Source organism: Larimichthys crocea, chromosome IV, assembly GCF_000972845.2.
Source record: "Larimichthys crocea isolate SSNF chromosome IV, L_crocea_2.0, whole genome shotgun sequence".
Taxonomy (NCBI): Eukaryota; Metazoa; Chordata; class Actinopteri; family Sciaenidae; genus Larimichthys; species Larimichthys crocea.
In genome coordinates, this window is record NC_040014.1 from 137,206 (window position 1) to 205,509 (window position 68,304).

At 40.2% G+C, this 68,304-nt stretch overlaps 4 protein-coding genes across 4 annotated transcripts; 2 read left to right on the plus strand and 2 right to left on the minus strand.

Moving 5' to 3' along the window:
* Nucleotides 1-19,952: 19,952 nt before the first annotated feature.
* LOC104920107 (syntaxin-2) lies at nucleotides 19,953-25,176 on the plus strand. Its single transcript, XM_019260155.2, has 9 exons — nucleotides 19,953-20,276; nucleotides 20,511-20,576; nucleotides 21,099-21,198; nucleotides 21,846-21,920; nucleotides 23,090-23,163; nucleotides 23,411-23,519; nucleotides 23,846-23,919; nucleotides 24,088-24,225; nucleotides 24,308-25,176. The coding sequence occupies exons 1-9, from the start codon at nucleotides 20,268-20,270 to the stop codon at nucleotides 24,503-24,505; spliced, it is 843 nt and encodes a 280-aa protein (XP_019115700.1). The 5' UTR covers nucleotides 19,953-20,267; the 3' UTR covers nucleotides 24,506-25,176.
* A 663-nt stretch (nucleotides 25,177-25,839) lies between these two features.
* pgam2 (phosphoglycerate mutase 2 (muscle)) lies at nucleotides 25,840-27,801 on the minus strand. Its single transcript, XM_010732246.3, has 3 exons — nucleotides 27,285-27,801; nucleotides 26,995-27,175; nucleotides 25,840-26,340 (listed from the first exon to the last, which is right to left on the minus strand). The coding sequence occupies exons 1-3, from the start codon at nucleotides 27,699-27,701 to the stop codon at nucleotides 26,171-26,173; spliced, it is 768 nt and encodes a 255-aa protein (XP_010730548.1). The 5' UTR covers nucleotides 27,702-27,801; the 3' UTR covers nucleotides 25,840-26,170.
* Nucleotides 27,802-31,533: 3,732 nt separating this feature from the next.
* Nucleotides 31,534-34,289, plus strand: LOC104920106 (neurofilament light polypeptide). The gene is made up of 4 exons (XM_019260129.2): nucleotides 31,534-32,690; nucleotides 32,836-32,960; nucleotides 33,167-33,594; nucleotides 33,696-34,289. Exons 1-4 carry the CDS (start codon nucleotides 31,650-31,652, stop codon nucleotides 34,046-34,048), a joined length of 1,947 nt encoding a protein of 648 aa, XP_019115674.1. The 5' UTR covers nucleotides 31,534-31,649; the 3' UTR covers nucleotides 34,049-34,289.
* Nucleotides 34,290-37,806: 3,517 nt separating this feature from the next.
* nefma (neurofilament medium chain a) lies at nucleotides 37,807-42,597 on the minus strand. Its single transcript, XM_010732245.3, has 3 exons — nucleotides 41,379-42,597; nucleotides 40,380-40,504; nucleotides 37,807-40,259 (listed from the first exon to the last, which is right to left on the minus strand). Exons 1-3 carry the CDS (start codon nucleotides 42,432-42,434, stop codon nucleotides 38,681-38,683), a joined length of 2,760 nt encoding a protein of 919 aa, XP_010730547.3. The 5' UTR covers nucleotides 42,435-42,597; the 3' UTR covers nucleotides 37,807-38,680.
* Between the last annotated feature and the right edge of the window lie 25,707 nt (nucleotides 42,598-68,304).

Sequence of the window (68,304 nt, forward strand, 5' to 3'; positions counted from 1 at the left end):
ACAGGTTTCTAAAGAGCCGTTTTGAAGCTCAAATTAATTAATTATTGAAGTTATACTATTATTAATATATACATATTATTATGGTATTGATTTCAACCATATTACACAAACATAACAACAAGCTTCATTATCAGGATCTGGATCAGTCAACTCATTAGACTGAGGCTCAGCTGCTCTTTAATCAGCTGATTATCCGCGCTGCAGGGACGAGTGGACACAGTCCAAACAACATACAAACATTTATTTTGCATCTGCAGGCATCATTTCTTGTTTTTTGACACAACTTCTTCATGTGTCTCCTATCATGGGCATTCTCTCTGACCCAACCCAACTATCTTTTTTCTTTTCTGTTATAGTTTGACTAACACATTAGTCATGCTAAACAGTTTTTGTGAGCATTTGATGTCTGCAGGGCTGTCCTCTGATCTATCAGTTTCCAGCATCCAGTTGGATTATTCATCCTCTTTTCCACACAAGATGATTGATTTCACTTTTTCCTGCCATGGTTGTATTTTTGGAGGGGAGGCTACTGCCGCAGGCGATGTTGGAGCTGATTCTCATGTAAAGAGAGTTCCAAAGTTCGAGATGTGACAAGGCTTAAGTTTGCAAATGTCTCCAATATTTGGAAGTGGAATAAAATACAAATCACAACAGGGTGTCAGATTTTAAGTTCAAACTGAACTCATTATACATTTTGGTCACTCGGAGGGAGATGAGGGCTGTCTTATGGAATTCCCCTCAGCCCCTGTGTCTCTATTAACCTCTGGCCTCAGGACTCTATTGGCCAGTAAAGCAAAGAACTTTCTTGGTGTACTGGCTCCAATGATTTCCTCCTCTACTGATCTTAAAACTCAGATAGACAACAAGAGCACAAGTTCAGATATAACTAGACACACAAACAGAGCTACATATGTATGCATGGTGTTCTGTGTTTTCTCAGACTCTTGTTTTGACTGGGGGAATGTCTAGGAGGAATATATAATTGGTGGGTTGGTGAGAAATAATTAAAAAGGAAGGAGAATGATGATAATAGATGAGAAAGGCTATAAGAAACTTTTTGGAGAAGTGGTAGAGATAAAATGCTTCTTTGGAAAAGCGATGTTGTCATTTGCTAATCATTATTTTCATCTGGCGATTATTGTTCTATATTAAGCAATTATAGTAATCGTTTAGTCTATGAAATTGCCCGTGAAAAACATGCATTCCAATTTTCCAGAGCCCAAGGTGATACCTTGAACTTATTTGTTTTGGCAAAATAACAGTACAAACTTACTAATTGTACACATTCATTTTTACAATGAAACACAGCAGAGAAAAGCTGCAAATTGTCACATGTGAGAAACTGGAACCAGTGAATGTTGGCATGGCATTTTTGACTTCCACTCTCACCTCTAAGCAGGGTTCTGTATCCTGACAATGCCTCGAGAGTCTGAACAGAGCTTGTTGGCAAACAACTGTTGTAGCTGCAAAAACGGAATGCTAGACGGTGGTTATGTTTGTCATGTCGGCACCATGACAAGCAACCACCACCTTCTAGTTGCATCCCAAGGGGCTGGTGAGCTGAAGAAGGAGGCCCTCTGAGCCTAGATTGGACAGGACACACTTGACTTGACAGAGAGGTATTAGCAAGCCAGACAGAGAGGCTGCTACTTCTGCTGCAGTGTTTGCAACTATCTGGTTATGTAATGTAGAAAAAAAATGCTAAGCTTAAGGAAATTTCCAATTCTCCCTTCAGAAATCTCAAGCGTGTCATACAATTTGAACAAGTTTGGGTTAGTTATTTTCTAATCAAGTCTTCATTTCCACTTATTAGCAGATTTCTCGAGAGTTAAGAAGCTAAAGATATGCCTGTCAGGATCTATCCTCTTGAGTGATACGGTGTGTGTGTGTGTGTGTAGGCGGTTGTGACTGTACATGTGCATGTGTGTCCTCAGGCATACTGTAGAATCCTTCGATAAATGTTTGTATAATTGACTGACGTCTCTCTTCAGTGCTCCAATAATAGCCTCTGCTTGTTTCTCCCCTGTGACCTCTCATCTGTCTCTCTTTGTTCAGACACTGTTGGTTCTGTTTTTTGCCTATTGTGATTTACTCTGGGAAAATAGACTCACATGGACACAACATCAACCATATACAGATTACAAAGTAGTACAGTAAAAGAAAAACATGTACTCTCCAAGGGCAAACATATCATCTGGCATCATGATTGGCTTCCATTTATCTGTCTTTTTTATGCTGCTCTTGCTGTAATTATGACATGCAAAAATACATTTTCTTTCAGGAGACTGTAGAAGTATGACTGTCGGGAGCAAGCAGCAACCTTGTAGCTGTGAACTGAAGCCAACGTAGATGTGTCAAAAACTGCAGTTCCTCAAATGGCGACTTAACAAATCAATCTCAATAAGCACCCACAGCAGGCCAGAGTAACCACATGTTGAGCTTCACATACGGCTGTTCAGAAACCTATGGGTGATGTCACGGATACGACATCCATGTTTTATACTGCACTTGATGTTATGAATGTTTTTAAAATGTTAAAATTTTGAGACATTCTCATAATCTGACCTTAACCATGTGGTTATTAGTGTAACCATGATGAAAATGGTTGAAAAAATGTGTAACCCAGCCTAATCAAATCTGAACTATAGCTGTGTCAGATCAGAAAAGTTGTATTTTTGCAGCAATTCTTGTAACAGGAAGGCACTTGCAAATCATCTAGCGTCTGATGAGAAAAAGCTTCTGTTTGTCATTATGAATGGCAATTAGGTATTACATAATCAAATCTGAATGCAGTATTGAATCTGCTTATTAAATCTAAATCCTCCATAAACCTTTATCAAAATTAGGTTTAGTTCTCAGTCATTTCAGCAATTAACATTACAAATGACTTTAAGAACTAAAACAGAGCTGTCATTCAAATACTTATTATCCTGTTATCTTATTAATCTTATTATTGTTGTTCCTGCAGTATCTATATTGTTTAATTCCTTTCTATGCATGAACATATACACTTGACAGTTCAGTCATTAGTAACACATTAATGTCATAGCACCTAGGGGGGCAAATAATGACGCATGGCTAATTTTTCACTGTGTATTCACACAATCTATAGTGGCTCCTTCAACTGAAGACAGACTCTGAAGACAGGCTCTTTCTCCTTATACCGTCTTTATTTGAATTCTGATGAGACCTCCTCTGACTCAGAGACAGAGAATACAGGCAAATTGGATTGTAAAGATGTTCAAGGTCCTGTCATTCAACAATCACTGACTTAATTCTAGCCCACTCCACCCTGCACCCTGAATATTACAGGTTTGATGTTTATCCTCTCCACCAAAAACATGGCTTTCCCTTCCATCTTAAATCTAGTGTTTCTGCTGCCTAATGCCCCTATGCAAGAAGAACAGGGTCAGAAGCAACAATGTACATGGGCACTAGAAAAAAACATCACATTGTTTATGTTGAATGTTGAACCACAATTACAAAAGTGTGAAATTAAAAGTTTCAGCTACATTTATGGTTGAATATAAATGGATTGAACACACACTTTGCTCTTGGTAAAAACATCTAAAGGTTTCAGTTGTGTGTCAATCACGATCCAGTCAGCAGGCCGATTATGGATTAGACATGTGAATTTAATCCGGAATAAAGAATCTATTATAAGATAATTAGGCCTTAAACATGTGTTTTAACAGGTATGTGAAATCTGAGGACAAAGATAATTCCTGATGAAAAGAAAATGTTCAAGTTTTTAAATTTCAAATCTGAGCTTCCATTTCCTTTCACTTGTGATGTTGCCTCACCAGTGAATTGCTTTTCAGATGCTTTGTGCATCAATTTGTGGCTCACGCAGAGTTGTTTTTATTCTCTGCCTCGAAAATCTGCATAGGCAGGTTTATTTTATGTCTTTCAGTTTCACAGTGTCCTGTGGTTGAAACAAGGTACCTTTACTGAGATAAACCCTATATATTCCTACATCAGTTCAATTAAGGTGTGTCAGATTTGAGAGGCTTAATTTATAGAATATGGCAAAAATGGAATGTATGCTTTATTAGTCTATAATCACCTGAGAATCATTATGTTTTTGTTGTTGTTAGTTAGTTTGTTAGTTGTTAGTTTAGTTTGAGTCTTTTATATCTACTGACACGACAGGTCATTTATGGCAGCCATGTTGAACAAATTAAATACTGATTCTTTCACACACCGTAGTTCACACTATGAAGTAGATTGTGAGGTGACAAGATTGAAATCAGAAACTACCACTAGATGCCATAAAATCCTACACACTGGTCACATTCACATCAAGCTGGATTTCTATTTGTTTTTAATGGGTTTAACCTACACAGTATAAGATTTAACTACCCACAAAATAACAAACTGTAAACAAGAGGTGGAGGCAACAGGAGGATCGCTTGATGTTGCTGTGGGAGATTCAGATATCTCAACAGCACATATGAAGAGAGAAGAGGAGTGTCTGAAACCGTTGGGTGTTACAGTCTAATCATAAAAAAACATATTCCCAAGAATAAAATGAAACGAAATAATAAAAAATAAAAAACCTGATTAGCAGAATGCAAAGAAGCATTAAAAAATAAAAAACCTGATTAGCAGAATGCAAAGAAGCATTAAACTGCAGTATAATTTAACATATGGGAATGCTAAGTTATGAAGTATTAACATTAATGATGCACACTATAAACACACTTTAGACAATATGAACTGTAACACAACAAACAACCAGCCTTACAGCAGATATATGAAGTAGTAGAAGAAGCTATGAAGCTAGATGAAGAAGAGCAAATGTTAGATAACTACATGTCAATAAAAAGGTAGACAGATGTAAACACCTGCTGAATAGATCTAATCTAATGTAAGGTGAGAGAAGTTACCTACATTATTATTTTCCGTAACAGCTGTTAGGCCCCTCCATCACATTAAGTGACGTCAAAACAAGCTAACGCTATTTATTGATTATCAAACCGTGTTAGGCTAAAAGTTACTATCGTTCTGCAACAGACAAATAATTAAAAAGTTAAATTAACATGGGCTTATTTTTTCATATCAATAAATGATAGTACCAACTAGTTTTACTATAAGTGAAAGTTACTCTTTTTTTTTTCTTCCCCCATTTGTGGCGCCCCCTGGATGGACGGCGCCCTTAGCATTTGCCTATACTGCCTATGCCACAGGCCGGCACTCAATACAAAGATAAGTTAAAGCTTCTGTCTAATAAGGTTAATGGGATGATAGCATTGTTATGGATTGGAATGTGGTCGGCAGCCAAGATTTTGCTGTTCGCATTATTTACTTAACGTTTGAATTTAGAGTAAAGTACATTACTTAATTAGCATCTTGTACACATTTCCTTCAGCCCATAGCTTGGTAAACAGCTCTAGGCCATTTGGCATAGACAGTAATATGGCTCTCTCTGTTAAGTGAGATAGACTGTCCAAGTTACTCTTCAGTTATTGATTCTTCCAGTAGTTTAAAACTTAAGTTTGAGCTCTCATAAATAAAACACATCAGTGGTGTATAATATTTGTATTCCCATGTTTGCCTTTTAGACTTTTGTCCTGTTGCAAAGGTCTCAAATGCTAATATTTTTTAAATGGTATTATTCCTCAACCTTGCCAAACTTTTCTCTAGAGTGTCAAAGCAATGGCTCCAGTATGGTCCTTACATCCCATGGTTGTTTTTTTTATAAATTATTATTCTGTTTTCTCTGTAAGAACATCTGCATTTCTAGATTAATAGAATACAAATGACTATTATTCTGCTTTATCTTCACTTCCCCTCCTTCCTTCCTCCTTCCTGCATTTATCAAGAGGATTGATGTGTGAAGAACGATCCACATCTGCACAGGACCTGGGAGGTGTGAATGCTGCGACAAGTGGTTAGGGAAGACTTTGAGATATTTCAGTGAGATCCTCACATCTTCAGCTGTATTTGGAGGGGATTCAGTGTAAGGCTGCTTCTCTATCCCTTCCCCCCTCAATGAATTCCCTTTGTCCAACGTCTGTTTCCGTCCATCTTTGCTTCTGTCATTTTGCCTGTAGCAAAATGAATAAAAGATGGGGTGCAGGTGAAAGTACTCACAGAAATGATTAACAAGTGATACTGGTGCAGATTATTTAGGGATCTACAGCAAGAGCTTCTGTTTCTTTTCTTTTCAGAAGTATTGTATCACACATAAAAACTACATGTACGGTATTAGCTGGAGCTAAAGCAATGTTTTCTTTTCTTTTTTTTTTCCAGACAAACATATCAGTCATCATTACTTTATTGCAGATTGATCTGTAGCTGAGTGTCCGTCAGTAACTGACAAGAAACTGTAGAACAGAAATGCCAAAAGATATATATAATTCTTATCTAGCACATCCTTGAGGTTTTGAAACATAGATTGCCATGAAATTTGGTACAGAAGTTAGTTTAGTTCACTTTGTGTTATTGTTGGCGTAATAATGTGCTAAACTAAAATGGTGAACATAGAAAATAATAAACCTGCCTAACATCAGCAGATTAACATTGTTAGCATGAGCATGTTAGCATGCTGATATATGCAGCCTTATAGAGCTGCTGGTACTGGTCTTAAGCTAGTCGTCAATTATTGTTAATGTTTGTTTATGTTATGTGATTATGTAGCAAAGCGTCTCAGTTCAGATCAGATTCTCAAATATCAATAGATGTGGTGCCACGTATATATTGTAGGTGCTAATGCAGTGACTTTAGCCTTGCATAAGATTTCCTTAATGGGTTTAAAGACTGGGTGCAAGATGATTGACAGAATATGGGAAAGAAGCAAATATATACTTCTGCCAAACAAACTTTCTCTAATCCCACCTTTTTTCCTCAGAAATTGATTAACCTAGACACAGTAAAACCTGTGATCAACGCTCATATGGGTTGGTGGACATTATTTCCTTTCATTATTTGCCAAGCCAAAAAAGGTGTTGGAGCTAGATTTGGATTAGAATCATGAAGCAATATTAGAGCGTAATCCTCGGCAAAAGGTGAAGGCAGTAAAGGAGGATAGAAGCCAAATGAGTTCCTCATCCCTTTCCAGGTCATCAGAGTATCACGTTGGATGTGCTCTTGTGCCAAGGTTACCTGTGACAGTGATCCAAGCAAGGCTGCCTCATCAGACAGCTCTGAGACTGAACTGTTTCAACATATTTAACATTCCACAATGAGCGCTGGGAGGGATTTAGAGCCTGAAGAAAATGAAAGCCTGATGGGGTTTCAGAGGGAGGTAAACTCAGTTTCAATCAGCGTCACATAATGAAAGTAAACAATTCCAATTACAGTAATTAGTGTTGGTTAAACTACAGCTTTGCTAGACTTTCTGGCTGAAAATAGAATCGTTTGATTTGGGTTTTTTTTTTGTTTGTTTGTTTGAATTTTGCTCTTTTTTTATGTCAGAGGAGTAAAGACTTTTCAAACAAGACTGCCATCTGGAGTTCAAATCCTCCACTGACACCTTGAAAAGGCGTCTTCCTTGTGCCTGGATATCTTTTTTTCTGTGAACCACTCGTAAATATCAAACATTTATTTAAATCTGCATCTATGTTTATTTACTTTCCAATCTTGCTTCACCACCATTTTTCATTTCCAGTCTTCTTGTACTACCTTTTTCGGTGCTTTCATGGCTGTGATCAGCTTCCAGGAGTCGTTGAGGTTCATCTCCTGCGAATCTATACCTTGTCAATGTCAGACAGTCTTGGATACCAGAGGAGCCTAGAGCCACAGTTCAGGGCTCACTATAATCATTTGCCTCAGCTAAAAATGAGAAATGGTGCTCACAGCCTGCGGTTTGTCCTACGGCAACTTCAAGAAAAGGGATCTGTCATGCTTTAAGAGTAAGCATACACAGATAGGAGGCTGTCCATGTGTAGACATGCAGCAGTGCTTGTTTGGGGTTGTCAGTTATGGCAGCTGCGATAATGAGAAAAAAGGCCAGGGTGTCCTCTGACATTTCATACTGTAAGTGTAAGTCATCAGAGTGTAGAGTCACACTAGAGTGTCACACTGTGATTGTGTGAGCCCACATCTGTCCATGAACAACTTATTTGTGAATTATATTGTTATGCAAAAGGAGATTAAGAAGTGCTGTTCTTTGCTTGCTTTTTTGTAATTTTGTGGAAGTGCCAAAAACTGCAGTTCCTCGAACGGCCACTTGAGGATGGCTACAGGATCTAGCTCGATATGAAATATTTAAATGTCCAACTTCACAGCAGAAATAAACATGTTAACAGCCTGGTACAAAGCTGTACTGAAAGTGAATTTTTGTAACTCACTTGTTCAGATTATACTGAGGCTTAAAGTTGAAAACAGCATGTCCACTTTGGTTGACAGGTGGGTACCATTACAGGTGGTTTGCACCAGATTAGCCAGGAGTTGGCAGAGGCAGGACTGCCAAGATGGCACCACACTCTGAGCCGTCACAAAGGCTCTTCAGAAACCTATGGGTTACATCATACAACATCCAAATTGGCTCACTGACAACTTTGGACCGTTAGCTGTCTGTACTGCATATTAGAGTACATTTCTGTCTGTGAAGTGTGCTTGGTAACAAGTAAAGAAAAAACAAAAAACAAAAACAAAGAAAGTGTGGTCATTTCTGCATTTTTGGGGTATACAATAGATCAGATACTTCAATTTAAATAAACAAACAATAAGCAGCCGAGACAAATGTATGAGGTAAAGGACATACTCCAAAGGAACAATAAAAGACAAACAAGAAAATCTGTAACACAATAAAGCGCCCCAAAACATTTTTTTTTCTATCTCCATCAGGTACTCGTCTCGTCCTCTTAATGGCTTTTCTTTTCTCTTTTTTTTACACTTTGTTTTCGCCTTTATGTTCCAAGATCTAAGCATCCTGAAATTATTCTGTATTGTGTACACTAACACAGTACTAACATTTGTAGCCTTGTGATGTAAAATAATTCAGGGTGGCTCATTCCTCCTCATTTCCTTCATAATCATCCTCCTCCAGGTTCTGTTCTGCTGCTATTTGTCATTTGAAGCCTTCAACTACAATCCATTCTGATGAATTACAGGATCTATTCATGTTGAGCTCAGATGGAAGAAAAGCTATTCTGGAGTGTCCCTTCATTGTCCCCCTGAAACTGAAATGAAAGCACAGAATTTTCTGCAGTTTTGTGTTAAAGATGAAATCATGATCCATTTACATAAATGGGGCTGACACCTTGTTATAACAGGTAATGAAACTGAAGGAGCCTGAGAAAAAACGTTGAATAGAACAAAGTGAGCAAATGCCTTTCTGTAATGATATGTGCAACTTCTACAATGGCAACCAAAAACATTTCAGACTTATTATTAGATTAGTGGTAATAGGAGGAAAAAGTGTCTCAATGTAGGGCATGAAACAGGTCACTATTAATAAAGTCAGTGTAAAGGTAATTTTGCCATTTCTTTCAAAATACATTGTTGGTAAATAGTTGCTGAAAACATGTGAAAAGACTTTGAACGATATATTACTGAAATGCAGAGTTAGACGTTTAAACAGTTTTTCACCAGTTTTCAGTCCAGGATTTTGTGGGCGGTCCTAAAGGGTGGCTTAATGACACGCTGAGGCCACCCTGAGCATACCCTGTACCAAGCAGAGAGACAGAGATTAAATCTCTCGCTCAGAGTGTTTCAAGTCATGTCATTTTCTGAACTCATCTGACACATTTCAGTCGCTGTTGATATTTTTCTGATTATGTACTAAAGTGTTAAGGATTTAGATGCATCTAGGAGTATAGGTGCGAATTGCAACCCCCTCCAATCACAATCCTGTGACCCCTAACATATGAAAAACACTAGAAAGTTTGTTTTGTCCATTAGAAACATGGTAGGCACAATGGATGAGGACCCACAGTGTCTGGAGATAAAAGGCTCATTGTAGGATAACACTTATTTTCACGTGATTATACACCAATGAAAACATAGTTACAGAGTCCCGTAATTGTGACACACTGCTCCTTTAACTGATTATGCAAATACACCCTTCAACATTGTCTAATAGGTAACATCAAAGCTTTTGATATCTGCCTTTGCCCTACAGCATTACTTGGAAACTCAGGCCAGTATAACATTTTACTGATTTATTTTTCTGTACACAGCACCGCAGGGTAGATCTGACCATATAACTTCTAGCCAGGCTCATTTGACATTCACATCACATCTTGATAGAGCAGTAACAGAGACCCTGTGAGGTAGCCTTGCTTTTGTAATCTAGACTGTATAGCTCTTTTAAAAGGAAATGAGTAAGGACAAGACTTTAGACTTCATTGTGTGTGTGTGTGTGTGTGTGTGTGTGTGTGTGTGTGTGTATGTGTTGCTGGTTACTGCAAGAACAACATAAAGTACTTCACTTGGAATGAGTAGATTTAATAAGTAGGATCATGGAGTAATTTCCCTTTTTAAGCTGAGTGAGCTTTGAATAAAACTGAATAAAACTAAACCTAAATTCTTTCGCGGCTGAATGAGCAGCAGTGCTTCATTTTCAGCCTGGAGAGTTCTTCAGTTAAGGTGAGAGGAATCTTTGGAAAAAAAATATTTGGTGTCTGAGGGTTAGAAAAGGTGGAGGGGAGCCTCACAGCTGTTGCTAGCAATGTCAGTATCAGTATGAGGTGATGGAGCTGACCTGCCGAAAGACAGAACTGTTTGAGGTTAAACTGGAGTCACTGTTATTTTAACTTTTTTTTTTTTTTTTAGATATCCACTTGCATGAGTGTGTCTGCTTGTGTGTCTATGCAACCCCAATTTCCTGCGTGTCAGTGATTTTGTGCCCCGCAGTGCACACAATTTAATCCACAAAACACACAATTACAAGAGTGACAGAGAAGTTAATGAACAGCGTTGTGCTCCACTGAAGGACTCCCAAGGGTAGATCTGATAAGCATTTATGGCAATCAAAGAGTTTTGTTTAATATATGCCATCAAGCGATAATGGATGTGTGATGAAATGTAGCATGCCTATGATTGTCCAACATAGTATAAAGTGGAGCGTGGAGAACAAATCAATGCTTCTATCAGCCTTCTACTTTCATGTAGCATTGAGTTTGATGACTGAAATACAGAACATTGGGCAGTTATGAAAAATGTATGAAATATGACTGATAATGAACGACAATGGGGAGTTTCCAAAGAGATTTGAACTTCATCCAGTTACACCAGTAGCTGAAAAGTAGTTCCTTTTTGCTTAAATAGCATTGAGCAGTAGCATTACTTAGTTAAATGTTACACTGACTTATTTACTTTTTCGGTAGCGAGTGAAGTAAGGGATTCATTTGAAATTCAGTAGTTATGAATTCCTGTGTTGCTCTGTTTGCTTGACGCATGGCTGGTGGTGGATAGATGGCAGTGCAACTCCCAGTAACTCTGAGGTGTCTTCTTAATCAGGGCCGGTTTTTGCTATGGGCAATGTGGGCGACCGCCCAGGGCGCAATCTATGTGAGGGCGCACGAGCACCCTGAAAAAAAAAGTTTTCTATACCACTCATTTTCACGTCAAGTTAGTGGAGTGGGCGCCCTCATTGTCACGTCAACTTCTTGCTGAGTCATACAGGTTGTGTGTGTGTCAGAAGAGGCAAGGTGGAGGGGGGCGAGGGATAGACTGATCCCAGGCGGCAGGCCACACAACACAAACTGCTTCCAAATAAATTGTCTTTCATTCATAGAATTAACATAGACCCATATACCTACATGTAATTAATTGGGTTAGGTGAAAAATGAAGAAAAAAAAAAATCTGTTCAGTCATCTACGTGACCTCACGTGACTCCGGTTGATTGACAGGCGAACCCACGGTGTTGGCAAAGGTATCGTGGTTAATGATGTGGAGTCTTCATCATGGACAAACGTAAAAACCAAAGAAGCATCAGGTGCCCAGTTTAGAAAACCAAGAAAAGAAGAAGAGGAGAAACGGGCCAAAGATAAAGGTATGCAGATTTCTGTGAGTGACGTGAGGGACAGCAGAAGAAGAAGAAGATGGCTGTATTTGGTCGTATTTAGTTTTGCTGAACTAGCAACTATTAGAATTGACATCATGTCATGCAACTAATTTCACCCATAGGCAACCTAGTCTGGTTTGTGTTTGCAACACAACAAGTGCAGATTCACACAGATGTCCTGACTGTGGAATTTTTTATTACTGTACACTTATGTTAACTTAAACAACTTCTAATATACATTGACATGGCATTTTGTAAGCTACATGTGATATAGCTTTTGAAATAATGTCACAGGACTGTCTCTCTGGACTTGCCATCATCAGCATCAATTATACAGTTGCACAACAGATTTCGTATGATGATGTAATTGATGATTTTGCATCAAAAAAGGCTGGAAAAGTCAAGTTTTAGATTGCACTTCACACCAGTAGTTAATGTTAATGTCAGTTAAACAGGGTGAAAAATCTGCTACAATCTGAACAGTCTGGTTTTGTAATTACTTATTTATTCATTTATTTATTTTTAGCTTTCTTTAGGGGGGGCTAGTTCGCCCAGGGCGTAAATGTAGCCAGAACCGCCTCTGTTCTTAATGTTAGCCACTAGGTAGACCTAAGAAATAAGAAGTCTAGTTTTCTTTAGAGTTGGAGTGATTCTCATCACCTCTTTACAAGGACACAACTTCAATCTACTTCACAACTTCAAGCTAGTCTTAAAAAGCCAGTCCTTTCTAGTTCTGTGTCAGTGCTTTACAATGGTCTTGATCATTCTGGTAGCTATAGGGGAAAAATGGTTTGGCTTGTTCGTATATCCTCACACCAGTCACAGTCATCTTGGGTGGTGCTACTGTAAGTCCAGGGTGCAGCGATGATGTTTGCAAAAAAGTACCATTCTGTCAGTGGAACATTTGTATCTGTGGAGGCTAAATTCCTACAAAAGTAGGTCTGCTTAGCCATTTTTAGCATCTAGGTGCCCAGCTTGGAGGCTCTTGTTTTACAGCTACAGGGACTTTAAAAACAGTATTCAACTAGTATGAATTATAGTCTACTTCTATAGTAGTAGTAGACAGAGTTGCACCATGAAAAAAGTAATGCAACAAATGACTTTGACTGTTGAGCTAAAAGTGATCTCATTACCTTTTCATTGTAAGCAGCTGTTTACATTTTTCAAGTAACTTGCCCAGCATTGGTGACTGAGCATGTAGCGCCAACAAATTGTCTTCTATTGGGTCTGTTAAGTGAATACTGCCTCAAAACACTTAACATGATTGGACTATTAGTGAATCTACTGTGCCAAATTTGTAAGCGTAGACAGGTTAAAGTAATTATCTCTCGAGATTTGTTCAGGAGACACATCTTCCTCCTCCCTCCTTCCCAGACTCACCCCAAGAAGCATTTCTCAAATCCACTAGGCGAAGACGAAACAGTAAGTCAGACAATTATTAATTGTTGTTATTTAAGTTATTAATTAACAATTACTGAGTAAAAATGTATTAATGTATACATTATTAGTAAAAGTGTGTTAATAAACCGTGCCACTGCAGAATTTTGATATTCTGTTATTGTTTGGTTAAAGAATATGGATTCATTCATTAATTTTTGGGCATAATCAGAATTTTTTTTTTCCTTTGTCAAAGGCCTGTGTCTTTTCCAAGCTCAAACAGTAAGTTGCTTGTTGTCACTGTTTCTTTGCAGACATTTGAGGATCACACTGACGAAATCCATTGTAAAAGAAACAGATATACACATTTTCCCCATCATAATGCATTACAGCTGTAAAAATTTTGTTTAGAGGCATGACGTGTTTTATCTCAATTTGAAACTGTCACTTGCCTGTCTGGGCAAGTTCTGTGTGAAATGCTGGAGGTCATTTTAGAAAATACAGGAAGTCAATAACAGAGGCAGAAGTAGACAAGAGATAAAGTGGATAAAGCATAAACATATATTACACCAGCTTATCACAAACAGCACTGGAATACTCTGGACAAACCTGATTTATTATATTTACCACTGGATGACAAGCATGGACTTTTATTCTGTGCTTCCATTTAGAGTAAGGCCACAGCGGAGGTTGTGCTATTGGATTGGCCCACTGTGAATCACCCCAGCAGTGTTAGTGCTGTACTCCACCCACTGAGCATTACATGATTATATCAGATCCAGCTTTTAATCATGAAAGTGAAAACGCAATTAAGCTCGATTGCACTGAGCGTAAACCTTTACCCCTGCCTGCCTGGTTAATTAGGTGGTTCATGCAAAGGGGCTTACGTTCACTCTACAGTTAACTCCTGCCATGGTCAAAGTCACCACATATGTCTTGGGATAGCATTTTAATAGCTAATGAAATTTCTCATTTAAAAATAGTAAAAAGGAGACAGGAGGTGGCAGGTGCCAGGAGTAGGAGCAGCAAAAGTGTGGATATATATTAAATTATGGATGCCTTCTTGTGTGTGTGTGTGTGTGTGTGTGTGTGTGTGTGTGTGTGTGGGAGGGTGTGAGAGTGAGAAAGAGAAAACTTAACAGGACAACCATTTTTTTAAAAGGGTATAACTATACAAATATTCAAATTCATATGGGGGCACCGGTGAAAACATTTATTTACTTACTTATTTCCAATGATATAACCTTGACTTCCACATTTATTATTCCATAAATAATCCAGTGTTGAGCTGACAATATTTTAATGCCAGGTGGTAGTTATATGCATTTTAAGTCTAGTCATTTCTGCATTGACAAGACTTCACAGAGAGGAAGCCTGACTCATATTGCAGCTGGACTTTGCCCCACTGGTGTCCTACTCCTGCTTCACCGGGGACTCATCATCAGTGATATATCAAAATTGCTCCCCAGCTGCCCGCCTGCCCACTCCTGGGTGTGCCAGTCTGCAAAATCACTGCTAGGCACTGCTGAGCCTGCCAGCAAGCATGCATTATTGATTTACATTGAGAACTGTTAACAAGAAGGAGTGTGGGCCTGTGCTGCTCCACCGGTAGATCTTCACATCAAAACTGTCAGGTGTAGGGACTAGATTCCCTCTGGGGCCACTGCTGGCCATTGTTAATAAAGTATCTGGTCTTTTTAGTTTTATTTTATGGTTCTGTTACGTGAACAAGTATCTATTAACTGTTGTAGATGCTAGGGAAGGGTAGGGAGTTGTAAGGGAGGAGTTATAGTTACTACAATGTTTTTGACCCTGCCTCTCAAACAGCCTCAATTCATCAGCACTAAAACTGTATTTAAATCTACATATACCTAATTTATAGTGTATTATGTTGTGTTAGATTGGTTATAAATGCTAAAAAGATGTAGGCTAAATCAAGTGACAGCATTGTATTAATTGTTCCTTGTGTCCTTTTGTTGATCAAATAAAGTTTCATTTTATCAATAAAGACCATTATTCCCTCAGAGTAAATAAGCTTTTGTTTTCAGCTTCATTCCTCACTGAGAACTTTACCTGCCTTTTTTAAGCGACTCCCAGTCGCTTGTCTCACCACTCTGCTGACTGAGCTAATTCAGAGTGACACGACTAGAGATTGTCTCTCACAAAGGAGTCCCACCAACCTCTGCATTAGAATGGCAACATCTTAAGCTCCATTACTGTTATCCCACAGAGGCACATTGTCATGAATATAAAGGCTGGGACAAGAATGAGAGCCAGCTGGTACATCTGTTTTAGCTTTAGTGTGGACTGGACAGACTGCTAATTAGTAATTAGCAGTTCATTATTGCCTGGTTAGGACACTTGCCAAAAACAACTGAATTACCTATGCGAGGCACTGCAGGTGTTGCCAGTGAAGGGACGGTAGGAGGATGTAGTGGCCAGCCATGTAAAACCCACTTGACTGGTTTGTTTATGTACTTTGTTCATCCTACACCCTTTTTCATGGAGGGTAAAATAACTTATAATGTGTTGTGTTACACAGCACACAAAAACCCACATGGTCTCCTTTGCTGACTCAGAAACCACATAGAAAACTACCCTCTGATTTGCTGACATTGGATATATATTATATATATATCTGTTGTCAAGTAAACGTGGTTTATTCATTATTGAATGTGGATTTTTCAGAAAACCTGAGTCTAACTAAACTGAATTATGCTGAAGTGCTGATTCAGGTATCGATTATCATACTTTAAGGCTAAAAAGAAAAGAGAAAAATGCACTTTCCGTCTTCGGATTCTAATGTTGAAGCTACCTCTGCTGGTGGGTAGAAAGAAATGCATATAATAAAATGGAATCAAGATTTCATCCATATCTAAAATATATTAAATCCAAGAGATACCAGAGTAGTTAAACTGTCTCTGAAGGAAAATCTACCAGGTATCTCTTTAATAAATAATACAAATCATAATACAAACTGTAGTCTGAAGGGCAGCAGAGGTGCCGTGTTGTTTTTTATGTTGAATTCCTATGTTCACGGCCCTGTGAAAATACTAGTACTAGTACCTAGGCAAGTGTTCACCATGTTTAAGTGTTCAAGAGACATAAATCTGCTGTGCTCTGACCTCCCCTCAGAGAGGTATACAACTTCTCACACACAGATTGAAGGGTATATTAAATTGAAGGTCAGCATTTCAAAATATTTGTGTTGTGTTGTTTATACCTTTTTAAAAATGGACAAATGACATGATATAACTTGGGATACTGCAAAAACTTTGGTGTATGACTGCAATATTATTTTATGTCAGTTAGTGAGCAAACATCCTGCCGCACCTTGATAACTGTAAGGATCCATCTGCCTCCGGGAGATATGAGCTGCAACATTTGCAGCATCCACTGAGTTGAAAATTAGCCATTGTGGCATTTTTTATTTTTTTAAAATTAACTTCACATGAATTATGGAATTATTCAGAATAAGATACAGAACAAATTCCTCTTGAAAAACGAAAGTCTTAGCTCATGTCCCCTGCTGAAATGATAGACGATAGTACTGTATGGTGTACCAAGAAACCAACAAGCACTCACTGCATTATTTATGAAAACCACTACTTGTGATTGGAGACAGTAGCTTTTCGCTGTGTGCGTCACTCATGTGAAAAGGCCATGCTGTAGGTCACTGAAAGATCCGTTATTTATTTCTCTGTAGATTCTCTGTCTGATAAATGATGCAGATGCAGTGATCCTTCCGTGTCTCTGAGCACAAACTCATTTTCACCTTTGTGAAAGGAAAGACTCAGGCGGTGCACAGAAGCCAGAAGACAATGTGGCAAGTTAATCATAGAAACAGGTACATTCACAGCTGTGCATTTCAGAACTGAATTCATATGATAATAAGATAAAGATATCTTGTGCTTTGGCTTATTTGTTACTGTAATATTACAATATTGGCCAAGCATAAACAATAGTCAGTATTATCATCAATGCTTGTTATTTTGCAGACCTGAATCTAACTTTAATTCATTCATTTTATTGGCTGCAGCTGTGTCCACCCTGCTGTGTCTTTGCAGAGTCTGTCAGCTCTGCAAAGACGAAGAAGTGTGTATGTTAGTTTGAGTAAGTCAGCATATAGAGAACAAAGCTGCTTTCATTTTTATACAGAATAAAGCAATTTTTAATGCAGGTGAGCTTTATGTGCAAAGTACACACTTTGGGCCTGTCTACCTCCTTAAGCAATTTATTTCTTAAGTGCAGTTGGGATCCCTTGGAGACTGAAAAAAGTTATACCTGAGGAACTTTTTACCAGAGCTCACCATTTATAAAAGTGCATATAGTTTAAACTAACTCTATAGTGTACAGCTCTGTATATCATGTTTATTTTAAGTGTGTCAGTCTGTCCATGTGCTTCATAAAAATATGATTCTTCCACAACAAGCATAAATTACAAGTACATCATTTGTAACCAGATGCAGACACCTGTTGTGCTGTTAAGCTGCACCTGAGCAAACTGCGCTATCCAGCAGTACTGAGGACAGCTGACTTGGATGTTTACCATTATATAAACAGTACAAATATGACTGGCGGAGATCCTACGGCCTGGTTTAGCAGTGGTGCATGTTGTCACAGAGGAAGTAAGGGAGAGGTGATTTTGAGACACTTAAGAGATTAACTTAATAGAATGTGTTGAATATGGTTATCAGAAAATATCCTGAAGACATGAAACTTTGCGGTTGAGTTATAGTTATTACTATGTCTATTTATTTGTCAGAGACAATGCCCTCTGAGCAGCAGAAAAACTGAAAATGAGCCCAGAGTTAGATGGCAAAAAGACAAATTTGTATCTGTTAGGTAGATGTTGAAAGGCGCCGTGTAATGCTCACCCAAAGGTTGCTACCACAATATTGATGAATAAACTGCCAGACATGGACTATTTTCATTGCATTTTGATTTGTCATAGTAAGAAAAGTTAAGTGCCCTAGTCCTGACAGTGAGCCAGCATGCGTAAAAACCCCCCTGAAAACCACCATCTGAAAACTGAGAGATGGGAGTTGTATCAACAATATTTCTTTGAGCTTTGATCCATGGAAAATGTCTGTTTTAATAGCTTCCTCATGTAAATGTTGAAAGTAGACATCTAAAACATGATAAAAGGTCTCAACCAGACTCAAAAAGTTTGGAAATCACTGGTTTAATATGTGAAACTTCTGCAAAGTAACTGAAGTGACTGAAGTAACTAATGTTGTCAAATAAATGTAATGGAGTAAAAAGGACAAGATTTGCCTTTAAAAAGTTGTGGAGTAGAAATATAAAGTACGACCAGATGGAAACTTAAGAACCATATCTGTTTGGGCACTGACAGCATGTAGTGTGTGCTGTCAGTCACTCACCTCTGTCTGGCCACTAGTTCTTGGGTCGAGCTCCAACACGCTGAGGTGACCGAGGGTGGCCTGTAGCTGCTCTCTGCTGCTCTCCACTTGCTCCTGTAACTGGATGTTGAGGCACTGCTGTGTAAAGTAGGTAAAATGAGCTCAACATTGAACATCTACAGCAGTAAATTTCAAGAAACACACGCAGCAGTAATATAAATCCAAAAACATATAATAGTAAAACACTGACAGGCAGAATTTTACTGCATAATGAGTGCTTTTACTTTTCGATGGTTTGGAGCCAAAGGGGCGTTATATCAATGTGCTAAATCAGATTTTACAGGAGAGCCAAAACAGGTTTTGTTCAAATTCGAATCACCTGATGTTGCCATATACTAAACACAATATTTGATCTTTTTTTTGTTATCAGATTGAACAATAAGAGCCAATATTGCTAAGTTAAAAAATATTGATGAACAATGAGATGTGCCTATTTTTTGTTTTCCTTTCTGGCATTTTCCCAGGAGATTAATGCAAAAAATTGGGCGTATGTCAGTAAACAATAGACAATAGATCATTCACAGCAGCCATTTGGCATGAAATAGGATAAACACAGACGTTATCAATACTAATAATTAAGGTTTGGTTCCATTCAGGTCAAACAGAGTCAGGGTGCTGCTGTGCTACATGTTGGCTCAGTGGAAAGTCTCTGCTGCAACATGTGGACTTTAATTAGTATCATTGGGAACACCTGTGTTGTTGACCCTTCTATTTCATGTCAAAATGGCTGCTATGAAAAAGGTATATTGTAAACCACATTCATTTCAATTAAAACGTACACAAATAACATTTCTAACAATGAAGAAATTTGAATATATTTATGTTGAAGTAATGCTCAACTTTTACCAAGGCTTTCAAAAGTATGGGCTACATGTCAACTAATAGTGATTTTTCTGTTAAAGTATGTAGCCTACTTTTTTTTGGCAGTGCCCTTATTATTTATTGATGTGTCCTGAGTACTGGAAGAGCAGCTGTATTTAAAGAGCTATAAAACTGCTCATGACAAAAGCCATAAGCTGTTACTGTGTACTGTTCTGTCCTTTACATTTCTTGCCTTACTCAGTATTTCAGTTGTGTCCTTTTGGCTAAGAGCTCTCATTATGATACTCATATTCGTCCAACATGGATGTCCGTTTGATACATTAAGTACATTTTACCTATAAAACTCACAAACTAAGTAATATTACGGTTTTTAAACCATCACTTTAACATTGTTGTCGTTGGTAGCTGTGAACACATTAAACACAGAGCATGTTTGTATAATAACAGAGCACCTCCATTTCTAACAAAGGAGACGTGTTTCCGTTGGCGTACCTGAAGCTCAGGTGGTAGCTTCTTTGTTTTGCTAGACGGTGAACGCGCCTGCGTGCCCGCGCTCTTTATCACACAGGTGCGCTGGGCTCAGCCCACAAACAGGAGGTAGAGAGCTCGAGCCTCGTTACAAATACCGAAAGTAACAGGAATATCGAGGATGTCTTAATTCTTTATTCGGTATTATAACGAGAGGAGCATGGCGGGTGTAAGTAAAAGCAACAGTTTTTTGGGGGGTTAAAAGACTTCGCGTCGCCTGAGCAGAAACTAAAAGGCTAATACATCCTGCTAGTGTTGCTTAAAGCAGCAGCGTTTTAAAGCGGTTTTTTTAGTTTTGGACAGGTATTACGGTAGCAGCTGTTAACAGCGTCTAAAGGGCGTTTAGTTGGAGCAGCAGGTATCCGTGTCTAAGTAACCTGATGAATTTCCTCTTTTTAAACAGCTGCAGCGGGATAATATGAGACAAACTGCAGAGAACACAGTCAACATGGAGGATTTTTTCAAGACGGTAACTAAGCTTATTGCATTTGTTTTGACCTGTCATGTGCGCAGTAGCTTAATAATCAGGGTTCCCACCGGGTGCTTGAATTCCTTGAAAATGCTTGAATTTCAATTCAGTGTTTTCAAGGTTGTGAAAATGCTTGAATTTTTTTGTGAAGTGCTTGAAAATGCTTGAAATTTGTGTGATGTCTATTTGTCACTGTCATTGCGCTATGGTAGTTACACAATACACCGCTCACAAGCTGAGAAGACAAGCCAATTCACAATTAGTTAAAAATCAAAACAGTCAATCTACCACCATATGAAATAATGCTAATTAGACCCATATTATTACGCCATACAGTGGCACCGCTGCGCTTCCCATGACCATCATGGCAAACACAACTAGTAGGCTACCTATTTAAAGGTGCTGGAAAAATGGAAAAACTGGTGCTTAAAGGTGCTTGAAAAGTGCTTGAATTTGTTCATGAAAAAGGTGTGGGAACCCTGAATAATGCAAGTGTGAATATGTGTGTGTGTGTGTATATAGGTGGGGGAGGTGAGAAGCCTCATTGAAAACATCTCCTGTCAAGCAGAGGAGGTTGAGAAGAGACATGGCGCCATCCTCGCTACTCCAAACCAAGACAAGAGTAAGAGTACCAGCATCTGGGTGCTGCTTATTTTTCACTAGCTTCATTTTTCAGATCATAGTCAAGTAGAAATTTGATGCTCTCGGAGATCCATCTCCTCCTTCGGGCCACACAATATTTAAAAGATAAACAAAAGGCCAAGCAGCCTTTGGCAAACACACCTGTGGCTGTTTGTAGAGAATGACTGACCACATCATGTCACATGTACACATTTAAGGGGTGACTTTGAATTCAAACACATGATTTGAACATATGTTAATACAAGTGTATACAGAATCTGCAGACACATACTGTATCTGTGCAGTGAACATGCTAAGACAGAGCAATAATAACAATGTTACAGCCACAATTCTAAAATGTGGTTGCCAGTGCTCTCCACTCATGATGTCATTAAGAACTATTGATCTGGTTTGATTAGCTAAATCCAAACTCAAGGCCTGTCAGAGATCTCTTGAAGTAAAAAAAAAAAACACAGCGGCTATTGATAAAACTGCCATCATCAGAATATTACACGTGTTAAAGCAATAAATCAGACAATGCACATAAAATCAATGCACATAAAATCCAACCATTATCCGCCTTGATGACTGATTGTTTGCTGGAATGAAATTTTCTTCTGTGAACTGAACTTGTTTTGATGTTTTCAGGCAACAAAGACTCGCTGGAGCTGCTGAACAATGACACCAAGAAGAATGCCAACTTGGTCCGAGCCAAGTTAAAATGTGAGTGGAGATTTAATGTGCTTTGTGTCACATTGAAATGTAAGGACAGGTGCAAGAGCTCTGTCTATAATTGGATTTCTGTGTAAAGTCAATTCTCATCATCATAGTCTGTTCATTTTTTTTTACTGCTGACACACACACACACAAAAATACTGTTTAACGTTTTGGTGTAATTTATTATGAAACTGGAGCCTCTTCTCTGGGCTGCTCCACATACACACACACATAGTCAAACATTACTATCGACTATAATTACACTTGCTACTATAAGTGCAGTATAATATTTGCAAGTAAGAAGTAAAAGTTAACTATACACCTGTTCAACATGTAGAAAGCAATATTTGAATCTGCTCTGTCAGCACTCTCATCCAGTGTCGCACTAGCTGTATGTGTGTTCTGTATCTTAAAGGTCCAGCGTATAAGATTTAGATGGCTCTATTAACAGAATATGGCATAAATGGAATATAATATGCATTACTATTTTGGGTTCTCTTCCACAGAGTACATTCTGTACTGAACCACCATGTTTTGCAGCCACCATAGTTTCTCTTCATGCCAAGGAGAATGAGGCTCAGGAGGTGCATTCAGCTACTACACCACTAGATGACACTAAATCATACACGCTGGTCCTGTAAACTTTGGCAAATTGTTCTAAACTGAGCTGCGGTTTAGAACAATTTGGGGGGTGGGGCTGGGGGTTCCCTCTATCAGAGAAGGACAGGATGAATGACTGATGTCTGGGTTTTTCCTTCTTTCTAAACTTGGCTCAATATTTTGATGCACTAGAAACATTAGCTCTGTTAAAAAATAATAATAAATTAAGGAATTTAGTAATTAGGAAGACACATTAATTAAGAGTATCGCTGCATAACCTGGACACGAGTTTTTCTTACCAGCTCCTGTGGATGTACAGTAACCCACTCTGTGCAGATCCAGCTGTCTTTCACACAGGAGTTTTTGAATGTTATTTATATTCAGGACCAGGAACTGTGCAGCACATCACACTTCCTCTAATTCTGGGACTGCATGGTCCATAACACAGTATTTGACTTGCAAATGGACAGAAAAGAGAGGCCGTCTCAGATTAACTGTGCCCTGTAATTTAACCCTTATTTGTCGGCATGCAGAGTCTGTTTGAGTTTTAACTTGTCTCTTGTGTGTTCTTCCAGCAATGCAGAAGGACTTTCCTGTGGATGAGAACAGTAACAGTCCTTCAGTAATCCAGCGTATTCAGAAGAACCAGGTCTGCCAGTACTTGTATATCCTGTGATAAGCCAGGTGCATAAAGATGGCCAGCTCTGAGTTTATTACATCCCCTGGAGGAAAAAAGAATCCTATAAAACCAAATGAGTTATTTCAGAGGGCTCAATCTTTACACAACTGACAAAAGTATTTCTGACAATGATCTGTGAGATTGATATTTAAATCAATGACTTTTCATTTGCGGTTCAATAATCTAATTTGAAATTCTGCTGACTACCTCTCACCAGCACTCTCATCTGACTCGGTGGTTTGCTGAAGTCATGAGGGGCTACCATAAAGCCCAAATCTCCTTCAGAGAGAAATGCAAAGCACAAATTCAGAGGCAGCTGGAGATTGGTGAGTTGCCCAAAACAAATGGATTATTATTATTATTATTATCTTAAACGACTTTTCCTCTTCAGATTATACATGCACGCACTCAGGTTGTGTTACAGCAGTAGGGAAGAGTAGAGGTGTAGTTCTGCCCTCCTGTGGTGAACATCCACAAACACATCCATTCCTGCTCCATCTGCCTTTGCAATCCACACTTCCTGTTTGCTCTTTGCTGTATTTTAATATATTTTATTCCAATGAGATTGTAATTCTCTATTTTGTGATGGGTAGGCTGTGAAGCTAACCTGTACAATCACTTGAAAAAAACATGAGTTTTGTTTGTGTTTCAGTTGATAAGGTGACTACAGATGAAGAGCTGGAGGAGATGCTGCACCGTGACAATCTTGACATTTTCATTTCTGATGTTAGTCGATTTTCCTACAGTTCTGGGCCACAATTAATGGCTGTGCAATAGTTAATAACTACTGCTGTTCTGTTTTTGTTGTTGATCACCTCCGTATGCAGTTATAATGTAATATGAAGATGTTTAGCTTATGATTATTTAAAAAATGGGGCACTTTTCCTTCCACAGATCAACTCTGGTGCACGGATTTCAAGCCAGGCCCTGAGTGAGATTGAATCTCGTCATCAGGATATCATCTGCCTCGAGTCCAGCATCAAAGAGCTGCACGAAATATTTGCTGACACTGCCATGCTGCTGGAGATTCAGGTAAGATGGCTGCATCATGAGGAAATATTTAATAAAGAAAGTTATAAAAAGGAATATACTGATGTCTGTTTTTTTCTATCAGGGGGAGTTAATCAACAACATAGAGAAGAATGTGACGAGTGCTGCAGAATATGTCGACATATCCAAAGCAGAAACCCATAAAGCAGTCACATACAAGAAAAACCGATACAAGATAGCATCTCTCCCGAGCTTCTTAAAGAGGAAAACCACTGCTAAAACGGCTACTGATCAAAACACGTCAGATTTAAACCATGACTGAGCTCCTGAACCTGTTTGAACACTGACTGCACCAAACATCCTGATCAACATCTTGATGAAACGCTTCATCTGATATATGGTGCAGAGCCTGTCTGCCTTCTCAAATGCACTGTTTTTCTAAAGGATGATGAGGAGGCTGTTTCTGTTTTTAACTTAAATAAGGAATTTCTGTTATGATAATTACGACTGATGAAATGAAAGTGACAAGATGCTGTGGGCAAAGCTTGAAGGCCAGTTTACGAGGCTGCCTGTGGACTATCAAAAGGACAAAAACTGCATACAACTTCAATCAATGTTGACACCAAAGCCAAGACTTTAGGTGTCGGACGTGGCGAAATTGCTCATTTTCCACCACAATAATGAATGTGGTTAAAACACATCATTTAACACACAAACACAAGTTACATTTTAGATGCCAAATAATTCACTCACTCACTCACTCACTCGCAGTTAGCAGGTGTTGCCATTATTGGCCAGTAGATGGCATGACAACCTTAGCTTGAACTCTGAACCAGGACCATTTACCCTCCTTGCTGTCCCGCTGAACTCTGTTTCTGGTATTTTTGTCTGATACTGTGTGTTTATAGTAATACGATATAACGTGATGTTGTTTTCACATTTAGAAATGTGTGTATGTGTGTAATCCTAAAATAAACCTGTGTGACCAATGTACATAATGAGTTGGTGGTGCTTTATTTGAACATGATTGCTGCGATCACATGTCAGATCAATGCAGATAAATGCACTTAGAGGTTAATGACAAAGCAAAAACCAACATTAAGTATCTACTGGAGGTTGTTCTGTAACCTCAGTCCAAGAACTTGGCTGGTTTTCAAAGTGGTGACTGTATAGGTCACAGGATATGATACATATAATTTGCATACTAAATAAATCATTCAGTGATCCTTCCTGTCCTGTGCATGGAGACATCATTGGCCTAAAGGAGAGCACTTGTCACAGCATATGTATCTGTTATGATAAAGGACATTGATCAGCTATTACTAAGACTTTTGTTTGATAGGTAACTGTTCAGAACGATTCTTCATCCCTGTATTTCTCATTGTGATCTGATTGTAAGGGAGGACAAGCTCTCAGACAAGCTCTCTCCTGCATTATGGGAATGCTGCCAGGATGAACCCACTGACTTGTCTCTCAGACTCTCTTCCCTCCTCCCACATCTACCTACAGGATAAGATTTCACAGCACCTTTGCACTTTGCTGAAACCACTGATTCTCCAAATGGGAAACTGAAGAAGAATAGGAGTAATGGACAAGGATGACAATGTAATTTGAAGAAAGAAAAAAGGATAGAAGGGAAACAGACACAGTCATACATAAAAACATTGTTTCTTTATTGGTTGTACCAGGGTGGTGAGGCCCTCAGCATTTAGGGCTTGACCACAATTTAAAAGGGCTGAGTGATGTGTGGCTGCATAAAATGTAGGGCCAGACTGTCTGTTGTGACTGACAGGTCATCCCTCTGTCTGCCATTTAAACAAACATGTCTAATGTGCTGAATATGGCCCGTCTCCAAAAGAACCATTAAACATTTCCCCAGTTGGAATGCACTACAAGGATGGACAACCAGGAAGGAGGAAATGTTGAAGGACAATAGGGGGGGAACAGTCTCTTTTTCTGCCTCCTCACAGAGCCTCCAAGGTTGGCCTTACTTCTTGGCTTTGCCCTGGGCAGCCACAGCCTCCATGGCCTTCTTTACGGTTTCCTCATCACCGAGGAAGGACATGGGCTTAACTGGCTTCAGGTCTGCATCCAGCTCATAGACAATTGGGATTCCTGTGGGCAGGTTCAATTCCATGATGGCTGCATCAGACATACCTAAAAAAGACAGGCGGATAGATGGGTGGATGAGCAGACAGAACAGAAGGAATGTAATTAATACAGTAAAAGGCTGTCTGGGGCCCAACTGGGCAGACAGGAAGGACAATGGTCTAACATACAGTAATAAAGCATGTCTTTATATCTGATTGTCTTTTAATTTATTTTGACTCCAGCAATATGTGAATTATAGTCTGACAAACTTGATCTACTTCTTTCTCCCATCATTTGCCTAGATGCCTATCACTCCTGTCTGACATTTACTATTGCCCTTGAGGCTCTCTGCCAGTGTAACTCCCTTATCTATGTCTGGGTACTCCTTGAAAAAGTACAACCTTTCTACATAAAGGTCGTGACTGTAATGGGAACCAAGCTCATGACCCTGTCCCTGAGCTCTTGTGTGAGAGTCCCTGCATTCTATTTATATGCACTGTAATCCACAACTGTGTGTGTTAGTGTGTGTGTAAAGACAAGTGTCTTTCTATGACTATTTAAGCCTTGGTAAACGCAATGCAAGCTATTTTTTTAAATATTCAGATAATGTTGTGGTGTTTGGATTGTATAATGTTAACATTCACTTCTTTTCACTGCAGAACTTCCCTTTTGTTTTTGTTTTTTTTTAAGTTTTGTCCACCTACAAACTGTAACACTCACCCTCTAAGTGCTTGACGATGCCACGGAGGCTGTTGCCATGGGCAGCGATGATAACGTTCTTTCCCGCCTTAATTTCAGGGGCGATGACATCATTCCAGAAAGGCAGGGCGCGGGCGATGGTGTCTTTCAGTGACTCACAGGTGGGAAGCTCACCAGGTTTCAGATTCTTGTAACGCCGGGACTGGAGGTAACAAGAACAGTAGAAGATAGCTTACTCCCACAATAAAAAAAAGAAGTTACATAACTGACTGGGCTGAAATATTTGGGAACTTTAAAATAAATTGTCTCACCTCACTGATAATTTTGTTGTAAGGGTGGTCCTTGTCCATGGGTGGAGGTGGGATGTCAAAAGAACGGCGCCAGATCTTCACCTGCTCCTCACCGTGCTTTTCAGCCGTCTCGGCCTTGTTGAGACCAGTGAGGCCTCCGTAGTGACGCTCGTTCAGACGCCAGGTGCGAATCACAGGCAGCCACATCTGGTCTGTTCCTTCCATGATGGTCCACAGGGTCTTCACTGCACGCTTCAGCACCGAGGTGTAGCACACATCGAACTTGAGGCCTGCCTCCTTGATAGCCAGGGCTCCACGATTGGCCTCCTCGACACCCTTCTCACTGAGGTCGGCATCAAACCAGCCACAGAAGCGGTTCTCCTGGTTCCAGGCACTCTCACCGTGGCGCACGATAACCAAACGATGGACAGCGGCCATGCTTACAGTGTGTCTCCTGTTTTTTCCTTAAACCAAACACAGTGCCCTCAGCCCTTCTAAGTTGTGTACACACACACACTGGTTGACCAACAGTGAGCACAAGCGAGCATACCACAACTCTTTTTATAGCAGCATGGATAGTGAGAGTGCATAACAGACAGGCCTCCTCTACTTTCCACCTGTTAGAGGCATTTATGCTCTGATAGACATACAGGCCCAGCCAATAGATCCAGACCTCCACTGGGCTGGTTGGACATGTGATGGCTTCGAAGGCCAGAGGTCAGATATTAAGCCAAAATAGCAACTTGACTTTTAAACTGAGATCTGTGGAACAAAAGTGTAAAGATCAGAGTTGGTTGGAGAAGGGTGCCTCACTCTGAGATCAGCAGCTTCATCACTGAGAGAGAAACTGCAGCGAATTATACTGTAGAAGAGTTCAGTCTAGGAAATGTTTGGCCATTTGTTGTGTGTATAACAATGACAGCGAGGCACATAAGGGTCCATTCAGCTTCAACACAGCGGTAGGGGAAGATCCACGGACAACATGTTGCCAAAACACAGCTGAATTAACAGCTGCATACAGTATGCATTCATGTGCTTTCTCCCTTACTGTGCATGTAGCTGCTACTTACTGTGCAGCAGCTGCTACTCTTACTACTACAAATAATAATTGATGCAGTAGCATAAAGAGGCATATATATATATATATATTTCTTGAACTGCATGCTGACTCACAAGGGCCTGAAAAATCTGTATGCTAAAGCTTAAACAGGCAGTGGGTTCGATAGTGGTATTTCTGTGCATCACCTCTAGGAGTTGCTCTAGTATCATTTACAGAAATATTCTTTTACACGCAACACATAAGACTGGTATTGTCTTAGTCTTTATAAGCTGTATATGTTTTAGCATGACTGCAAAGATGTAATGAAACAGCTGCCCTGTCACAGGATATAGTCCCGTGTCAGTTTCACTACAAAAAATCTTTACAGTAATGATCCAAGTTATTCTTGAGTCTTGAGTTGAGAAATTCCACCCTACCGGAAATATTATATGCCACTGTTAAAAAAAAGAAGACAAATGTCCTGCTAACTTCTGCTGCATGTAATTTAATGTTGAGAAGCAGAGATGCACTAAAACTTACAGAGATAGAGATAAAACTGCTGATGAAGCTTGGAAACTAAGCCACAGAGGCAAAGATGAGCTGTCAGAAATAGTCAATGTCTCCTTCCATTCCCAATCAGATTATGGATAAATTATCCATACATAGAAAAAAAGGGAGAGAAATACAATAGTTTAAAAATATAATAATGGGAACCAACCCTGCTTCATGTGGTCTTGAAAATGGGTTAGTTTATTGTATTGTAATCCAGGGACTAACAAGGATGATGCTGCAGAAAAAATAATGGATGTGCCTCTGTGTGGCTGGTCACTCTGGTCCTATGGTTAATTGACGTTAATAAAAATGAATATGCAATACTGAAATGACAGAGAATTAACATCTAGCTATTTGCAGTTAGGCCTAGTGTTTAAGTTTAGTGTTTTGTTCTGTATCACCACTCTCAACCTCTGTAGGCAACCATTGTCCAACCACCTGCCAAACAGCTGATAGATGAAGTTACAGAGTGACTTTTGACTATTTTCTTCAGGAGTTGTTGAAGAAAATAAGAAAAGGAGAGTGAAAATCGGATTCATCAGACGTCTGGAAATCACTCATATTATGAGCTCACTCTTTCATGTTGCACTTGCCTTCTGCTGCATTGTTACAGCTGGTGTGTGTATCTGTGTAGACTTGTGAAAACAAGACGTGAAACAGATTGCACTGCAGCTGCTTATATGCAGTGTTTGTGTTGGTGCCTGGCTTAATGTCATGTTTTGCTATGTAAAACAGAAATCTACACTAATTTTGTTCTATGTTGGGTAAATGAAGCATTCAGTATTCTTTATGGTAGTGGCAGTGTAATTATCATTGTGTATGTGTTTTATGTGTGACTGCCCCCTACTGGCCAAAATAGGACTAATATGCCTTTAAAGTGTTGATAAAATATATATAGTTAAAAGGATAGCTATACTTCACTACTATTGTGCCAATCCCAGTGAATTAAAATGAACATTGTTAAAATTAACATACATGAACTTTAGTATTTTCTAATACTTTTACAAGTATTTGACTTGGAATTATGTTTTTTAGTCTTTCAGACAGGCGACAGGAGATAAGAAATTAATATGAATTAATAAACAAGCAAAAAACCTAAAGTGAGTTCATTGGTTTGAGAAGAGATGTTTATGGTTTACTTTCTCTCTTTCATTTCCCCAGGTCGTCTAAGCATCTAGTCCCAAAAAAATGGCCCTGGTGCAGATTGTCAGACTGCTGTACGGGTGGGAAAGAGTACACAGGGGAGTTTGTGTGATCACAACTGTTACGATGACTCAGCCTGCAGCAGAGTCCATGCAGCTCCCACTGAAGTCCCCCACCTCTCGCTGCCTGCCTCACTTCTGTTTGGGTACAACACTATCTGTGAGAACTGGGAGCCTTTGCTGCATAGGCAAATTACTGGAGCATTCAAACTATGGATCATGTACACACACACACACACATAAACACACTTACTGCTGTAAAGCACCGCAATACACTTCATTTATGCATGCAGCTCGAAGGCGAGATGAGTTTCCCAACATCAACTTTCACTGAATCACCGCATACCTGCACACACACACACACACACACACACACATACTCAGTCACACAAGTAAAGAAAATGCATGTCAGCAGCTGGGTGTAATTGACCTGCCAGGGTGTCTGTACTGCAGATGAAATGGACTGTTTGTCTTTTATAGAACTGAAAGTACAAACCTGACAAAAGACATAAAAGGGATTTTCTTTTAACAATAAGATTGTAAAAAGTTATTTTGAATAAATAGAAGTGCAATGTAAAATGTTTAAGTTTTGATGAGTGAGGCTTTCTGCAATGCCAAATCCTAAAAGGAACATAATAGCAATAATTATGAAATACTGTAAATGTCTTGTGACACCGGCACAGATGATACAATTTCCTGATTACATTAAAGCAAATTAGTGAAGTTTTCCGTTAGGACAGACCTGACATGCAGCAGAGCTTATTAACAGATCGAGAAACTAGAAAAGAAGTTTAGATTTCTTCTAATTGTTATCATGAAGTCTTTAGCTACACGTGGTTGTGACCTCTTAACCTTTGTTTGGATGGGATATTACCACTGCAGGTCTTTTAAGGTCGTAGCTGTAGTTCTTCTCTCCACCGGAAGGAGAGATGCTGTGTCACGATTGTTAAATCAGGACACCCGACCCCACCTCCTCCCTGTTCTCTCTCCTGCAGTGAGGAAACACATAGTATGTCAATGTTTTAGCCATGTTTTTGCTCTATATAATACATGTTGGCTCCAAACTAAATGTATCACAGTTATTTACACTGTTGCTGTGGTTAAAATCCACATTCAGGTTGTATGATAAAAATTATGATGTGCTCTATTTCTTGTTTTGTATGTGTTTGTTTCATTGCGCACTGCGATTCATCTGTTGTATTACAAGTGATGTTTATAAGAAACTTGCCTTGGTTGTCAATGTCAGAATCAGGACAAGGCAAGCAGAAATATGATCTTTCTAACATGTAATACTGCTACCTCCTCTCTCTTTTCCTTCCTTCTATCTGTCTTTAATCCTCCTGCACTGACTCCCATGCTCCCTCTCTTTCTCATTTCTTGCCGTTGCAGTGTAAGCCTATCGAGCCTGCACTGTCAGAGTTTGGGGAAAGCGCTTGCGTCAGAGCTTCCTGTCTTGCTATAAAAGCGCAGGCTGCTGCAGCAGCAAGCAGTTGAGGCTTAAACCTGAGCCCTGCATACACCTCCACATACACACACACACACACACACACACACATACACAAAGAGGAGAGGGAGAGCAGCCACCACTCAGCCATGAGTAGCATCGGATATGACCCCTACTACTCGACCCCGTCATACAGACGCTGGTATGTCGAGGCTCCCCCTCGTGTCGTGACCAGAGGGAGGACCCACTCCATCTACTCCTCCCATGCTTCCCCGTTGTCCTCCTCCCGTCTGCAGTACTCCTCTCCCGGACGGGTGCTGCTCTCCTCCTCCTCACAAGCCTCTTCCCTGGAGCTGGAGCTCAGCCAGGCAGCCCAGATCAGCTCTGAGTTCCGTACCGTTCGCACCCAGGAGCGCAGCCAGCTGCAGGACCTCAATGACCGCTTTGCTGGGTTCATTGAGAGAGTACGTGAGCTGGAGCAGCAGAATCGTGCTTTGGAGGCAGAGCTACTGCTGCTGAGGCAGAGGCACAGCGAGCCATCCCGCCTGAGAGCACTGTACGAGCAGGAGGCTCGTTCCCTGAGAGCAGCTGTAGATGAGGCCAGAGCAGAACAGCAGGCCGTCCTGGGACAGAGAGATCGTCTGGAACAAACCCTGAGTGCCCTGCAGGGTCGATATGAGGAGGAAGTGCTGGCCCGTGAAGAGGCTGAGGGCAGGCTGATGGAGGCCCGTCGTGATGCCGACCAGGCTGCCTTGGCTAAGGCTGAGCTGGAGAAGAGCATTGAAACTCTGCTGGAGGAGCTGGCCTTCCTTAAGAGAATTCATGAGGGTGAAGTGGCTGAGCTCCAGGCCCAGGTCCAGCTTGGTGTCCAGGTGGCTGTAGAGTCTGAGGCCGCAACTCCAGACCTCTCTGGGGCTCTGAGGGACATCCGATCCCAGTATGAAAGGCTGGCAGCAAGAAACATGCAGGCAGCAGAGGAGTGGTTCAGAGGGAAGGTTGGCTCCATGACTGAGACTGTGGCCCAGCACAGTGACGCCGTGAGAAGCTCTAAGGACGAAGCAGGAGAGTACCGACGCCAGCTCCAGGCCCGCCTGCTTGAGATCGATGCCTGCAGAGGCCTCAATGAATCCCTGGAGAAACAACTGCATGAGATGGAGGAGAAGCAGAGTGCTGAAATAGCTGCTATGCAGGTCAGTAGTGGTTGCGGGTGTATTCTCTCATCTGTTATTAATTATTCAGACTCTTTGATTTCGTTGGATGTTAATCTCTAAAAGTATTCCTTGGGGTTTTCATTTCATGTTTCCTCGTGTCTTTTTGACTTTATCGTGGATTTAGGACACCATCGCAGAGCTAGAGGGTGAGCTGAGAGGCACCAAACAGGAAATGGCACGCTACCTGAAGGAGTATCAGGACCTTCTGAATGTCAAGATGGCTCTAGACATCGAGATTGCTGCATACAGGTGAGAAGCGACAACAGTTAACCAGAGTTTCTGAAAAAACTAAGAGAATTAAATCCATCAATGGCGATTTAGAAACGTTGTTCACATTTAAGGGGAAAGTATTTGAGTAAGAGGGACCTGTATGTAAATCAACTAACCCTAATATAAACACATTCTGGGATAAATGGCCACTAATGGACAAATTGCCTTTTCAAAAACCCATACAGGAAGCTGCTGGAAGGGGAGGAGTCTCGCTTCAGTGTGGGAGTGGCTGGAGGCATGTCCTCCTTTTACAGCCACAGTCTGTCAGCGCCCTCCTTCGTCAGGCCCGTCCTCTCCAGCCTGAGCTCGGGCACCTCCTACCTGATGACATCCCGCCTGCTCAGCTCCAGCGTCAGCACCACCGAGGGGATCATCTCTGCCAGCCACACCCATCAAGCACAGGCCAGCCCACCTGCGGAAGAGGAGGAGGAGGTAAAGGAGGAAGAGGAGGAGGAGAAGGAAGAGGAGGGAGGAGAGGAGACAGAGGAGACCAAGGAAGCAGAGGAGGAGGAGGAGGAGAAGGAAGAGGGAGGAGAGGAGGATGGAGATAAAGAGAAAGAAGATGAAGAGGAGGCCAAGGGAGGAGATGAAGAGGCTAAGGAGGGTGAAGAGGGTCAGTGCATTGTTTTTGATTATTCTGTAATTGTTTGATTAAACACCAATTATATAAGTCATGATGACAAATAATAACATAATACTCATTTATTGATACAGGTGGTGATGGGGAGGAGCAAAAGGAAGAGGTGACAGAGGCCGCTGAAGAGGAGGGAGAGAAAGAGGACAAAGGAGAAGGAGAGGAGGTTAAAGAAGAAGCACAAGAGGAGGTAAAAGCAGAAGAAGCCGACGACAAAGGTGAGGAGGCAAAAGAAGAGGAAAAAGAGGAGAAGGAAGAGGAAAAGAAAAGCGAAGAGAAAGAAGAGAAAGCCGATGCCAAGAAAGACGACAAAGCCGACGACAAAGCTGCTCCGAAAACAGACGACAAAGATGATGCCAAAAAGGAGAAGGAGGAGGCAAAAGCAGCCAAACCTGAAGCCACCGAAGAAAAGAGCACAAAGGATAAAAAGTAAGCCAACAGTCTCAGCAAACTTCTACGCTATTCCTCTCAAATCTGCTTGTTAACATGGTGCTCAATAAAACAGTCCAATAGCCACTTACAGCAACAAATCAAGGCTAACCGCTTGCCAATATCCAGAGTAGTACATAAAGGTCTGGTTGCACACTTCCTGATGAGTGTAATATGTGTAATTGCTGAATGCAAATGTGAGTGTGTGAGTTTTTTGGTGGTTAAATAAACGCCTCTTGAAGCCACACGTGTCGTTGATTTTGAGTTTGGTAAAGCATAAACAAATTTTAACACCTGACAAGTAAATGAACGAGACAGATTTACAGCATAAGCCCCTGTCAACACTATTGTTCCATAATCACCTTGCCAGTGGTTGTTGAACATGTGCCAGTCACTTATCCCACATTTCAAAGTCACCTCTGTGATTTATTGTGAAGCCCAGGGGTTTTAAAAGTCGGACCCCCCGCAGGGAAAATGGAGACAACTGAAACAACTCTTTAACAAGCATTTTAATGAAATATTCTGAGACATAGTAATATTTTGTCACCCCAATATTATTATTTATTTTATTTCTATTTTGGGGGATGATTATGCTCTACATTATGGGACAACCACCCTCATAATTCTTTGGTGGATGAAAACAGGAAATATAATATTCCCATGCCTACGTTTGTTTACATTTTGATAAATTGGTGCCATTAAAAATATGACAAATTAACAGTTGCTGTTTGCAATGTACCCGTGGATGTACTGTCAACTATCTGACACTAAAGAAAAATAGATCTGGAGTTATGTTATATATATGGAGCTTTTTTTCTGATATCTAACCACATTTGTGGATGTTTATATACAATCAGTATCGGAGGCATGTGTATCATGTATGTACTTTAGATTTGAGTTATGAGGTACAAATCATGACAATATTAATTGCCTCCATGTCTCATAGCTGCTACTGCAACTGCTGACTGTGGTCACAAGTAGGCCAAACTATAATAAGTAACTCCCCATTGTTTTTGGAACATGCGCCTGTCCCTCTACCAAATAAAATGTGGAATCATAAGCAATAGAACTCACCATGATTTAAATACGCCCAAGGGTTTTGCTGCTGCAGCAGTACTTGGTCTGGCATGACCTTTGTAGTTTATGCATTGACTGTATATAATTGGTGGGCAGAACTTCCCGCTCTGTGAAGTGGAGCCAATGTGGAAGTGTCTTAAAACTGCATTCTTTATTATGGCCAGCAGGGGGCAGCTCCATTGGCTGCAACAATGATGTCCTATTGTATGTAGCCTTATGGAGAAATAACCCTACTTCCCCCATTTATTTATTTATTACCTCAACAGTTTCCTCATAAGTTTATTGTCTCAGTCGCTAGTTTCTTCCACTCTTCTTACATACAGCATGATGTTCATTTAGTAAAATATGGTCCCATTTAGAGTCAAATAGACGATTAAAGAAGGTATGCTTTACAGTGTGGCTACCTTCTGATTGACATGTCATTCTCAGTCTGTCCAGTTCAACGCACCAGGTTCACAAAGCTCAGATCAAACTGTCAAATATGGTCATACCTAGGGATGGGAATCAAGAACCGGTTCTTGTTGAGAACCAGTTCCGTATGTTTCAATTCCATGGAATCGTTTGTCAGTTTATCTAACGATTCTCTTATCAATTCCAGAAAACACGGATTACGTCATGTAACTTCCGCAAGAAGTTACACACGCTCGATTCCAGCAAGCACGAATAATTACGTCACGTAACTTACACAAGTTTCGCATGTGCAGTGCAATCAGTAGTAAACAATGGCACCCAATCGGTTCAAACATTCCAAAGTTTGGCTGCATTTTACCAAAAAAAATGGCAACAGGGCGACTTGCAATCATGCAAAGTGGAGATAACAGCGTCGGGAGGGAACACGACGAACACGACGTGTTTTTGACGCGCTTCGGACTGGAGATGAATCTCAACCTAGCAGCAGCGGCAGCAGCAGCCAGACTATGACCACCTCTGCGGTTACACACTGCCAACCATGTTAGCGCAATGTCCTTCTTGCCACAGTTACACATCGTTACTAGGCTGTGGGCCTCTTTTGACCTCGTTGTTGGTTTTGTAAGGTTGTGATACTTCTAACTAAACAAAGTTGATGCTGATCAAACTGTGTGTTCTCCTTTTTTTCCCCAAATGAGAATCAATAAGAGAATCGATAAAGAATCGAATCATTAAGCAGAATCAATAATGGAATCGGAATTGTAAAAATCTTATCAACTCCCATCCCTAGTCACACCACACCAAGCAAGGCTAACAGTGAGTAGCAAAATCAATAAAGGTATTGAATTATGTGTGTTTTGGAATTGTCTTCTTTCAAAGAGGAAAGTCCAATGACCTTCCACCATCCTCCAGGTGTACTGCTTTCTTCTGAACAGCGAGCCAAGCTTCCTAAACTATGTCTAAACTGACAGACTGCCAGACGAAATTTTCTATTAGATACAGTACTTTATTGCTTAATGCTTCTACTTTTACTGTCAAACTGCTGTCTGTATTCTGTGTGGGTAGTAGAGGTGGGTGTAGCAGAGGGTCATCAGCAAACTGCCAAAACCTAAAGCCTGTGAGCCAGTGCACCTTCAAAAACTGTCCTGGAGCTCAGTGCTAGTTCTCCCCCTATTTGGTTTTAGCTTACTTTTGGCTTGTACTGCTGCTGCATACAACATTGCACTCATACATTTCTCCACTCATGCACCCACCTATGCTGCCAGTCTGTCTAATTAAACATGCTAGTTCAAGTTTTCCTCGTAGTGTACTCTTTTTTTAAATAGATAATTTGTTAATTGGGTTTTTTTCATAGCTCTGCTGGGCGGTTTGTAAAAATATAGAAACTGGCTCCCGTTGAGACTAATTATATCTTGATACAAGATGACCTATAATATTACTGCTGTTACAGTGAGGCTAGTAGTAACAGTTTCTATTCTCTTTCACAAGTACAGCAGCTATAATCTTACCTAATGTGACAAGAAGTGAGCCGCATGCTGTTATCCTTTGACACCCAGCAGCTGCTCTGTTAGTTTACTCCCTAAGCTACCCATAACTGTGGACAGCCTGCGGGAGCAGGTATGAAGCATACAGCCAAACCTAAAGCTGAATAAATCTTTCAGCAACGCATTAACCAATAAGCTGAGACATGTGTCATCCTCTCAGCATGGTCTGTCAGATCTTCTCACACTGGTTTCTCCTGAATTAAATATCCACTAAAATGTCCTGAAAATGATATTGGTATTAAAGGAACTCAAATCACTTTTTAGATTAGATTAGATAAGTTACATCCTCAGTTAATGACTTTGTTTTTATAAATGGCTTTATTGGTAAAGTTATATTTAAAGTAATATTTTTTTCTTTTGTAATTATTTAATAATATATATATATATTGATATAATATTAATTTTATTTTCCTCATTGCAGTCCTTAAATGTTTTGTTATTTATTTATTTATTTATAACAGTTTTATTTATTATAGCATTAGTTAAATTAGTTGACCACATTAAATATGTTGGAGATGTAATATTTAAAGTCAAATTTCATAACTAAGAATTTGTTCTAATGGTCTTTGTTGCAAGGTTCAAACACATGCAAACAGCTTAATGTAACCACTCTAATGCAGTGTTTCCTAACTGTATATGCTAACAGAGCATGCTGAAAGACATTAAAATAAGATGACAAGACACAATCTTTTTAATTCATTATGACATTTATTGAGCAAATGCTGCTGGGAAATCGTTCATGATGAGTAAAGTCATGGGATTGCAAACAGTAGCACCTCATTTATTTCTGTATTTAAATTCAAGTCCATCCTATGCATACAAGAATGCACGTATCTGCGCATTTACAGTGTTTTTTTGTTTTTTTTTCAGTTGCACTCAGGTAAACATAACAGACACTGATAAAAAGCATGTTTAAGGCTAGTAGTTTCTTCAGGTTCTTTAAGCTTTAACTGCTTCAGTTACTGGATGTACATGGTCATGTGTTTATCATATTGCTGCCCACCTCTTTCTTCACTGTATGTTGTGTTATTGTTGTCTTTTTTGGCTCAGTTGGTATCTTCACATGTCAAGTAAGGCTTCAGTAGATCTCGTGTCTTTGCAGGGGACCCTCCCACCTGCTTGTCCCCCACCATTGATATTTAAACTCAAAAAACTTCTCTTAATATATCTCTAACTCACCCACCCGTACTATATTTATTCCTTGTACATATTTACTCTTTTTACAGTGCATTTCTACCATACAGATAAGAGAGGAACGTACTCCCCTCTCCTGAGCTAGCATGCAGAGAGCCCCCTCCCTCCCTCCCGTGAGGTCACCCGTGAACTGCAGAAAGAAAGAAAAAGAGGATAAAATGTCCCGATCGCTTGCTCCTGACCGCGTCTGCAGCGAAGCCCATTTAAAGCTGTCACTCAACATGCATTTTTGAACTTTTGTAGCATTTAGATTTTGGCTTCTCTCTATGATTTGTTTTGTATGTTTCAGAGTGATTATCTTTATTACATCGCTCTAGCTGTATGATTTTCTTTATGTTAGTTCAGTGTTGATTGCTTGTCTTCGTGTCCTCTACTCTGGTCCCCCATCCAGATCAGCAGTGTTTGGAGTCTCCTCAGTCGGCCTCGGTCACCTGCTTGATGGACTGGGTGGAGTGCTTCTCAGTCTTCTTGGTGGACACCAGTTTCTCCTGCATCACCTCCTCTACTTCTTCCACCTCCTTCACTGTCTCGGTCACAGTGACTGATTTGGTGACGTGCTTGGATCCGTCCTCTCCAGTGGTGATGGTCTCCACAGTTTTGGTGATGACCACTTTCTGGCTGCCATCTTCCTTGACGGGGCTCTCGTCCATGCCGTTGGCGATCACATCGGTTTCTTTCTCCTCATCTTTCTTCTCCTTCTCTTCTGGGCTGCTCTTATCTATCTCGCCATTCATGGCAGCATCCTTCTTTTCGACCTTCTTGTCATCTGTTGAGTCGCTCTTTTTCTCTGATTTCTCTTCAGCAGCTTTAGGGGCCTCAGGCTTGGCGGTCTCTGTCTTTGGGGATTCAGCTTTTGGAGATTCGGGTTTGGGAGATTCAGCTTTTGGAGATTCGGGTTTGGGGGATTCAGCTTTTGGAGACTCAGCTTTTGGGGATTCAGCTTTTGGGGATTCAGGTTTTGGGGATTCTGACTTAGGGGACTCAGCTTTTGGTGAGCTGGGTTTTGGGGATCCAGCCTTTGGTGAGCCTTCTTTGGGGGACTCAGACTTTGGAGATGTGGGCTTGGGAGATTCAGATTTAGGAGAACCAGGTTTAGGGGATTCAGACTTGGGGGAACCAGGCTTTGGGGACTCTGCTTTGGGAGCCTCTTCCTTCTTGGTCTCGGGCTTTGCAGCTTCTGTTTTGGGAGCTTCTGTCTTGGCTACAACTTCTTCTGATTTGTCATCTTTCTCTTCCTTCACCGTCTCGTCTTTTTCACTGTCCTCCTTCTTGGCTTTATCTGCATCCTCTTTTTCATCTGCCTCATCTCCGCCATCTTCTTCCTGATCGCCACCCTCCTCTTCAGCGGTGGCTTCCTCCTCTCCTCCACTGCCTTCTTTGTCTCCGGCCTTCTCTTTGTCAGGAGAGGCTTTAGACTCTGGGGCTTTGGAGCACAATACTGTCTCCTCAACTTCCTCCTCTTCTTCCTCTTCTCCTTCTCCTTCATCACCACCTTCTCCCTCTGCATCATCACCCTTTTCTCCCTCATCCTCTCCCTCACCTTCTTCTTCCTTCTCTCCTTCATCACCACCTTCTCCCTCTTCTTCCTCATCACCTTTTCCGTCATCTTCCTCCTCTTCCTCTTTAGTGGGTGCGCTAGAGCTAACTTTGGCTTCGGTGGCGGCTACAACTTCCTCCTCCTCGCCCTCAGCCTCCGCCTCTTCTCCCTCGCCTTCTGCTTCCTCTCCCTCTCCCTCTTCTGCGTCTTCTCCCTGCTCCTCCTCTGCCTCTGCACCATCTCCGAGTGTAGCAGACAGCTCTTGTGCTATCTCTGCCAGGGCCTCGTCAATGTCAGACTTGTCGTCCTCTACCCTTGTCTCCTCGATGATCTCCTCCACAAACTTGTGCTGCACTTTAAGCTTAGGAGGTTCTGATTTAGACTTTTTGGTGGAGGTGACAGCCTGGCGATAAGGGAAAGTGCTAAAGTGGGTCTCTTCACCTTCAAGGAGTTTCCTGGGGACAACAAACATGTACATCATGCCTTTAATAGTCACTTTCAGTACAGAGAAATTGTGGGTAAAACTGACTGTAGATGTTATTTCTAAACAGATTTTAAAAAAAATGTCTGCATACCTATATGCAGCAATCTCAATGTCCAATGCCATCTTGACATTGAGCAGGTCCTGGTACTCGCGCAGGTGACGAGCCATCTCCCATTTAGTGCTCTTAAGCTCATTATCCAGCTGGTGAATCGTCTCCTGAGGAAAAAACAAAGCAAATACAATACAAGGTTGATTAAATGCAACGAAACTAAATGCAGGGCAAAGCTCCATTCCCTCTTGCAGTTTTTTAAAATGTCTCCAAAACTTTCAAAACCCTTTTTGTAATTGACCTTAGTGAAGTTAAATTAGTCTTCTTTTATTCTCTGGATACATTTGATAAACTCTGTGGACTCTGCGCACCAAAGGCTGTTGCTTTATATTCTGACGCACTACAGTGTTCTAGAGATGTTGAATGCCTCTTTTTCAAGGGCAGCCTCCACATTTGTCAATACACCCCCACCCCCACCCCAAAAAAGTCTGTGGTGTGATGTAAGGACAGAGCCAATGAAGGCATCGACCCATGCCTCTGACTCAGCAGCACGGAGAGAGAGAGAGAGAGAGAGAGAGAGAGAGAGAGAGAGAGAGAGAGACTGCTGCAGTGTCTCCCTTTAATAATATCCTGACGCCTGGAAATCTCTCAGGCTTAGCTGGGGTGTTGCAATGATGCGCTCATGGCAATCATTACGCAGCAGAAAATGTTTAAACACGGGACATCAACCATGATATAGAAAAGGAAACATGATTATTATTACTGTTATTAAGGAGGGTTGTTGTTTTTAAGTCCCTAAAATAGGAAATCACAAAATAGTGTCACAAAATATGAAATATTTTTAAACAGATTAACTTTTATCCACTATCATGGTAGCAACTGTAACCCTTATTGTAAACGTATTAAGTTTCAAACACTCACAAAACATGTGTTAAATCGCAAAAGATAAAATAAGTACGATACCTACTAATAAAAAGTATTTTCAAATCTTTGCATCTCTTTACGCACGGCTCTGTGGCCGCCCCGGAGCGCTTTTCGTACCTGCAGGCTGGCCAGATCGCTGTTGTGGCGGTCCTCGATGTCATTCAGCTGCCTCTCCAGCGAGTCTCTTGTTCCGCGGACAGACTCCAACTCCACCGTCTTGGACTGCAGCTGGCGGCGGTAGTCGGATATCTCATCACGGGCGGACTTTATGGCATCCTTGTTCTGCTCCGCAGCCTCAGTGAGCTTGGCGTAGCGGCACATGAACCAGTTCTCCACCTGCTGCAGGTTCTGGTTGGAGTGGCCCTCCAGCTCGCAGCGGATCTCCCGGAGCGCCTCGGTGATGTCTGCCTTCTGGAGGTCTTTCCTCTCCACGGTCACCTGAGACGCCTGAATCTGGGCGATGAGATCGCTCACCTCTTCCTCGTGATTGTTGCGGATGAAGGCGATCTCATCCTGCAGCGACTGAACTTTCTTCTCCAACTCGGACTTCACCAACTCCGAGTCGGTCGTGTCCTTCTTCAGGACGCGGATTATGGCCTCTGTCTCCTCACGGATGCGAGCCTCTTCGTCAAAGCGGTCCCTAAGCCGCTGGATGTCCTCTTCGATGTGGTCAGTGTCGAGCTGAACTTGCGCCTTTTCATGGTGGATCTGCTCCAGCATGGAGCGCAGCTCCTGCAGCTCCTGGTCGTAGTGGTCGCCCAGCTGGGAGCGCGACACCTGATTCTGCCGCAGTGCCTGGATCTCCGCCTCGATCTGCTTGTTCTGCTGCTCCAGGTAGTGCACCTTGTCAATGTAAACAACAAACCGGTCGTTGAGCCCTTGGAGTTGCTCTTTCTCGTTAGATCGCTTGTAGTCTCCGTTCAGGATGGTTTGACCATAATCAACGCTGTCGGCGGAGCTGAGCACCGTTGAGCTGTATGCTCGGGACACCGGCATATTCACGGTCCTCTTGTAAGAGGTGGTCATGGTGGAGCCGGGGCTTGCCCGGGACCAAGACTGGGAGCGGAAGCCGCTGGAGGGGGTGCCGATGGAGCGGCTGTAGCCGTAGCTGGTCGGCCTTGTATCCATATTTCTCCTGAAGGGGCTCCCTATCGTGTCCACCGGGTAACTCATCCGGTCAGACTGACTGTAGGGGATGTGCGCAGGAATGAATGGGGACGGTGCAGGAGGTGGAGGCGTGTATGTGGGTGTGTGTTATGTGTAGGTGAGGGGTGTATGGCTCTCACAGCGTCTAAGACCTGCTCGGTCTGCTCCTTTTATATCTGAGGCTGTGTCGATAACAAGGCAAGGCCAAGCAGTTTTGTTTGGCCCATTGACGGGAGGGAGGGAGGGCGCAGGGCAACCACGTGGGTCCGATTGAAATTACGATAGATAGATAGATAGATAGATAGATAGATAGATAGATAGATAGATAGATAGATAGATAGATAGATAGATAGATAGATAGATAGATAGATAGATATCTTAAGTTTATAATGCCATGACAAAAGCATAATTTATCATTATGGTGAATCAGGATGATGGTGATTTTGACTTTGATTTTCTCCCATTAAACATCATTGCTGTATTAGTGCTGTGACTTCAGCACCACGGACAGCAACCGGCAAAACAAGTTATTTCCTTAACTTGACTTCTGTGATGAAATGACAGCAGTTTATTTTACAGCTTAAACTTGAGCAACCACAAGATAATTATTGCTGAGACAAAGCCCATGGAATGTGAAGACTTGAAAATATATGAATAATAGCTAATATGTTTTTCATAATTCTCCTCCTTTGTGCTTTCGACATGCAAAGCCGCAAAGCAGAACTGCCAGCAGCAAGGAAGTTATTGTCTTTTCCTTAAATTAGAATAAAAAAATGTTCATAATGAGTTTGACTATACTTTTACAGTTTCCCTTAGTGGATCATCAAGGTAGGGTAATACTAAACAAGCACTGAGAAACAATAAAACAATATTAATAATATTATTAATGACCGGTAGTGTACAGGTAATTTAAGACATCAGAGTCCCAGACATTAATTCACAAATTGATTCATCCATGTCTAGGAACTGGTTTGAGCCTGTCAAAACACTGTAAAATGTCAAGACTTAACACAACATAATCTTTTTAAATGTCTACATCCCCCAAAACAGAACTATTAAGAGAGTGATTTGTACAGTCTACATGTGGATGTTTTCACCTGCAGAGCGCTGTAATACTGGAACTTTTCTAATATCTTCTACAGTATAGGGAATCACACACATGCACATGCATACATTTTCTTTCTGTGAGGATGGTCTCTAACCCTATCTGATGGATCCTCACTATTGTAAAAGCGAAGCCACATGGGATTTGTGGCTTATCCATCCATTTGCTGAGACATTTTCCCCTTACCGGACGGTGAAGCGCCAGTGCTGGGTGCCTGTCTGGTGGCTCTGCCTCTCTGACAGGTTATTGATCTCTTATCATTCTTGACGCTTCACCGTAATCTCAGGTCACTCAGGTCAATGCGAAACAATTACCAGTTGTTAGAGGTAATGCACCAAAAACAGCTGCATTAGTGCTTTTTGATGATCTGTTTCTTAATGCATTTAAAGCTGAACAAAAACATCAACCCTTCTCTACAAGTGCAGCCACTGACTGCATTTCTAATGGTTATTCAAACTAGTGGCAATTCCTCTTGCACACTTGCACTGGTATCACAGGGCTACTTGTTATGGATGTAGCATGTTAGAATTGTAGAACTTGCTTTTTGACACTGAAGTAGACATTTGCCATTAATCACCTGTCTATATTTTCTTGGCTTTCAACTGCAAGCTTTAGTCAAGCAGAGCTAACGCATCAAGCATGGCCAATTTTAGATTGTTCCAGAGACAGAAAGGCAGACACTACAGAGAGAGCTAGACGAACAAAGAAAGAGATACGGTCACAATGACTTTCTTCTCCCGTGTATGTGTGTGTGTGTGCCTATTTTAAGCACTAATATGTATTGTAAATTATTACACACACCAGGAGCCGCACCCACAATTGCCTCGCTTGCTGTCGTTAAAGTGTCCTTGACCGCTGCTCCGTGAGATTCTCTGTACAGACCCTTCCTGCTGGCAGCAGGATTTTAGATGCATATATTTCATTGTTGGGCTGTCTGGTCAGAACCTTGAGGTGCTTTTAGATGCCCCTTTGAGGGCAGCGGTGGTGTGATGTACACGACAAAGTGAGGGTGGTGTGGGTTGGGCAAAAACAGGGGAGTCATTCAACATCAGTCCTGGGCTCCGGCGCACTGCAGAACGGTTGGAGTGTTTTCAAATGGCACTGCAGTAGAAACAAGGCTCTAGCAAGCAGACAAGCCCATCCCAGTCAGTCCCAGCCTCCAACATGCAGACACCAGTCCACAGTCAGAATGTATAGAGAGAGTTTACCCCCCTTTGAATGAGGTCAAGGCTCAGGCATCTTTAGGTAACAGAGTATGCTGTTCTATATGCTGATATAGACAATGCTACAATATAGTCATAGATATACTGATCAGTGCCACATAGAAGTAGCAGGACAATAAGGCAGTAATATGATATATTTCAAAAGCATCATTTGATGATCAATCGTCAATAGTATGAGGATTACAGTGTAGCATAGGTAGAACAGACTCATGAGTCCACCAGCTAAATTAGTAATGTCTGTTACACAGTGATAACAGCAGCATTGGCTTACATCAGTCACTATATACTACTAATAATACCAGACCAAGTAAGGCTGTAGCAGCATTAAAACACTGGTAATATACTTCAAGTACATTTTGTTTTATGCATTTCTTCAAGTAAAGTTTTGATTTCATATCGTGTATTGTGGTGTAACAACTTAAGCAAAGGCTCTGAATACTAATACAACTAACATGGCTGCCAGTTGCATTACTGTCCTTGATATATTCATGAGGAGAAACACAGAACGTCATTGTAGATTTTTTGTGTGTGTGTTGAAGCCAGATGATTAATGATCTGTGTCATGAGTGGTGTCAATATTGTGACTGCTACACATGTAACATGGTTTTCACTTGCCGTACACTTAAGCAGTTGTAGTTTAAATGTAAACAGTGTTGTTTTCTGTACAGTGGTCGTATATCAATAAGTTCAGTACAGTGAAAACTTATTTTTATGGAAGATAAATGTGCAGGATTTAGATTTTTAGTATACACTACATGGACAAAAGTATGTGAAGACCACAACACTACACCCACATTTGTTTGTAGAACATCTCGACTGGTTGCAGACATTTGCTCCCATTCAACCACAAGAGCATTAGTGAGGTCAGGGACTTACATTGGGCAATGAAGTCTGGCCCGCAGTCGGTGTGTTCCAATTCATCCTAAAGGTATTGGATGGGGATGAGGTCAGGATTTTGTACACACCAGTTGTATCACAGGGGAAATAGGAAGGAACAGGAGAAGGACCCAAATGCAGGGAATTAAACACGTTCTCTTTAATGATAAACAAAACGGTGAGAACTAAAACACAGAGAATCAGGGGTAGGTGCAAAATCAAAAAGGGCGGGAAACAAGACAGGAAATAAAAGACAAGACAGACAGTGGAACTACAAAATAAAACAGGAAACACAAACAAACTCAAAAGTATGACAAGTTGACTTCATCCACACCAAACTGGGAAACTATTTCTTTATTGACATCATGTTGTGTATAGAGGTATTCTCATGAAGTAAACAATCTTCTTGGACATGTTACCATGAAGCCAATCTTGGAACCCATCGGGGGAACAAGCAAAGCTAAAACTTTTTTCTGTAGTCTGATTAGCACTTCATTACCATGAAGCATGCTTTTTCTTTACTTCCATAAAATATAATTAGGTCTATCTGTTTGTATGCACACTTTCCCTTTGTGGACAAGAAAAGCAAAATGCAAATGCTAAAAAAATTGAAAAGATCTTGGAATATATATATATATATTTTGGTTTAGCTGAAGTGGGGAGATTGCTCTATCAATAAAAGCAAAATAAGGCAAAATGCAATAAAGACAGACTTTCACTGAAGAGACGAAAACAGATCTGAGTAAAGGATAAAAAGAATGTAACATTCCCCAAACTAATACATGAAACTGACATAAACGTTTTTTGTTGTTTTTGTTTGTTTGTTTGCTTATTTTCTCAAAATTCTGTTAAAATTTTGAGCAACAGTTAGATGGAAACCTGGCTATTGTATGCAATAAGATTTCATATCTTAACTTGAAATATAAGTCTAATCCCAAAACATGCAAAATAGAACAAAAGCACAGAAAAGTATGAAAAGGTGCTCAAATATCCATATAGTATAAGTAATGAATCCCCCTTTATAAATATAGGCCCCAGTGAAGGGGTCTTGTATGCAAGTATGTGTGTGTGTGTGTGTGTGTGTGTGTCTGACGTCAGATAGTGTTGCCTGTGGAAGATGTAGAGGACAGTTTTGGGTGCATGCAGGTGGCCAGACAGAATGACTTGTCACATACACAGCCATAAATACTAAGCCGCTCAGGACACCAGCGTCGGAACAGTGTCTACTTCGTCTCTGTCACTGTTCTTATCTGTTGCATTATCATTATTTTTTTTATTGCTGCTGCTTTTCTCGTCTTTTTCTGCATCAATTTTCCACTTTTTAGAACTTTATATTTCTGTCTTTTTTTCACATCACGTCCTCACATCATTTCCATCTGTTCCGATCTCCCCCTCTTTCTTCCTTCCTCCCTCCCTCTGTGCCCCCCACACCACCGCTGTCTCTCCCTCCGTCAGTGTCTGGCTGACACCCTCCCAGTTTACCATAATGGCTGTCTCCTTTTGTTCATTAAACAAAGGTGTGATTTCAAAAGTGTTTTTACCACTTTTCATCTCACTACAACACTAGCATCCATCTGTTATATCTGGCATCATTTGCCATCAGTTAACCACATGCAGTTGTCACGGAGATGTCCTTCACAGGATGCAGTGGATAATCATCCTAGGTACCAAGGTCACAGCTATGTCCCGATGCACCATTACACCTGAGAACTGTGTGCTTGCAGTTTGTCATGTATAATGATATATTACAGAATACATGACATATTTTTTTTCTCTCATGACTGCGCACATGTGTTTGTGTACGTGTGTGCATTTCAGAGCCTTGAGAGTGGTGGATTCAGATTATTGCATGTTCAGCTCCCGTTTGAGGTTTGTATATTGATGCACATTTTTTCCCAGGGGTTTTCACAGTTCTGCTGATGCACATATCAGCCAAGAAAATCTATATGCAGTTTGTCTTTTGGGCTGAGAGAAAAAAAAAATGTAGTGGAGCGAAACGCATGACACTCCCTGTGATTATACTGCCTATGTGAAAATATGGCCTGTGAGTATGGAAATCTAGGAATCCCAGCAGACTCTACCGGTTAGGTATAGATTATTCTGATTCACTATTTTCACACCCTAGACCTCATGAGACCTACTGGAGGGTCATTACAAACTTGTGCTGTGCAGCCAAACATTGTTAAAATTCATAGAATTTTATCTCAAATTCTAGGTGAGATCCCAACGTTTACAAAGCTACCAAACATATGGCTGAAATTTGAGAAAATATAAAGTTGTGCATAAGACTTCAAGAATATATAATAACATTTGAATGGTGAAGCTATAAAAAAAACTACAGGGCTGTGTGTTTTACTCAATGAAACATCACATAGTTGAGTTTGGTGTTATTCCATATTCATAAATCCAATGAAAAGACACAAAACAAAACAAAAAGAACAATGTGTGTTTCTTAGAAAATGTTAGTCAAACAGGAGTAAATAGTGTTTTTGTTGGGGTCTATTTTCAGCTGTAAATTACAACATGTTAGTGTATGGCAGCAGGATTATGTATGTGAGAAAATTGAATATAGTGTTAGGGTTAGCGTTAGGGCTTATGTTCATCTTAATTAAGAAACATCACTGAATTATCCTTTAAGAGATGGAACAAACCAAAACTAGAATAGACATATGATGCAGGCAGACTGGAATAAGAGGATATTACTAAACTTAAACCCTATTTAAGGTGAAAACCAAAGAAGGGGGACATATGTCAACAAAAATAACAATTACGATTAATACATGTATTTATTAGGTTTGGTACACTCTCGCCAGGACTAAAAATCGTCCCTGTTGTTAGGTCATTACTAAGGCCCAGACTACATGCTGGAGTATTAAACTCCATTACAGTCTACTGCCTTGACCCCATGTATATCCATCGAAATGGAGATAGGAACGGAAACAGCGAGCAAATTTTTTTTTATTTTGAGAACAAATTGACCCAAAACATGAATATCCTTTGATTATTTATTTTTACTTAAGTTGGTTCTATAATGGCAATATTACATTCATGGGTGAGCTTTAACTTATTATTGGCACGTCAGTGATGCTTTCAGACTGACATGCCTATAATGACGTAAAGGGCATTACACAATTAGGTTCATGTAAATGAATGATTTACATGTTTGTCTTGTGAATTTCTTTGCCAGAGTGCAAACAAGTCACAGCATGTTTCAGAATGGACATAATCATTTCAACATTTGTGAACCAATCAGACGTTTGTAACAAATGACTGCAGCATTCCCCCGAAGGTCAAAGCTCTGTGGGCTTGTGATATGGATGGGCGAGAGGTGTAAGGTCAAGTGGATCAGATGGTGAGCTAAGCAGGGTGTGACAGGCTGTAGATAGCTGTATGGGGCGATGTGAGCAACAAGAGCAGAGGTGGGGGTTTGTATAGGAGAAGAGGAAGGGAGGGGTTACACTAGGATCTGCAGTTTATCTGCAATGCATCAGTAGCTCTCTTTCTCTCTCTCTCTTTCTCTCTCTCTCTCTCTCTCACTTTCTCGGGCAGACGCAGCGTCTTTTCTTATAGGTGATTCTCTGTGGACGGCTACGTAGCCACAGAAATAAAACTGTTCCACATTCTCTTCGCACAGGGAAAATGGCTGGCACAAATCCAATAGTTATATCACACAAACATCCATTTTGACACACACACACACTCAGATGAAGCTATCAGACAGGACAGACTACAGAGAATGAAAACTCAAATAAATGATACACACAAGTGCAGTTCATGTACACATGTGGGAAAACAAGACGTGCAAGATCCACACACACAAACACACAAACACACACACACACACTATTTGCTCCTCTGTAAAGCTTTGAAACACAGCCTGAAAAATAACAAGTTAAATCTTTCGGAAGGCACTTCCTCAGCAGGAGAGACATCAAACCTTCAATAAAATGTCAACATTACTTTCAATCTGTCACCTTCTAATGAAGTTATCCACAAAATATATGACAAACAAAGCAGGGAGCGTGGTATAAATCTGTTGACTCCCTGAACCAATTTAAAGTGCACACGCGCACCCGGACACACACACACACACATTTTATGTTCTATTAAATGTGTTTCCTTATGTCGCAGTGATGAAAGCAAAAGCTTATTTTGTGTTAAATAACCAGTGATTTATATTGTTTGCACTTTAGGGAACATTTGGTGTTAGAGATAAATGATTTAGAGTATATCCTGATAATCAGACTGCTTATTCATGCTATGTGTTATGATAATATTTTTTCTGACCTCAAATGACACCTCCATCAGTTACCCTAAGAGCTTTGTACTATGTGTTCTGGATATTGCACTCTCTTTGATCACACAGCAGTATTTCCATTTCATGCTACTTCATATGTCTAGTCCACTACATTTTTGAAGCCTATAATATACTTTTTCCTCTTTACTAATTAGTTGCTTATTATTATGCTGATTCAGTTTAGTAAACAAGACATAAATAAAATAATAAATCATGATGTGCTATCATGAATTAAGCCACCATAGTTTCTCCTTTGTGCTAGAAACGAAAGGTGTTGCAATCAACAGTTACACCGCTAACCACTAAATCCTACACACTGGTCCTTTAAGTAAAGGTACGCATAATTAGGAGTATAATCAGGAAAATTTAATTTAAATATATGTAGAAAAATAGTCACTGTCTCATTCATTATATTATTACTACACAAAGAATAATGTATAAGCAACATTTAACTGTTTTTGTTGGTTGAAAGGATGTTAATTTTTCTGAGGTTATGTATGGGACTGCAAGTATTTAGAATAACTTGATTCTCAGATTTGTAAATATAAAAAACAAAACAAAATCAGAAACAACAGTTTGTTTAAAGCTAAAAAATATGGGTAATAAGGGAAAGCAGCAAATCCTCACATTTCAGATTATAGAACCATGAACTTTTTAGCACAAAATAATCAATTCTCTGTTAATTGACTTATCACCTGATTATTGCACTTACTACATGAATTTCTATACTGTTTTTCTAACCCCAGATTTAATTTGTAATTCCATTAGTATGCATTTTAATTATAGTGTAATATTTATATACAGTATAAAAGTTTGGATAAAAATTATGTTTGTAATATATGGTAATGGTTCTAGCAATGTTTTGCCATATTCAGTACATATGGACGGTTAACTGTTTGTATGTACAGCTGCCTTCAGTATGTTTGTGGTGTTCTCTTTCTAGCTACGTGAGCCCCTGTTGTCCCTGAACCCTACATGTCAGCATGTATTGTGTGGCTGCGTAAGCTGTCAATATGTCCCTGCACCAATGTCATTGAGACAAATTTGTTTACCCATTTGTACTTTGTAAATAGAGTGACCTGATGTCCGAAGGGGAAGTTCCTGCATTGTGTTGCTGCTACCTCTGCAGAAGGCTGTTGTGGGCGCTGTTCTTCAGGGTCATTCAGTACAAACAGAAAGACCACACAGAGTGTTGTACATGCAAACACTGTCATACACACACACACACACAGCCGTGTTTCCATTTCATTACCTTACCCTACCCCTAACCCAACCTAACCTTATACCGAGTCCTCATCGTAAAATTAAATATTTTACATTATGGGGACTTGTGTTTTGTTCCCAAAAGGAAGGAAAGTCCCCACAATGTGAGTGTGTAAACAGATTGATGTTCCCACAACATGAATAATACATGTCCACACACACAGACATAGTACATAGCAGATCTGTATCCTTCTGTGTTTTTCTCTTTCGGTCTCTCTCACAAATGCTGACAAGGTCTTCCCCCTCAGAATGAGTCTTAAAGTGTGTAATGCTACAGTCAGCAGCTTCTCTCGCCTGAAGGAGGAAGGGAACGATCAGCGGAAGTCAAGCAGACTTAACTGAATTACTCACTGAGGATTAGGGGTAGGGTTACTGATGTGATTGACTGGTGTGAGGCCCCTATTTAATTCTTTCATCAGGGTCAGTTTTTTTCCTGTGGTTTAGCAAAATCAGATTCTGTTTATTGTGTAAGAACACTCAACAAACTCTGTGACTGGACAGTTTTTAGCAGTTTTATGCAAAGACAGGCTGCAAAGACAAACGGGTCAACAGGTGAGTCAGTCTTAAGGTCCTTGAGGTCCTGTTGCCCTAGAGAGCCAACTACTTGAATCGTGCATATGGTCCTGTCAGCAGAACGAGGCTACCCACTTGCCAGTTCAGATAACGTGACAATTGCTCACTCTGAGATAAGCTTCTATGTGTGAGGTTGCAGGTTGTAAGTGAGTTAATGCTTTTGTTACACCACTCTTTTCTCTCAGTAGTATAGTATCAGTAAAGAATCATTCCATCCATCCAGCATTCCTTCTACCACTCTTAAAGGCACCCAACAACAAATATAATGTGATCTGGGGTCATTTCCAGACTTATTTATCTTTATCTCCAATATCCTGAACCATCTTTAGTAGTCGGACATCGTGTTTTTAATCTGCAGAGTCTCTCATCACCCTCCTTCTCTGCAACCCTCCTCCCTCTTTTGCTGTCTCCACCTACACAGAAGCAGATTCACTGTCTCTCTTTTTATGTCTCCATCCTCCATCATTTTTTAGACATTTTAATGCTATGCCCTCTGTGGATCGTCTATTCAGTACTTGTGCTTCAGAAAATTACCTCACTGCGTATTTTTCTGATGCACCAGACAGAAGTGTGACGAAACCAGACTAGAGAATAACCTAAACGACATCCGCTAAAATACTTAACAATATGCCTGACTGACCTTTGTGCAGCCACATTATTCATTTGATCACATGACGGGACACTATACACAGAAGCAAGTGAGGTCTTATGGGTCAAACACTCAGTCACAAATGAGATGCATAAAACAATCTACTGCAAGCAATATTTGAAAGATACTGGACCCTGTCTTTGTAAGCACTTAATTCACCACAGTTGTACAATTAATGTAGTAAATGAATAGTGTTGTTTTGGAGAATACTGTCAGCACAAAGTTAAATGAAACATTTGAGTGTAAATAGAATATTATTAGGTTCATATATGAGGGAGAAAGAAGCTTTTCTCTCTGTTCGAGTGATGACTCACCTAATTCAGATGAAACTGATATGAGTCATCACTTGTTGTAGAGTACCTGTGTGTGTTTCTGTAGGTGTATGTCCGTTCAGTTTAGTTCAGACCTTTATTGTCCAACAAGAGGAAATTCTTTTTGCAGCAATGCAAACAATTTGTGACAATTTATTCAATTTAAATGTCAGCATAAACTGGATGAAACTTAATGAGTCTGGTTGGGTTGTGTCCTGTTCTTTTATCTAACTCAACCTAACAGGCAGGGCAAATTTATTGCTGTTTCTAATCATCTACCAGATGGATTGGCACAAACCTTGGTGTAAACATTTATCATTCCCAGGCCATTAAACTTATTGGCTTGGTGACATTTTCTTTCTAGCTCTACCACAAACTTGACATTTGTGGTTTTGAGAAATATATCTTGTTGGATGAATTGCCATTCAATTTTGGTTCAGACATTCATGTTACCATCAGGGAATTGTAATAACTTTGGTAGTCCCTTCACCTTCATCCAGCACCACCACCAGGTCATACTTTTTTTGACTACGCTTTGGTTTGTGACCAAATATTACTACAGAAGTAATGACATACCCGTGGAGCCTCAGCTGCACTTTGTGTTTTGTGATTAGGTAATACGCTGAACTAAAATGGTGAACACGATAAACATTATACCTGCTAAACATCAGCATGTTGCAGGCGCGCAGATAGGTTTGAGAAACTGGGGGGGTTAGGGTTAGATATGATATTAACGTAGCTCATGAAAATCATTACAAATTATTAACTGTCATCACACACAGAAACCCCCTCACAAAAATGCTAAACTCGTTTTAAAAAATGCTGAGAAACTGGGTGGGCTACGTGCGTTTAGTCAGTCCTTGTTAAACAGTAGGCCTATGCTCGTGCGTGGCGAGGAAAGTCAGATTAACATTAAAACGGCATTACGTTATTAATGTCCAACGAGGTATTTACATGTAGGCTACAGGCTACGCGGAGACAGAAGGCGAAAGTTTGTCTCTTGCCTCGTACGATTTTACTTTCACGAGAGGACATTGCTTCGAGACTCTCAGAAATGCAATGTGGTGTGATGAAGTATATATTTAAAAAGTACAATTTACTTACAGAAGTGACTTTTTGAAAAAATGACGCAATAGTCTTTTGCTTTTTTGTTGTCCTTCTCATCATGCCATGCCGTGCTGAACGTGCAGCTAGCTGTCCAAGTGATCAGTTGGTAACCGTGGCAACCAAAGTCGACGACGACTCCACACTCTTTGCTGCACAGTCCAAACGAGTCACTTGCTTGATGCGTACGCGTTGTTACACACAACGCATGCACATCAGCACACACCTCAGTAAACCAAATATTATGTTAATTCATATTTTGGTTTCCTCGTGATGCTTGAATCAGAAGATTTGAAGAAGACAAAGTTTAAAAAAACAAAACAAAAAAAAAAAAACGTTAAGCTACATAAAAGTGGGTGGGACGGATCTACGGTCATTCAAAAGTGGGTGTGTCATGACACACCTGACACACCCACTATCTGCGCCCCTGGCATGTTGATGTTTCAGCAGAGTTTCAGGAGCAGAACCACACCTTAACCGTGCCACTTCCGACTATTCCTGTAAATATCATTGTGACCCCCTCCTCCTCTTTCGCTCTGGTATTCTGATAGTATACCTGATTTCTTTTTCCTATTTCTTCCTCTCCTTACCACTCTCCATAGGGTCCTGTGGGGGTCCATCGTCTCCAGTGCTACAGTGGATTCCCCACTGAAGCTTCCCCACAATGCAGCAACACACTGAAGAAGCACAAGAGTTCAAGATTCACTCACAATCTTTTCATTTTGTTAATAAATTATTTAAACATATCTTGTTAATGGTGCGGCCTTTGCAAGTGAAACAGTAGTTGCCAGTGTGAAGTGGCAGCACAGCACAAATGGCTAGCCATACTCTGACTTTGATTGACTCGTACTTGTTGCATTCATTCATTTTGGTTGGTTAGGTTTAGGCTTGAGGAGTGAGATTGGTCAGGGTTAGGGTAGGAATAATCTCTATAAACAGATATCTGCATATAATGCAGAGTTTGCAGGCAAGGGACCAAGATTTTGACATCAGAAGGTTTCTGATTTTCATTTGTAGTCCAAGTAGTATTGACAGTCGTGCTTGAGAAGGGCTTAGGTTTCAACAGTGCATGTGGAGGGCAAAACCGGTGGAATGAGTTGGCCCGAATGCAATTTCAGAACCTATCGGCTATCATCATCAATTTAGCTTTTAATTAGAGTTTATTAGTTTTTTCTAAAGTTTTCTGTATTCATATGAAAATATGTGATTATAGAGATCAGCAGAAATGTGTTTCTTGTAAATGTACCATTTGCCAATTTGGCTGCAGGAACACTTGGTCTAGATATCTGGTTTTGTTTTTTTGGGTATACTCTGACTACACTGGAAGCCTTGAAACATTGGCTGTTGCCTCTAGAGACTAAATCATTGTCAAACAATAGCTGAGATTGTGGTAAGAATATCAGGTTAGCGAGAGTCAGAGTAGGGTGAGTGATGACTTTGCCATCCTGGAAAAAAAAGGTTCACATTTCGGGGCTAATAATTACGTGGTATCAGATCAGTGTATAGACTTGCACACCCACTGATACCAGAGGCATGGTTCCAATACTGAAAACAATACCGTAGCTGGCAGGAAGTTGTAGCTTCCCCAAAACCTTTGACAAAATGTTGGTAACTGAAAAATGAAAGCTTGACTCACAGACAGAAAAGAACTTCATTAGTGCTAAGCTCTTTGCCAATATTAGAGAACTGCACGGGATATCCAATTTTCATGTCCCTGAAGAGATTAGAGGAACTAAAAGTGGTTACTTATAATGCATGAGAAGGGAATGATACATCTGTATAGTGTTCTTAATTACTAGTCACTGCAGCATACAGATTTCCATTTAGGATGCTTAACAACAATCTCAGGGTCAGGGAAGTTGTTCATCGGTCAGATTAAAGAAATATCCCTCTCTGAAAGCCTTCACTACATAATTACTGTCATCCTTTAAAAAAGTAATCCCTTTCTTGCCTTTCTTTTCAGCTTCCGTGAACTCTTTAGCACCTGCATCCTCATAAATCAGTGGAACACAGTTTTTACTTTGTTTCCTTGTGACAAGGGGAGCTTCATATAAAGAAAAGGGAGACTGCGTAAAAATGTTGTTTATGTGGTAGGACATTAATGTGTGTGTTTTTTTTTTTCCTCAAAGATCTGCGGTGGGACAGCCGTATATTCTTTAGTTTACGCTATTTCTGTCTGAATTATGTGCAAGGGCATCTTTAAAAAGCTGTAATGACTGCATTAAGAAAGAATTTAACTGTCTGCAGTAATAAAACACTAAAAGTGTGATGTGTTACTCGTAAAAACACCATGATATATAACGACATGTGTGTTTGGAAAAGAGAGGATATAGGAGTGTGTGTGTGTGTGTGTACTATAGGTCTGTCTACAGTTATTTTAAGCCATCCCAGCATCTCCCTTAGACTTATCAACGAGCTGCTGGAGAGGCAGACTGAGGCGCAGAGGAAAGTGGAGTCATGCTGCAGAGGTTGAGCTGCAGAATCATGATACAGCTGAATGAGGGAGGAGGACAGGAGGGAGGGGAGGGGAGGGGAGAGCAAGGAAAAGAGAGACAGAGAGAGAGAGAAAGGGAGAGAGAGCAGAGGCTTAGAGAGGTTTAGAAAGGTGGGTGTTGGTGTGTGTGCGTTTTGGGGATGCTAACTATCCGTTTGAAATATATTACGTAACTGTATCTGTTGCTGCAGCATGAACAGAACATTGTTGCAGTGAGGAGGGTGGGTGCTGTCTATACTGACAAACTGTTGCACTCAACAAGTCCATAGCTATACGTCAGAATTTGTTATAACCTTCTACCATTTTCTGACGTATCACCATGGTTATGTCTGTATAAACTTAAATTGAAACTATTTGGTTATTATTTAATAATATTTGATTAAAATTTGGTTAGCATTAGGAATAGACATGAGATAGAAAATGTGGTCTCTGGTGTCAAAGCCAGATACTTGGTGGTTTAGTGCAGGTAGAAGGGTGTAGGGGTTTGCTGTCCCAAGCAAAGAAGTTCAAGTGTCCTAGACCAGTTGCAGCAGTATCGTGGACATTGTATCAGACCGTTGTGAGGAGGATGGAGCTGAGCTGGAAGGCAAAGCTCTCGATTTTCCAGTCCCTCTACGTCCTGACCCTCACCTATGGTCATAAGCTTTGGGTAGTGACCGAAAGAATGAGATTATGGATGTAAGCAACCAAAATGATTTTCCCCTATCAGGTGCCTTAGAGATAGCATCAGGAGCTTGGACATCTGGAGAGAGCTGGAGAGCAGAATCGCTGTGCCTTCGCATCGAAAGGAGCCAGCTAAGGTGGTTCAGGCATCAGGTTAGGATGCCTTCTTGGAGCCTCTCTTTGGAGGTGTTTCTGGGCACATCCAATTAGTAAGAGACCCCGGGACAAACCCAAAACCCACTGGAGGGACTACATAGCCCATCTGAGCTGGGAACATCTTGGTATCCCCCGGAAGGAACAAGAATGCGTTGCTAGGGAGAAGGTCGTCTGGAATGCCAAACTGCAACCTGCAACCGCAAACTGACCCTGGATAGATGGAAAGAAAATGGAAATGGATGGAAAATGACAGGGTCTACACCCTGACTGTGGTTCAAAACATCTTTAGGTTAATTGAAAGTATTGTTTCAACAGCATGTATGTAATGCTATATAATAAACAGTATTGTGTATTTGTTCTAAACTGTTCCAGGATCAGTTCGGTTTGCAAAGAGTTTTGACTAGGGTGTCTCGTGTTACTTCACTTCCTGTCTTTGTCTTTTTCCTGTCTGTTTTCTGTGTCACCTGTGTTTAAGTAGTTAATTAGTTCTCCTATGTTTTCCCTCTTACCATTGTCAGGTCGACTGTGTCTTCTCCCCAGTCCTATTCAGTCTTTGTGCTTCTCCCTGTGTTTCTGCTCTTAGTGTATCCCGGTTCTGTATTTTTTCATTGCTGGACTGGATTTGCTGTTTAAGCAGTTTCTTCTTGGCGAAATGATTAAATCAGTCCGGTTGAGCCATCTTTTTCTTGTACAAATCCTGAATTTGTTTGTACAATTAAGAACTAAAGAGCACAATTATGATCACATATGTGTGTGAACTTGTTACATGTAGACTGAAATGTACTTTGTATTTTTCATAGTTTAGTTGTCCACTCTCACTGTTTGCTTTGTTCTGTTGCTGTTTGATTGACCCTCTAACAGGTCAAGCATCACAGCACCACAACCATCAGTATAATTTCAACGTTTTTCAGTCCTTGGGATTAAAGTTGTGATTAAATTGTGTTTCAGAGAATGGCCGGAGGTGAATGAGGATACATTTATTTACAGACAGTAATAGGTTCAGTAGCAAGGCACCAGTGTGGGCTGCCTGTAGCCAATCCTACTAAGTACCACTTAGTGTTCTGAGACAGTATGTAATCCCTCAAGTCAACGTGACTGTTTCCAATAAGATGTGTGTGCATGCTTGTGTGTCAGCTCTACCGTTACAAGAGACATACACTGTAAGAATTAGTTAAATGTGTGTGTAAAAATCATTTCACCAGTATTCCCCACACATTGTGAATCAGTGCCCAGGACAATACCACCAGTGCAATAGCATTACAATACTCACTGCCTTTTAAATATTTAGGTAAGGTTTAGGGCTTAGACATCCGAGTGATGAATTTACACCATTAGTCGGTTGAGCGTTGGAGTTTCTCTATTAGCCGTTGCTCTCTCATAATGAATTGGCACAAACAATCTTCAGTTACGCCCTCAGGGAGGCTTTTACTGGTCCTACTCATTGACTGCTGCACATTCTAAATTGTCATCTAAATATATCATCTCAGATTCCATATGAAAAGAAAAGGCTTCTCTATCATTATACGTTCTCTTCCCTGAGTACCGAGTACTGCCTCAGTACACTTAGAAGACATAATATTACTGGAACCACTGTAGAAAATTGCATAGGAACATTTGATATCCAGGAATTCACATTATAGATACTACAAAACTGACTATCATGTAATAATTGGTTGTAATTCAACACATTGACCACACACAGTCCAGCCATGTAGTAAGTGCATTCACATTGTCAATTCTGGCAAAACACAGTATACTATTAATACCTGAATGGTGCATTCTTAATGGTCAAAGAGTTAAGTGTGGAAAGCTGGACACTTGCCCTCACTTGCTGCCATTTTTGCTACGTAGCGAAATGGGAAGAACAAGTGGCATTGTAAAAATAGGTGGCCAAGGAAACTGCTTGAGCTGAAGCAGTTACAGTGAATACCGCAATATACAAATGTAGGTTATACATGACTTTTATATTTATATTTTGTCGATTAAATGTTGCCAATAATACTTCGCTTGCACGGAAAAAAAAAGCAGTAAAATTTTGAGTCATTTATGGTAAGTGCTCAGCTGTAGTCGAACTGAGACGACACTACTCTGCTGAAATTGGCGCACTACGCCACAAGAACATAGTGTACATAGTGAACTACATAGAAGTGTACTAACTAAAGTATCCGAATTGAGACGCAGCAGTAGCTTTCTTAGCTCTACAAAGAGCTGTTTGAGGGCGAGGACATAGCTTTAGGGTTAGTGGTTAAAGTTGGGGACAAGGAATGTATTATGACACTGTCTATCTACCCTCATGGCGTGCTCATGTATAAAGGGACTCGCAGCTTTTCCCATGGTGACTGTGCTAAAAGCCAGAGATGAAGTAGAAAACTTATCTTACTCTCTTTTACTCTCTCCTACTTTCTTCCCTCTGTCTCATTTTTATATTCTTTTTTTTATGCCTCTCTCTCGAATCATCTCTGCTCATATTGAATATAAAGTGACACATTCTCTAAAAAGTCTGTGTTTATATTACTAGTAGCAGCTCAGAAAATTACAAACTTACACTTCAGATATTACATTTTTGCATTAAACATAGTTTTCTTTGCAAAGATATAAACCCGCACGCCTACAAAGCATAAACATATTTTCGCTTGTTATTGCAGAACTTACTGCAGCTTCTCAGTGTGCTCACTTTTCAGTTGAAGAAAAACTATCATGAGATGCAGAGTGGAGATGCATTAAGGGAAAGAAGGGACAGTGGATGGATGGAAAAAGGAGGGGATGAAGGGAGGGTGCTTCCCTAATGGAGAGATGACTCATGGTTGTTGGAGCCTTACATCAGCTTTGCATCTCAGCTTTGCTCCTACTTGAAAATCATTGAGGTTGGTGCCTCCTTTTTTTTTTTTTTTTCAACATGAACTCCTGCAGTCGTCCCTCTCCTTTACCCGATCACGCAACCACTCCTCTTTCCACTGTGTGATTTAATTTAAATGAAACAATATTTTTCATATAAATAGTTTTTATGATAATTTGTGCTGCTCTGTGTTTTGTTGTCAGCTAGATCTCCCTTCAGTGACAACAAAGTCTAAATATGATTAGAAAAACATATGATTAGTTTTATAGGCCAAGCTTCTTAAGCTGTAATTCTAACTGAAATTTTGAAACAGAGCTGATTAGTGTCACACAGTTTGTTTGCACTAATCTTAACTCAAAGGCAGCTTATTGTCACTTGTTTTCACAAAATAAGACTTTTAGATTCTGTACTTTCATGTCATATTAATGACTCGTGGACACCTTTCATCTTCTGCAGATCAAGAGGCAGAATATATAATATGGATATTCCAGTACAATCTCTTTGTATGATGCATACAATCTATAATTAAACACTAACCAGTTATCAATTGTTAACATTAGGGATAATTCCTTCCTCTTTTTTCTCTATAATCTACTAACCTCCATTTTTTTACTACAAACTGTGCTGTAAAGGCTGAATGGAGTGAGTGTAGTATCACGGTTGTGTAAGCTGTCTCTTTGGTTTGGATCATGAAACTCAAAGTCACGCAACCCTGAATAGTGAATGGCAATGACTGAGCTTAACTCTGCATATTTCATGAGACTGAGGCTGCAGGAAACTGTCGCACACAGGCAAACTATGCGTGCCTAGAGCAAGTGCACATTCATCTACAGTGCTCCTGGTTGTTTATGAGACAGCTAGACGTACTTGGGCTAAAAAAAATATTTGAATAGAATAGAATATTATCTTCTTTTTTTTTAACAAAGTGCATGCAAAAGCTATGCTAGAAAATACTTTACAGAGCAGCATTTTTTATAATGCAGCATGCTTCATGAGTTGTTTAACCCACTTCTGATCCATTTATTTATTGACTTTGTCCTACAGCAGTGTAGTGAGTGGGCTGAAATGAACTGGGTAGCAGTCGTGTCTACAGTCCAGAAAACTAGTAGTAGTAGGACAGTCGATTGTTGAGTTTCGATGGAGTGTTGGCTGAACAGCCTAACTCTAACCCTGCAGTTTGATGCAGCTAGTGTACAGTGTACAGTTTAAAGTGTACAGACATCTTCCCTTAGTGTTGCTCATTTTGTTTTTGCGTGCTAACTTCAACATTTTAGCCTAGTTACGGTTTATAATCTAAAGCTTACGGTGTAAAGACAGACTTTTAGCTTTCCTAGACAGCATAAGTCCTCACAAACACAAAAAGAACTGAATGGTAAAGCTCTCAGAGGAAAAAAAGGGATACAGTATCCGAGACACAAAAGATTTTGGACAACCCTAACAGAGACACATCACACATTTTTGAGAGTATACTCTATGAGGATGAGAGAAGCAAGCACAGCTAAAACACCAAAGACTGAGAGAGATGAAATATCACAGCCTCCCCCCAGGTTGCCTGACTCACTCTGATGTCTCAGAAATGCCAAAATGCTTCGTATTCAGCCATGAGAGGCCTGCCAGCTTAATCAGCATATCTCATTTCCTCTGTGTAGAGAGAGACAGAGCGGGATGAGGCAGTGTGCATGGCGGGGTGTTTTGCATTTTGGGTGTGGTGATGTTCCCCTGTGCATGACGAGCAGGAAGTTTATTCCCAAAAATCTTCTTTTGTGCAGCTTTTGTTTATTCCTGTCCCTCCTTCATATTGTTTTCTCAGAATTAACCCTTCAAAGTCGAAGAACGTTTGAACCAGAATGTCTCTAAGATTGATGACTGTGACTATGACACTATGACTATGACATATATAGGAAAGAATTTAGGAACATTTCCATTAGTTATGGATGACTTCTTTTGAGCTTCCATGTAAATCAGAGTGTATATGTGGTTGTGCACATGTACCAAGACATTTCTATGTGCATCTAGAGTATGGTGGATGCAGCACAGCACTCACTAGCAGTTGCCTACATACCTTATAGGGTATAATGTTTTAATGATAAATCTAACCTGAGGCCACATTGAGCGTGGGTTTAGCCTGGGAGCTCTCATCAATATTTCAGAAGCACATTCAGTGGTGAAGCAGGTCTGACGCAGCCAGGCTCCAGTGCTGGAAACTCAATGACTGCATCAAAAACACAGAAAAAACTATATATATATATATATATAGATATAGATAGATATATATAATTGTAAGGAATTTAGAAAATCTTTATCGTCTTAGGGACCCATTTGTCTGACAAATATACAGTATCTTTGCATTCATCCAGGACAAGTTATTTTCATAATAACAACAAGATACACAAGTGAAACTGTTTACTTGCCTTGTTTCACTGTTGTATCAAATGTCATTTATCAGATTTCCAGTGTTTGGCACCACTGCTGTGCGGTACATTGTTTCAGTCCTGCATTACACAGAAGGTACTAAAAAACACTACAAATATGACAACAATAATTTTGAGTGTTATTGTAATCATTTTCAACGCAGCAATCATTTTTTTTATTCTGATACTTTACATTACAAGGATGTGAAATTTAAGTCTGCAAAATATCAGTTCCATTGTAAAGAACCAGAAAACCTACTATAGAAAATGGCTGATCTATGCACATTTGCAGGGAGACTGGAGCCTTTCCCATCACTCATTGGTGCTTAAATGTATTTATCAAAACTTTATTGATGCCTGCATTGCTTTTCAGGTCTAAACTAAGTACTTAATGGATAACTATTTTGTGAAATTAATTAGTTGTCAATTAGTTAATTAAAAAATTACAGTTTGAATGAAAGAAATAGATGGGCTGAGTTTAAAAATGTGAAAGGTATATTACAAACAGATCTGCAACTCAGTCGTGGTGAATTAAAGCAAAACAGGTAAGAAAACAGTCAGCCAATAATAAATGACTGAAATGTAGTCTGTTCAGTTCAGTAAATATGACAAAGGACAAAAACAAGTTTCTGTAATTTAAAACCTTTTACGTCTTAATTGTCTTCCTCTCTGGCTTTCCTCAATATCTGTCCACCTTTTTCATGGCTTCTCTTACACTCTTGCCTCTTTATCCTTGTCGAACTTGCAATTCCCTGTGCTTCTGTCTCTGTCTCGTTTCCTTTAAAAGCAAACACAGCTCTCCTGATAGCAAAAGCAGCGTCATTATCAATTACTCCCGGTCTCCTGCACCAAATAACCTCCCTGCAGACACAGCACATTTTTCTGGCCTAGAGAGGGAAAGAAAAAAAGGGGAGGAAGAAAGAAAAGAGGGTAAATAGATAAAGAAAGATTGAGAGAAAGTTAAGGACTGAAGGAGGGAGAGAGGAATAATCAAAAATAGAGACGGAGCAGCAGTAGCGGCAGAGCAGCAGGGCGGTGCAGGAAAGAAGAGAAAGACAGAGGCAGGCAAATATAGGGAGGGGGTAAAAATGCTTAGAGCATTAAACATTATATTGCCTTTCTTAAGGTGGGCTGGGTGATAAGGGAGCTACTTGCACATTATGGCTTTATATTACAATAGGCCTATGACAGCAGGACATGAAATTTCCTGTGTGTGTGCTTGGGAAGTGTCCTCATTTGACCTAGCAAATACACTCACATAGGCCCAGGCAGTGGTGGAGGAAGCATTTAGATCCTTTATTTCAGTGAAGGTACTCATGCCACATTGTAAAAATACTCTCTTACAAGTACAAGAAAATGTTACTTAAGTAAAAGTATGTAAGTAACTAGTAAAAATAATAAAAGAACTGTGACTGTTATCATTAGATTATTATTACTTGTGCAGGAATGTAAAAGCAGGATGTCACTGTTGTAGTTGGTTGAGATGGAGCTCAGTTTGTATTATTTAGCATAGGTCTAATTATTATTTTCATAATGGAATAATCTGCTGATTATATTCTCTATAACTGATTAAATGTTAAGTTTGTAAAAGTTCTGAAAATATTAAGAAGATGTCATGACTATTACCCAGGGCCAAAGAGACATCTTCACAATACGTGTTTTATCCAACCAATAGTACACTCCTCGTACAAAATAAGTAATCCCTCCAGCAAGTTCTACCCTGGGGTATCCTCCCAGTTGGATGTGCCCGGAAAACCAGGTAGCAGGAGGCATCCTAATCAGATACCTCAAACACCTCAGCTGGCTCATTTTCAATGTGAAGCAGCAGTGGTTCTATTCTGAGCTCCCTCCAGATGTCCAAGCTCCTCGCTCTCAGAGGAAACTTATTTCAGCCGCTTGTATCTGCGATCTCATTCTTTCTGTCACTGTCTAAAGTTCATGATCATAGGTGTGGGTTGGAACAATGACTGACTGGTAACACATAACCTCACTGCTGACACCAATCCACCTGTTTATCTCTTGCTCCATTTTACTGTCCCGCATAACAAAATCCCAAGATACATAAACTCCTTAGCTTTAGACAGCAACTCAGTGCTTCTTTCCTGGCAGAGAACAATGGCCTCAGACTTGGAGGTGCTGACTCTTATCCCAGCCGCTTCACACAGCTGCAAACCTACCTATCCAGTACATGCTGAAGGTTACAGTCTGATGAAACCAACAGCGCCATAGCTTCTGCAAACCAGACACTCTCCTCACCCCAGCAGCACCTTGCAATCCTGTCTGCGAATATTACAAGATCAGAGACAAGTGGGCAACCTTGGCGGGGTCTGACACCCACTCAAAATGTGTGCCAAGAATATGGACACAGCTCTCACTTTGGTTATACAAGGACCAGATGATTCATAGTAATGCATGTACCATCTGTGAATCTCTTCCCTGGGACGCACCTTGGTAGACCCAATCAGGGGCTATTGCCCTGACAACACAGCTCCCAGGATCACAGGCACCCACAAACCCTACCAACTATGTGGGTGGCAATTCACTGGGGGGATCATTTGTCTGTCAACTGTCAGAAACATATTTTAAAAACTCTTCATATGAATAAAATCCTAATTGTAAATTAACTTGAAACTGAAGTAAAAAGTACAATATTTGAAGTGACATAAAAAGAAAAGGCAAGTAAAATACATTATCTGATGTCTGGTGACTGGTTTTGAACCTATATAGATATATATGAGCTGTTGCAAAAGGTGAACATGGAAAAAAAAACGACATTACTTGTCCAGCTAATTCATTATTGCCATGTCCATATCAAAGTATAAATGGATGTTTTAGAAGTTTGCAACATTAATAAAACATTAACCAATGCTATGGACATAGAGACTAAAGTAAACCTCCCACAAATGAAACTGACAGGACACAGAGACGACCTCTGAACTGAATGACCCCACAAGGGAAAGAGAAAAAAAACAGCAGACGACAGCAGTTTTAAACTGAGAGGGAAAACCAACAAACTGGGATCAGTGGTTACTTCAAATATGTTCAATATGTTCCAAATGCCTTTCCTATAACCTCAAACCATAACACCATAACCATAACTCCCTGATTTTTATATGATAATGTTTTTTCTCTGTACTGTATCAGTATATAATCTGTATGTAATTACCAAACTAAATGAAGTTTGTACTTTTTTTCCGTGTGTCACAATTAGATTAATAGATATATTAGTATACTGTGAGTTTGATCAGGTTTAAACAAATGTAAGCCTTAACTGATTACAGAAACCCTCAGTATTGACTAACACATAGTACCAGACTTAACAGATGGAAAAAGACTACAGATAAATATCCTATACATAAGTAAAAGTACAACTACCACAATCTAAAAATACTATGTTACGAATCAATGTCAGACATTGGATTTTGTTTCAAACTTACACATATATTATCAACTAAATAAACTTTTATAAGCTCCTGAAGTCCAATAACTAACTTAAGCTGTCAAATGAAACTACAGTATTTAGCACCAGATAAATGTACCTCTGCATTCTCTTTTGAACAAAAAAAAAGCTCTATCTATAAGGTCAGTGCCAGCTCTAACCCAGAGTTCAGGATATATTGTCTATAAAAAGATAGCTATATATTTCTTGCCTCCTCTGATAGTGATATTTTGCGTTTACTAGTGCCTAAATCTCCTCACAACACATCTAATAGACTTCCCCTGTACCTCTCATTGTGTTTCCCCTCCTTCCTTTGCCTTTTTCTGCCTCCATCCATGGGCTGAGCCAACGCCCAGTTGCTGCAGTGCAGCTCGTCTCCCCGTTTCCAAAAACTCTGCCCCCTCCCTCTCCTGATCTGCCTCTCTCTCTCTCTCTCTCTCTCTCTCTCTCTCTCTCTCTCTCTCTCTCTCTCTCTCTCTCTCTCTCTCTCTACCTCTTTGCCTCTGTCTTCTTGCAGCGAAGCAGAGGGGGGCAATAAGGACAGCGAAGTGCCTATAAACAAAAAAGTTTACATATCTACAGTTTGTATCAAGTGTCCAGACAATAAATATGTTGTTGAGTTTGGTTTGAGGAATGTGGAACTCCCTCTGGCTCACCATCTACTGGAACATATTATTTATTAGTTTACAAATACAATGACAAGAAGTTTAATTTATCTTTAAAACGCTGCAGCAAACTGTAAATCTTACTCTATATTTGTCCCCTGTCCCCTCCACTGTGAGCAAACTTAATGACCCTTCAACAGACTCATGCAGATCATCTAAGTTGTGTTTAATTTGTTGAGTTGAGTGCTTTATGGTTGGATCGGTCACGATGGCAGTCGTGACTGTTGATTCCCTGTGTTAACCCTTGTTTCCCCATCTTTGTGTTTCTTGTGTTTACTTATCAGTCTTTCCTTGTTAGTCTCTGTGTTTGTGTGTTTGTGTGTTGTGGGTGTGGCACATTTCCCTGGTCCCTCCTGGATAATCACGGATGAAGCACACCTGCCATTCTTCAGCTCACCTGCTTGTTCACCTACCATGGTAGTCTACGTCCGGACCTCCTTCGAACTGTTGTTCTTTGTGATTCCTGTTGGTTTCCTAGCCCGTTTCTAACCTGTGATCCTCTTGTGCTCACCTCCTGCCATATGCTTGCTTGCCTGCTCTCCACCAACCATCTCCGGACAGCCCACGTTCCGTGCCTCCACCGACTATTCCACCCAGTGCTTCTCCTCAGCTATTCCCTCTTCCTCATCATCGGACCCTCTCCTTCCCCTTTCTTCCCACATCACAAATAAATCCCCTTCTCTTGCCAGCCTTTGTCTGAGCCTGCATTTTGGGTCAGTTCCTGTGTTACCATGACAGGATCTTTTCTGAAACTTTAATGACCTTTAACTTTAATTGCACACTATTAAATACTTTGTATTTATCAGGTGCTGTTATCCCAGAAGAAGTGTTAATGTGTTGAAGCAGGGTTTTGTAAGTCAGTGTGGGGTCTTTAGGAGTAATTGAAAAGTGAGGAGACACAAGGCTTAGATTGTGTCTTATGAGAAGGATGAGGCCCTCACAATGAGTGAGGGAGGGTTTGGGAGTTATTGGATTAATTATAGAAAAAGAAGAGATATAAACTGAAAAGACAGAAGACCTTAATCTAAGTCTTGCACATGCTTGGACAGCTGCTAACTGAAAGTACTGTTTTCAAGGTCAAGAATTAACTTTCACCTTATTTAATTGTTCTAAATAATCAAGTCACACAAAGTTAAGACTGCTACAAGTACGATGATTTAAATGTACCCTTTTGAGTTTTTGATCAAGCAATGTATTGATGATCTGTCCGTGTTTTGTGGATTCTTAAGATGATGATTTATATGTACACACAAAAGCACATGGGCGATGTAGTACAAATGCAACAACCTCAGCACCACAACCTCAACAGGTGGTGGAAGTAATATACTAAGAATTGCAGGAATAGCAGTCAATAAATGTAAACAAATCAGATTTTTAAAACATTTTTAAAAGATCACCTTTGTTAATATTTTGTTTTGAAGGAAATGTACATGTTTGTCCTTTAGAAAACTAAACGAAAAAGAATTTTTTTTACGATTTTTTTTTTTACAGACAAAACTTTTGTCAAAAATATATTATCTGCATAGATTTCAGCTGAATCTTTTCTAATCAAAAAGAGAATTCAGTCATGTGTTAGACTTTAACCATGAACCAAACCATCACTTATCACTGTACTAATTGATGAATTGATCATGACATTAATAATTTGGTCAGGCAATTATGAGTAATGTAAAAGCTGTCACTATACTATTTTACGTAATACAAAAAATCACTCTACTAAATAAACAACTCGAAAATAAATGTTAATTTCATTAAAAGCACTACATATAATATTAAATGTAAGTAGAGGCATAATTAAATTTATAAAATGCAACATAAATAATTTAAATGAA

Coding starts and splice junctions, on each gene's coding strand:
- LOC104920107 (XM_019260155.2), top strand. Junction 21,921..23,089: donor GGTCCGAGCCAAGTTAAAAT/GTGAGTGGAGAT, acceptor GTGTTCTTCCAG/CAATGCAGAAGGACTTTCCT. Junction 23,520..23,845: donor TCAGAGGCAGCTGGAGATTG/GTGAGTTGCCCA, acceptor TTTGTGTTTCAG/TTGATAAGGTGACTACAGAT.
- LOC104920106 (XM_019260129.2), top strand. CDS start 31,650: ATGAGTAGCATCGGATATGACCCCTACTACTCGACCCCGTCATACAGA. Junction 32,691..32,835: donor CTGAAATAGCTGCTATGCAG/GTCAGTAGTGGT, acceptor TCGTGGATTTAG/GACACCATCGCAGAGCTAGA. Junction 33,595..33,695: donor GGCTAAGGAGGGTGAAGAGG/GTCAGTGCATTG, acceptor TTATTGATACAG/GTGGTGATGGGGAGGAGCAA.
- nefma (XM_010732245.3), bottom strand. CDS start 42,434: ATGAGTTACCCGGTGGACACGATAGGGAGCCCCTTCAGGAGAAATATG. Junction 40,505..41,378: donor GCGATCTGGCCAGCCTGCAG/GTACGAAAAGCG, acceptor TTTTTTCCTCAG/GAGACGATTCACCAGCTGGA. Junction 40,260..40,379: donor ATTGAGATTGCTGCATATAG/GTATGCAGACAT, acceptor TGTTGTCCCCAG/GAAACTCCTTGAAGGTGAAG.
- pgam2 (XM_010732246.3), bottom strand. CDS start 27,701: ATGGCCGCTGTCCATCGTTTGGTTATCGTGCGCCACGGTGAGAGTGCC. Junction 27,176..27,284: donor ACAACAAAATTATCAGTGAG/GTGAGACAATTT, acceptor TGTTACCTCCAG/TCCCGGCGTTACAAGAATCT. Junction 26,341..26,994: donor CATCGTCAAGCACTTAGAGG/GTGAGTGTTACA, acceptor TGTCTTTTTTAG/GTATGTCTGATGCAGCCATC.